The 72,089-nt window shown below is 43.5% G+C and overlaps 1 protein-coding gene and 1 pseudogene across 3 annotated transcripts; one reads left to right on the plus strand and one right to left on the minus strand.

Moving 5' to 3' along the window:
• Positions 1-8,038: 8,038 nt before the first annotated feature.
• Positions 8,039-12,031, minus strand: LOC100353065 (histone acetyltransferase KAT2B pseudogene; annotated as a pseudogene).
• A 21,004-nt stretch (positions 12,032-33,035) lies between these two features.
• VMA21 (vacuolar ATPase assembly factor VMA21) lies at positions 33,036-46,228 on the plus strand. 3 transcript variants are annotated; one of them, XM_008275024.4, is made up of 4 exons: positions 33,036-33,332; positions 33,482-33,724; positions 40,588-40,697; positions 41,265-46,228. In XM_008275024.4, the coding sequence occupies exons 2-4, from the start codon at positions 33,615-33,617 to the stop codon at positions 41,405-41,407; spliced, it is 363 nt and encodes a 120-aa protein (XP_008273246.2). In that variant the 5' UTR covers positions 33,036-33,332; positions 33,482-33,614; the 3' UTR covers positions 41,408-46,228. The 3 variants fall into 3 exon arrangements, with proteins under 3 accessions (XP_008273246.2, XP_002721373.2, XP_017206356.2); XM_002721327.5 differs by having other exon boundaries at positions 33,100-33,332; positions 33,482-33,977; XM_017350867.3 differs by lacking the exon at positions 33,036-33,332 and having other exon boundaries at positions 33,465-33,724.
• Positions 46,229-72,089: the final 25,861 nt, after the last annotated feature.

Consider the following 72,089-nt stretch of genomic DNA (forward strand, 5'->3'; position numbering starts at 1 on the left):
CTCCTTTTGCACAGTTTCAGATCCACTGCGAGTGTCTATTCTTATTTCTGGCACACCTACATGTGCATATATGTAATTTTCATTTTGGTCTCTCACATCTGTGGATTCAGAGCAGGCAGGAATATACTGCAGTGTGTGCAGTTCACTATCTTTAGGCCAGAAATTGCATGCATTTTTTAATCAAGAGATTTGTCGCTCAGCTTTGGGCCCAAGTGTTCCGTGGAAGCATTGGGCATTTTAGTTTTGCTTACTTTTTGGACTTAGTTCCGAGGGTATGGACTCCAGACAAGAATAGCTCCCACTCAGCTCCACATCAGCATCTTTAGCGAAGGGAGAGCCCCACCACTGTGGCTGTCCCAGGACCTCCTACAGTTGCACTAAGTCTTTTGCCTATTGGGCAGGGCACGCACTCGCACTTCCAAGGTTAAGAGGACTCTGAATGAATGGGCAGTTAATGGCTATCGGGTACCCTGAACAGCCTCTGCTCACCATAAGCACATAAGTGTTTGCTAAATACAACATCAAAGTTGGTACAACCACCAGGTTCTACCACCCAATTTATCAAGTTCCATAAAAAATCACTGGTCTATCTGCTTAGTGACTGTCTTCCTGTGACGGCCTGCCCCAAAAATGTCCCCACCTGGAAGCAGCTCACGTCCCCACACCTGCAGTCGCCTTTGTTATAGAGATATGCCCATGCGGCCCAGGCTGTACTTCTGCTCCTGAGTATAGATTGTTGGAAAAGTCACACCCAGTGATTCAGTGGCATGCCATACCTCACTCCGGTGGGTCCTGGATGGGCTGCCTTCCTGTTTTATAATAGCAAGGCCACTTTACTTTCATGTGAAAGATGCCCCCAATACAATTCCTAATAAAAATAAGAAGCCAGGGCTGGCCTTGTCCTGCGACACCAGCATCCCACATGTGTGCCAGTTTGTCTTTCCACTGCTCCACTTCTGATTCAGCTCTCTGTAATGTGCCTGGGAAAGCAGCAAAGATGGTCCAAGTATTTGAGCTCCTGCCACCCATGTAGGAGACCTGGATGGAGTTTCTGGCTCATGGTTTCAAGTTGGCCCAGCCTGGATTCCTTTAGGCATTTGGGGAGTAAACCAGCAGATGGAAGATCTCTCTCTCTCTCTCTCTCTCTCTAACTTGGACTTTCAAATAAACAAATAAATCTCTAATAAAAAAATGAAAAGTAAGAAGCTCTTTGGGAAGAGGTCTAGAAAGAAAGCTTACAGCACTGGCCTCAGATATTCACTGAAGACAAATGTCTTTAAAGGTAGCTGTCCATGGTGAATCTAAGGAGATGGCAGTTCAGCTGCAGAGCATACAGGATACAACAACTAGCCAAAAGACAACTCAATCAGGAGAGAAAATGCACGGAGCGCCACACCTGCATGGACCCATCGCATTGCCTTTTCCTGCTGGCATTCAGTCATTCCTGCATTTCTGCTTGGTGTCAGCAACTGCTGCCTCCACTCCCTCAGTTTTTTACTGGTGAAATGGCAGCAGAGGAAATATTATTACCTTGGTTCTTTGTCTCACATGGAAGAAGAGTTTCCAAGCAGACAAGCAGAGAGATTTAAAAGCAAGATTTATTAGAGACTTCCAGCCAGAGCAGCGTGGAGGGGGACTCCAAGAGTGGGAAAAACCTGGAGGGGCCTGTGGTACTGGGTTTTTAAGCACAATTTTGGGGGAGGAAAATACTTATATTGACATTCAGTTACAAGGCTGGGACAAACCTATCAAAAGACCTGATTTGCAATCCTTTATCCTGTCTGGCTTGTACATGATAAAACAAAGAGCCATCAGAAGGGTGGGATGCCTAATTTACTTTACAGTAAACTGGGAGCTCAGAAGGAATCCCTGTTCCCTTGCTAGTCTCTCGATAAGGCTGGATGCTTTCAAGAATCGGGCAGATGGTTTTGATCTTGCTAAAGACAACTTTTGGGAGAAATAAAACATTTTGTGCCCCCCAAACTCCACTGGGACCACCCTGACCACCCACCAACCCGTCTGACTTGTCACAGTTTCACTCTTACAATAGCCTGGGGATAGAGGAGCATGGCCCTGTGGAAAGATCACTAGCTCTATTTATGGGACCCAGAGACCCAAACAGTACAAGAGATGCAGGGCTGATGCACATCTTCCAGGCCAGGAGAAGAAGGCCCCTGGCTGGATGATTTCAAGGACAGCAAGATTTGGGATATAACTAAAGGCTGAATTCAACAATGCTTTACTTCTAGAAAGCACCCTGTCTCAATTTAAAAAAAGAGTGAGAGACAAAACGACTTGGAGATGGTGCAAACCCATGTGACTAGTTATTACAGAGCTTCAGAATCAGAGAAGCACTTAGAGAAAGAGATTGCACAGATGAAAACCCCTTTAAGTACACAATTAAGGCAGTTTAATGCAAAAATATTCACTGGGCCTTTCAACGACTAATCACCCCTATTTACAAAATGATTTCTCTTCCATTACCTCATTTGCTGCCCACAGCAGCACAATGAGGGACAAAGGGTAGAACCGATTATCCTCACTTGTGAGATGAGCAAATTGCTGTGGTGAGCGAAAACGCAACAGCAAGAGAAGAGGGCAGCACTGCTGGGCCTAGAACCAGGGCCGGGACCTTCACATCCCTCAGGCCTGTGCCTCCTACAGTGCAGATGTGAGATGAGCACGCCTCCAATCAGAAGCAGTGTTTTTAAGGTACTGGGAAGCTGCATGCTGTGGAGGAAGAGGGCACTCTGTCCCAGTGCAAACACACACCACGGATTGTCCCCAGCCCACTGTGCCCGTTGTGAACGGGCACTACATGATGCAAAGGAGTACACGTTACTCATGTTGACTCCTGGGGTAGGTAGGGTCCGTTGGTCTGCTCATTTCACAGGTGGGCATGTAGAAGCACTGAAAGGGGAGGTATCTCACCCAAGGTTGCACAGCCAGCAAGCTGAGATTTGAACCCAGCTGGTCTGATTCCAATAATGTCATCTACAAATCTTTGTTTTATTGCCTGCTGTGTAGAGCTGCTTTTGCATTAGTGAACTTTCAGAGAAGAAGTTAACTGGATTTATTGCAATCATCTTGTTTGAGCTGGGCCATTGTTTCAGCCCACCCACCAATTATTGGAAAATTGTTCCTTCAGTTGGTCAGAAATGAAGTCTTCCAAGGGTTTCCTCTGTGAGGGTATCAAAGGGATTAGAATAAGCAAACCCTGGGGCAGGCGTTGAGGTCCGCCTGTGAGCCAGCATCCCATATGAGTGCCAGTTTCAGTTCTGGCTGCTCCACTTCTGGTCCAGCTTCCTGCTAATTGCCTGTGAGAGCAGCAGAAGATGGCCTAAATAGTTGGTTCCCCGTACCCACATGGGAGACTCAGATGGATTCCAGGTTCCCGGTTTTGGCTTGGCCCAGACCTGGCCGTGGCAGTCATCTGGGGAGTGAACCAGCAGATAAAAGATCTCTCTCTCTCTCTCTCTCTCTCTCTGCATTTCAAATAAAGAAATAAACCTTTCAAAAATAAATATGTGAATCCTAAGGTGGAGACTGAAATGAGCAAAGCAGCTGTCACTAGGGCAGCTGCCCCAATCCAGCCTTTTGTTCCTCCCCTTACATGCCAGACAGTATCCTGTGGGTTTTGTCTCTCTCCATAGAGAAGATTAGGAACAGCACTGGTGCACGAGTGGATTTTTACCCATTTTTCCTGAGTGCATCTCACAAGGAGTACCTAGAGTAAGACAAAGATACTTGTTTTGCTAAGAAATAAAACATCTGGGTTCAGTTTAGCATCTGCCTTCTGGGAGGGTCTTCCCCACTCCATAACCAAGCCTATGGGCAGGAGAGACAGGCCAAGGGCTTTTCCCACTCGGAAGGCTAATGTATGCACATTGCAGACAAATTGCAAAACCATGAGAAAGGGTAAAATAAGACTCAAAGTCACCTCTCGCCCTCCCACCCTTTGTCTGCCTATATACATGATGTACACATGCTCATGCACACACACATATTGTAAACATGCTCCTGGGATTTCTACAAAATTGTCATCAAACTCAAACTAGTTTGGTTTTTTTTTGTGGTTGATTTTTTTAAAATAAACTTTTTATTTCAGAATAGTTTTAAATTTAAGAAACAAAAATTGTGAAGTTATGCGGAGTTTGCACACACCCCACACCCAGCTTCCTGTTATTAACATCTAATATTAGATGAACCATATTTGTTTAAAGATTTTATTTATTTATTTGAGAGGTAGAGTTACAGACAGTGAGAGGGAGAGACAGAGAGAGATCTCTTTCATCTGGATGCCAGTTCACTCCCCAAATGGCCGCAATGGCTGGAACTAGGCCAATCAGAAGCCAGGAGCCTGGAGCTTCCTCCTGGTCTCCCATGTGGGTGCAGGGGCCCAAGGACTTGGGCCATCTTCTACTGCTTTCACAGCCATAGAAGAGAGCTGGATTGGAAGAGGAGCAGCTGGAATTTGAACCAGTGCCCATATGGAATGCTGGTGCCACAGGTGAAGGTTTAGCCTACTGCACAACATGGGGGCCCCTTCCCATATTTTGTTTTAATCCAATCTCTCTCTATTCTTCCCACCTCTCTTGTCTCCTAGTAATCACCATTTTGTGTTGAGATTGAGTCTTTATTTTTAGCTCCCACATATGAGGGAGAACATGTGGTATTTGTGTTTCTGGGTCCAGTTTATTACACTCAACATGATGTCCTCCAGTTGCACCCATTTTCTGTGAATGGTATAATTTCTTTTTTATAGCTGAATAATATTCCAGTATGTGTATGTGAGTGTGTATGTGTGTGTATCACATTTTCTTTAGCCAGTCATCTGATGGTGGACACCTTGGTTGATTCCAGATTTTGGCTATTGTGAACAGTGCTGGTATAAACATGATGGTGCAGGTATCTCTTTGATACAATGTGTTCAAGTCTTTTGGGTATATACCCAGATGTGAGATTGCTGGACATATGGCATGTGTATTTCTAGTGTTTAAAGCAATCTTCATACTGCTTTCTTCAGTGGCTGCACTAATTTACATTCCCACCAACAGTGTATGAGAGCTCCCCTTTCTCCACACCCTCACCAGCGTGTTACTTTCTTAACAATAGCCGTTCTCACAGGGATGAGGTGACATCTATCTCTTCGTGGTTTTGATGTGTATTTCTTGAATTTTTGAAAACGTTTTTAAAGATTTATTTATTTATTTGAAAGACAGAGTTATGGGTGTGGGGGAGAGATGGAGATCTTCCATCTGCTGGTTCACCCCCAAAATGGCTGCAATGGCCGGGGCAGGGCCAGGCCAAAGCTGGCAGCCAGGAGTTTCATCCAGGTTTCCCACTTGGGTGGCAGGGGCCCAAGCATGTGGGCCATCTCTTGCTTTCCCAGGCACATTAGCAAGGAGCTGGATTGGAAATGGAACAGCTAGAATTTAAACTGGTGCTCATACAAGCTGCCAGTGTCACAGGCACCAGATTAACCCTCTGTGCCACAACACTGGTCCCAATGTATTTCTTGAGTTTTTAAAAGATTAATATTTAGATCTTTCCAATATCATTCATTAGTCTTTTGAAACATAGATTAAAACACCTCCATTACATGAATATGCAAAATCAATGGAACTAATCCCATATCATTCTGCATTTAGATAGTTTCCAAATTTTCACCATTATGAATATTACTGTATTGAATGTCCTTGACCATAATAACAGATAGATTTAGTGATCAAATACCAGACATTTTGTTAAAAACTTCACAAGGATTCAGAGCCACCATATAGATGCATTCAACAAAAGCACTAACCAAGGGACAAAGCGGTTGTTTAAATCAAGCTCATTCTTGACTGCAGTAGCCTGGAGTAAGGGGGCAGAACCTTTTCTGTGCACAAGCTCTGGACATCTGCCTCTAGGAGGAGCACTTTATCAGCAGAGCAGGGACACCTTTTTTGAATTTTCCCGAAGCGTCATACAGGTCAGCATCTTTAAGGGGACTTTCTCATTAATGCTCCAAACCTGACTATGATGAAGGCAAATGAGGAAAGTGAGACACGTTAGTTTGACGACTCCTTAGACTAGATGTCTAGAGGTAGAGCTATTTTGCACACACCTGCTGAGAGTCCTACAGAAACAAGCAGGTTTTACCCCAGCAGCAATAGAAGGGACAGATGTTTCTTCTCCCTTGTCACATTGTAAAGAAACAAATTTTAGAAAACGTGTCAGACTTGTGGGTGAAAATATCTTGTTTAATCTCTTTCTTTGCTTTATGGGGGCCAACTTTTCTTCTTGACTATTTCTGTGACTTTGTGTGTGATTATTGTGTTCCAATCTTTTACCCATTTTCCTCTAGGGAAGTCAATGTTGTTCTTCCTGATATGTAATGCTGTTTTATCTTAAGGATATTATCCCTTGGTCTGTAAAGTCTGTTGCAATAATTATATCTCTCAGCTTAGTTTCATTTCTATTTAATATATTTTATATCGTGATTGTGAATGGGAGCTTTTCCTTTCCATTATGTATTCAAACTAATTATTGTCAAATTATATCAGCAAGCTTTGGGTCTTGCAAATTTTGGTTTGTGCCCAGTCATTTTATTTTACTGAGTTCTTGTATTGGTGCCAATATTTTTTTCCAGTGGCCTCTTCCAGCATCAAAGACATGAGTAGGAATAAATCAGAGAGATATGGCTAAGGTGTTAAGGAAGGGCTAAATAAAGTAAGAAACATATTGTGTTCATCATTTGGAAAGAGCAACGCTGTAAAGATGTTCATTCTTTTCCAAACTGATCCGCAGTTTCAATAAACTTCTAATAAAAATACAGGCGTATTTCTCATGACACTTGACAAGCAGATTACAATTTTATATGGAAGAACAAATATCCAAGAAATGCCAAGGTATAAGAGGAACAAGCTGAGGGGCCTAACCTTACCAGGTATCATATCTATCTTTGTAGATCACTGGACTAGTGGGGTGGAGGGTGAGGAATGGACTACTTTTAAAATGGGAATAAAACAACTGATAAAGTATATTGAAAAAATGAAATGGGATCTCTACCTCTCACCATATACAAAAATGAAACCTGTGTGTATTAAAGGCTATTTATTTATCCCCAAGAAATGAACATTTTATTCACACACAAACCTGCACATGAGTGCTCAGAGTAGCTTTACTTATGATAGTCAAAAGCTGGAACCAGCACAAATGTTGATAAAGAGAATGCGGTACATCCGTACAGTGAAATACTACTTGCTGGCAAAAGTTACAAGCTATTTATATATGCAACAATTGGGTGGATTTCAGTGGAATTATGTTAAGGAAAAAAGTCAGTGTTAAAGATTACATATGGTATCATTGTATTATATTACATTCTCAATGTAATAAAACAATAATGACGGAGATGATGTCAGTGACTGTCAGAAGTTAGAGGTGAGGGCAAGGTAGGACAAGAGAGGATGCTGATTGAGGTGGGGTCAAATTTCACAGAGCTGTACACCCAAATGAAAAAGTCTGTATATGGGGCTGGCATTGTGGCATAGTGGGTAAAGCTGCCACCTGCAATGCTAGCATCCTACATGGGTGCCAGTTTGTAACCAGGCTGCTCCACTTCTCATCTAGCTCCTTATTAATGGCCTAGGAAAAACAGCAGAGGTTGGCCCAAGTGCTTGGACTGCTGCTATCCATATGGGAGACCTGGAGGAAACTCCTGGATCCTTGCTTCAGTCTGGCCCAGCTCTGGTTGTTATGGCCATCTGGGGCATGAACTAGCAGATGGAAGATCTCTCTCTCGATCTCTCTCTCTCTCTCTCTCTCTCTAACACTGACTTTCAAATAAAGAAGCAAACTCATTTAAAGAAAAATCTGTATGTAAAACTAGTGAAATCTGAGTAACATCTGAAGGTAATAGTACCACACCAATGTCATTTTCCAGTTTTTTTTAGCTTTTTAAAATATAATTTAAAACTATTTTGTACCAGTACAATATATTAATTTTACAAATGTAAAATTTTATCAGCTGTTAAAGCATTTGCAAAACCACACATTCTACTTCAGCTTTATTGCACAATATCTATAAGAAAATATTAATTTTTAAATTAGAAAACATAAAAATGCTTTCAATATAGAAGAGACGATCTCATTTTAAAGACAATACTCTATAAGAATGTCTACCAAGAAAATAACAAACTTTCACAGGATACCAAGCTGGACAGATGCTTTGGCAGATCTGATACAAAGCACTGTTAAAACCAGTCCAAAATAACTTAATCCAAGCTGTATCATCATTCTTCATAGAAATCTAGACACCACTGAAGGTAGTTTCTTATACTTAAAAAAGATGAGGCATTTTTCCATGTGAGCATTCTGAATATCTCATTTGTATCAAAAACAACACTTTCAACTTAATAGCCATTTGCAGGGTTTTTCCCTTCACACAGACTATCACTGGCAATGGTTTTTAATGACTGTTACTGATCATTTTAATTTATTTATGCTGATAGAAAAATCAAGATAAATACACTTTTTAAATTCCATCCTTTACAAAAACGAGTTTATAAATTTGCATCATAAAAATTAGTGTCAAGACCACCAGGATGGCCTTCATTTCTACGGTTGTATATTAGTTGATTTTCCCAGACTTGGGATGGCAGAAGTCCCACTTTTCTTTGTAGTGTAATTAGGAAATAAATTGAAGACAGGTTAATAAGGTTGGTTGTATAATGGATTTTAGTGGGATGTGACCTTAGACCTATATAGCAATATAGGTATTAAAATACTGACAGAAAACCTTGGTTGGAATTTAATTCACCACTGACAACAAATAATATCGGGAGATGAAAAATGAAAAATCCTCATGTATACTTTATAAATGGTGTTGTGTATACCAAATAAATAAATCCTTATTTTAGAAAAGGATTCACCATATTGATATATGTGTAAACTATAAACTTTTTTCCTATTAAAATATGTGGATTAAATCTTAAGTGTTTTCAAATTTACGCATTTGTGGCCTGAGAAATTACCTTTTGGAACTTATGGCCTGCATAAGCAAAGTCAAATACTATATTAAACATTTATGTGGAGAAAACAATTATTAAAATAGTGGTTATGAACACACAAGTTTGTTGTGGGCAGACAGAATTATCAAAACTCAGATGCTTATAAAATGTCGCATTATTTAAAATTTCTTCCTTAGAAATCAAAGCAGTTGCTTTTGTAGAGCTGCATTTTTCAGAACTGCTCAAAGCACCTCATTTAGATGAGTGTTTTAAAAATATATATGTAAAGTCTACAATGAGACTTCAAATGTATTTCACCTTTTATGGGTTTTTTAAAATCACGTATCCCTTCCTTAAAAGTCCTTCAGAATAAAATAAAAATAAATTCTCACATTCCATTAGAAAAACATGGAAACATTCATGGTCTGAAATTTTCTAGAATCCCCCAAATCTTGAGACAATGTGCAATTTCCTCACATACAGGTTTTGAGGAAACCCCTGACCATTTATCTTGTAATAGTTGTCTAATGGACATGCCATAGAAAATTTACATTAATAGTACTAAATAGATTAAAATCTATTCCATAAAATAAAAATGTTCTATGTCAATTTATATACATATCTGAAAAGCTAAAAGGAGGTTTTTTGTTTGTTTTTCAAAAGTGCTAATTATTACAAGTCTCTTCGACATATTTTGTCCAATTCTTTGTACAACTAAAACACCTTGCATTAGGCACACTGCTTGATGAATCTCTAAGCAGCAGGGAGGGAACATCACTTGTCAATTAATCCAGCTTCCTTAATTTTACTGAAGAAGAATTTCTCCAGGATATTGGCACATTTGTAGTATTCACTCTCAGGGGGGTTGTATTCTTTGCAATTGGTAAAGACTCGTTGTAAGTCTGCCATGAATAATTTCTTAGATACGTAGTACCTATTCTTGAGGCGTTCACTCATGGTTTTCAGATCTTCACCTGCTGAAGGATGCTCTTCAGCGTGCTGTAAAGCTGGTGAGGGTCTTTGGGCTCCTTACTTTTCTCCTTTCCACCTGGTTTCCAGCCTGTCTCTCTAATTCCAGGAATGCTTTCTATAGGAATTTGTCGAACTCCATCTTTAAAACATGAAAGTCCGGGGTAAACTTTCCGAATCTGGGCCTGTTTTCTTTCTATCAGCTTTTTAATTACCTCTTTCTGCTTTTTAATGATCACAGAAAATTCTGTATATGGGATCCGAGGATTTAGCTCACATCCCATTAAAGTGGCTCCTTCATAATCCTTAATGTAGCCAACATATTTGGCTTTAGGTATTTTAATTTCTTTGGAGAAACCCTGTTTCTTAAAGTACCCAATTGCATATTCATCTGCATATGTGAGAAAGTTCAGGATGTCATGTTTTATATGATATTCTTTCAAATGATTCATCAGATGTGTTCCATAGCCCTTGACTTGTTCATTTGAAGTTACAGCACAGAAAACAATCTCTGTGAATCCTTGGGATGGGAACATACGGAAACATATACCACCAATAACACGGCCATCTTTAATTAAAGCGAGGGTTTTGTGTTTCCGGTCAAAGACGAGCCGCGTGATATACTCTTTTGGCATTCGGGGCAGCTGATGGGAGAACACATTCTGCAGGCCGACCAGCCACATCAGGATCCTCTTGTTCGGTTTTTGGTTCAGGGAATTGCCAACCACGTGAAATTCAATCACACCCCTGCGCTCTTCCAGCCTTGCTGCCTCATCCCTTGCTGAATGGGCTGACAGAAAATTGGTCTCTGGTCCGAGCATTGCTGCAGGGTCTGTGATGGTGGACATCACCTCATGGATTAATTCCATTGGAATAGCCCCCATGACTCGGGGTTTCTTGGCCTCCTCCAGAACATGAGAGTCATTCATTTTCCTCTTTTCGCCTGTTTGGATTCCTAGTTGGCTGATTCTGGAAGAGGCTGAGAGAAAATCCTGATCCCAGATGGGAGAGTTTTGACTATAAACTTCTTCTTCTAACATGGATAGAAATTTTGGGAAATGAGTGAGGATCAGAGTTCGTTTCTCGAGAGGCAGTTTGTCTTTTTCCTGTCTTGCTTGTTCCAGGAGTTGTCTCCTCATAACGGTGAAGACTGAGCGAAGCAACGTTCTCCCGAACACCTGGGTGGTTTCATACCGAGGTAGACTGTCACAGAACTGTGGCACATTGCAGTAACACAGCCACCTTGTGTAGTTCTCTTTGTATCCAGAAATATCGTCATTGGGAGAGCGCAGTCTTCGTTGAGATGGTGCCTCCAGATGCCAATAGTTGATGCGGTTTAGGAACATTTTGGCCAACTCGACTATTGTTTGCCTTTCTTTTGATGGCAGGTGACTAAATTTGTACTGCACAAAGTTATTCACGCCCTGCTCAATACTAGGCTTTTCAAATGGGGGTTTCTTCTCCAAGGAGCCTTCAACCACAGGCTTTCCTCTTTGTAAAATAGACTTTCTCAGGAGCTTAAATAGGTAGAAGTAAACTTGCTTGGTATCTGCATCTTCCTCCTTGTGGACACAAGTAAAGAGATACTCCACATCCAACACTATTCCCAGGAGTCTGTTCATTTCTTCCTCTGACACATTCTCCAGGTGGGAAACATGAGCAGCTAGGGCATGGCTACAACTCCGACAGGATTCCGTTAGACTGACGATTATTTGCTGCAGATCGGCTCTGGGGGGAGTAGGAGAGGGGTTGGGGTTTTTCCAGCCATTACATTTACAGGACTCCTCAGCCTTGCAAGCGGAGTACACTCCGAGTTTCTCCAGTTTCTTGGGCCGCGGAGCCGAGCGCAGCTGCGCCTTCTTCACGGCGATCCGGGCCGAGCCACCGCCTCCCGGTCCTTCGGCCGTGCCCGCCGCAGCCACAGCCGTCGCCGGACCGCAGGAGAAGCCCTGCGGGGGCGCGGGCGGCGGCGGCGCGGGCGGCTGCGGGGGCAGCGCCCCGGGCCCGGCCCCCGGCCCGCAGCCGCCGGGCCCGGCCCCGCCAGCCTCGGACATGCCGCCCCCGAGCACGGCAGGAGGCGCCGAGTGTCAGGCGGCCGCCGCCAGGGTCTTCCCTCTCGGGCTCTGGGCCCATTTTCCAGTTTTGATCACTATACTCTAGGTGAATCGCATTCATGGAAGCTGGGTGCAGTATACAGTATGATCTTTTCCCCCCAATTTTTGTGAATCTAAAACTACTTCAAAATAAAAGAAAATTTAAAAGCACAAAAGTGAAAGACAAAGTTAGAGCTTTTATAGAAGATAATACATGGCCATATATTTCTAGCTTTGGATTGAGGAAAGATGTCTTAAACAAACAAGACCACAAAAGCATAAACCACAAGGCAAAAGACTGATATTTTAATGTAGGCTACTATTAAGAACTTCTGTTCATTAGAGTAACTCCATATGTTGTCTCCTGGGATGGCATATGGCATAGTGCTTTTCTAATAAAGTTAATAAACTAAGCAAGATTAAAGAGTATATGACTAAGGCATACATAAATAAGTAAGGAAAAGTTTTTAGAAGCAATTAAATGAAAAACACAGAATGTAGTCAAATGGTTAACGAGGAGACGGATTGGGTTCCAATTTTGACTTTGTCACTGAATGCTTCTGTGACCTTGGTAAGTTACTTGACTTATCTGTTCTTCAGTGGCCTTGTGTGTATAGCATAGGTAACTCACAGAGTTATGGTAAGGCTTAAATGAGTTGAAACACGCAAAGCACGTAAAGCATTGCCTGGCATAATTGACAGCTATAGAAGCATTAGCTGCTATTATTATTTTGAGGAAATGAATGGTAGAGAGATCGAATAGATGATAAAGCCATAGATGAATTTAAATTATCACTAATGCTTTAGTTCTTGTATTTTCAGTGGGTTCCAGCATAAGTATTGTTATTAAAATTTAAAAAAACACACGGTATTTTAGCATGGAGCAGTGAAGAAGGTGAAGAATCAAGAGAGTGAAAAGACAAGCCACACATTGGAGAAGATATAGTTTGTAATACATGCATTGCCATATAATTAAAGTCTAGGATATATAAAGAAAGATGGTGGGGCCAGCGCTGTGGTGCAGTAGGTTCATCCTCCACCTGCAGCACCGGCATGCCATATGAGTGCCAGTTATAATCCCAGCTGCTCTTCTTCCAATCAGGTCTCTGCTGTGGCCTGGGAAAACAGTAGAAGATGGCCCAGGCACTTGAGCCCCTGCACCCACGTGGGAGACCTACAAGAAGCTCCTGGCTCCTGGCTTTGGATTGGTGCAGTTGTGGCTGTTGTGGCCATTTGGGGAGTGAACCAGCAGATGGGAGACCTCTCTCCCTGTCTCTCCCTCTCACTGTTTGTAACACTACCTCTCAAATAAATAAGTGAAATCTTTAAAAAAAATATATGGTAGAAAAACTAACAAGGAAAAAGCAAATAATCCAACAGTGACAATGACAACAAATGGGCAAATGACATTCCAGAGCATTTCATGGAGGGTGAAGCCCAAGTCATCCATAATGCTCGCACTCAATAAAGGCAAATTAAAATCACAGCATAATAGCCACATTGTGTTAGTTTGCTAGGGTTGTCATGGCACAATACTACTGAATGGATGTCTTAAATCACAGAAATATGTCTTTTTTCATAATTTGGGGACTAGAAGTCCAAGATCCTAATATTGACAGGTTTGGTGTCTTTTGAGGCCTCTCTGCTTGGCTTGCAGATATTTAGCTCTCCATGTGATGTGTGTGTGTGTATGTGTGTCCTAATCTCTTTTTTAAAAAACAAAGTTTATATATTTGAAAGACAGAGTGACATGAAGAAGGACACACACACACACAGACAAAGAAAACTTTCCACTTGTCGGTTGACCAACAGCTGGGGCTAGGCAAGGCTGAAGCCAGGAGCCTGGAACTCCATGCAGGTCTCCCACATGAGTGGCAGGAACCTAAGTACCTGGGCTACCATCAGCAGCCTCCCAGACTCTTCTAGGTGCATTAGCAAGAAGCTGGATCAGAAGTGTGGTTGTCTAACCAGTACTTGAACCAGGTACTCCAATATGGGACAAAAGAATCCCAAGTGATAGGACTTAACTGGCTGTGCTATAGTGACTGTCCCCAATCTCCTCTTTTCATAAGGGCACCTGTCACAATGGATCAGGACCCACCCATACTTTCCTTGTTGTTTTACCCTAACTACCTCTTCAAATACTTTATCTCTAAGTGACAGTCACATTTTGAGGTACTGGGTGTTAGGACTCCCTCATATGAATTTGGAAGGAATGCAATTCAGTCCTTCACATGCATCCATCAGAATAAATGTTTATCTCCAAGAGAAACTTGTGCACCTGGAGACATGTAAATGTGCAAGAATATTCATGAGTGCACGTTGGCTGTAGCAAATGTGCATTGCTAGTTAGAAAGCATTAGTAAGTTACAGTAAATGCATTCAATGGTATTCTACCTAGCTAAGACAATAAGTGAAATACAGTTCTATGCAACAATATAGATGAATCTCAGCAGTACCACTTTTGGCGAAACAAAAAAACAAGTCAATAATACATGTGGTAAAATATAAAATATGAAAGCAAACAAAACTAAGCAATATGAAGTTTAAAAACACATATGAGGGGGCCAGTGCTGCGGCATAGCAGGATAGCCCTCTGCTTGAGCACCAGCATCCCATATGGGCACCGGTTCTAGTCCCAGCTGCTCCTCTTCCAATCCAGCTCTCTGCTATGGCCTGGCAAAGCAGTGGAAGATGGCCCTGCACCCACGTGGGAGACCCGGAGTAAGCTCCTGGCTCCTGGCTTCAGATCAGCTCAGCTCCAGCTGTTGTGGCCATCTGGGGAGTAAGCCAGTGGATAGAAGACCTTTCTCTATGTCTCTCCATCTGTCTGTAGCTCTGCCTCTCAAATAAATAAATAAAAATGTTTTAAAAAGCACATATGTGCATGAAATTTAAGGAAATTCAAGGGAATAACAAAAATAACTCAACAGACATTCAGGATAATTCAGTTTGTTGGCTATTGTGAATAGTACTGCGGCAAACATGGAAGTGTAGATTTCATTTCCCCTGAGTATATATCCAGTAGTGAATTACTGGATCATATGGTAGTCATATTTTTAGTTTTTTGAGGACCCTCCACACTGTTTCCATAATGGCTGTACAAAGCTACATTCCCAGCAACAGTGTTTATGGGATGCCCTTTTTCTGTATCCTCACTAGCATTTATGAGTTTTTGTCGATTATAGCCATTCTAACTGAAAGGAGTTAGTATCTCATTGTGGTTTTTGTTTGCATTTCCCTGATAACTAGGGATACTGAGCGTGTTTTCACTACTACGAGGTATCCATCAACAGGTGAGTGACTAAAGCAAATGTGGTACACATTTGAATACACAATGGAATAGTAGTCATTCACAAAAAAGAATGAAACCCTGTTTTTCTCCAACACCATGGATGAGCCTGCAGAACATTATGTTAGGTGAAGTGAGCCAGGCACAGAAAGACAAATACTGTATGTTCTCACCTAAGGAAGTTAATTAAGTGGATTTCATTAAGTAGAGCATAGAATAATGGTTAACAGAGCTTGGGGAGGGAAATATGAGGCTATCAGGTACAAAAATATAGTTAGATAGGAAGAATGAGTTCTATTGTTCTAAAGCACAGTAGGATGACTGTAATTAACAATAACTTATGGCCAGCACCGCAGCTCACTAGGCTAATCCTCCACCTTGCGGCACCGGCACACCGGGTTCTAGTCCCGGTCAGGGTGCCGGATTCTGTCCCCCTTGCCCCTCTTCCAGGCCAGCTCTCTGCTGTGGCCAGGGAGTGCAGTGGAGGATGGCCCAAGTGCTTGGGCCCTGCACCCCATGGGAGACCAGGAGAAGTACCTGGCTCCTGCCATCGGATCAGCATGGTGTGCCGGCCGCAGCACGCCGGCCGCGGTGGCCATTGGAGGGTGAACCAATGGCAAAGGAAGACCTTTCTCTCTGTCTCTCTCTCTCACTGTCCACTCTGCCTGTCAAAAAAAAAAAAAAAACCACTAATTTACTGTATATTTCAAAATAGCTTCAAAAGAGCTAGCAGAGATTGTGAATGTTCCAAACACAAAGAAATAATAAATTTTTGAGGTGATGGATATGCTAATGATCCTGATTTGATCATTATACATTGTATACATGCATTTAAATATCTCACTCTATCCAATAAATATTTGGAAATATTTTGGGTTGATTTTAAAAAAGAATTGAAAAAAATCCCATAGAATAGTGATTATTCCTGAGAGAGAGAGAGAGAGAGAGAGAGAGAGAGGAATATATACTTTTAAAAGATTATTTATTTGAAAGGCAGAATTACAGAGAGGTAGAGGCAGAGGCAGAAAGAGAGAGAGTCTTCCATCCGCTGGTTCTCTCCCCAAATGACCACAAAAGCCAGAGCTGCTCAGATCTGAAGCCAGGAGCCAGGAGCCAGGGGCTTCTTCTAGGTTTCCCACAAGGGTGGCAGGGGCCTAAGCATTCGGGCCATCTTCTACTGCCTTCCTAGGCCATTAGTTGAGAGCTGGATTGGAAGTGGAAGGGCTGGGACCCGAACCAGTGTCCATATGGGATGCCAGCACTGCAGGCCGTGATTTTACCCATTGCATCACAGCGCCAGCCCATATTTTTTAAAAAATAAACTAAGTGGTAGTTTTGTGTGTGTTGGCTGAGTTGTTATTATTCGTATGTTACACATATTTTATAAACATTTTCTATTTGCTCGCTATTTTATAAATCTAAGGAAACTTAGACATCTGAAGAACAGGGACAAAAGAGTAGAAGTGAACCCATAATCATAATTCTTTATAAACAATGGAAGGGTTCTTCACATCTCTTAGCAACATTCCTCTCTAGGCAGTCCTAAAATGCCTTCCAAAAATCCTTACCTCCTCAAATTTCTGTTCTTGTGCTATCCTCTCTCCTTGAGCTAGACTTAGTGATTCATTTCTAATAAATATAACACAACTCTACGAAAGTTTCCAGAAGACAGAAGATGAAAGAATACTTCTTAAATTATTTTGTGATGCCAGCATTACCTTAGCACCTAAACAAGACAAAGGCAATATAAAGAACAAAACCAAAAACCTAAAAATCAATATCTCTCACAAACATAGTGCCAAAATCTTTAACAAAATATTAGCTAATTTATCAAGGAATATAAAAAAGAATAATATATCGTGAACAAGCGATATTTAGGGAATGCAATCAACATTAGAAAATAAATCGATGTAATCCATTCTATTTACAGTCCAAAGAAGGAAAATCGCATGATCACACATTCATTCATAGTAAAACTTTCAGCAAACTAGAAAAGGGAACTTCCTTGTTTTGAAAAAGGCCGTCTACCAAAAAATATGCTGCAAGCATCATAGTTGATGATAAAACACTGGATGCTTCCCCTGCACTCATTACTGCCGTGTAACATCACACTGAGGCTCTTAATCAATGCAACAAAGTAAGGAAAAGAAATAGTGTTTTGAATTGGAACAGAAAAACAAAATTCTCTATACTTAGTGACAATCAATATCAGTGTTTATGTAAAAAAAAAGTCTCAAGGAATCTATTTTAAAAAACTCATACAACAGGGTGTCAGGCCAATGTACAATATGGAAAAAGTCAATTGCATTTCTATACACTAGCAAAAACAATTGCAAGTTGAGATATTTTAAAAGGTATCAATAATAAAAACAATTTTGGAGGACTCAGGCTATCAAATTTCAAGATTTACTATAATGCTAGCGTAAACAAGACAAGGTAGTATTGCCAAAAGGACTGACACATAAATCAATTGAACATAACAAAGTCCAGAAATAAACAAACATAGTCAACTGACTTTTGACACACTGCAAAGGCAATTAAACAAAGAAGGTATAGTCTTCTTAACAGATGGCACAAAGTAATGTACTTGGATCCATATCCTACACCATTTACAAAAAGCTAACTCAAAATGGTCCATATGGTTAAATGTATGACCCCAAATTATAAAATTTACCATAAAAGAAACTTTCTGATCTTGGCTTATGCAAAAAAAAAATTGTTTAGACAGGACACACAAAGTACAAAACAAAATGGAAAAAATGGTAAAACCTATAAATTGGATTTCATCAAAATAAAAAGTTTAAAATTGTGCTCTTCAAGAGATAGTGTTAAGAAAATGAAAATAGCACCACAGAGAGGAAGAAAATATTTGCAAATCAGTTGTCTTACAAAGGATTGATGGCCAGTGCAGAACTCTCTAAGCTCACGTGGGAGGCTGAATAACGTCCCCCAAAATTATCCAGGTCCTAGATCCTGGGATCTATGGATGTTGCTTTACATGCCAGAAATTTTGCAAATGTGATTTAATCAAATATTTTGAGATGGAGAGATTATCCTAGATTATCCAAGCAGTTCCTAAATGTGATCACAAAATCCCCAATTATAGGGAGGCAGAAGGAGTTTTGATTACAGAAAAGAAAAAGACAATGTGACCGCGGAAGCAGAGATTGGGACAACGTGGTCACAAGCCCGGGAGTACCAGCAACCACCACCAGAAGCTGGAATAGCCAAGGTTTGGGTTCTCCCATGGAACCTCTAGAAGGAACCAGTCCTACTCACAGCTTAACTGACACCTTCATTGACATCCCATAAGACTCATTTCTGACTTCAGCTTTCAGAACTGTAAAAGAAAATGTTTCTGTTGTTTTAAGCCACTAAATCTGTGGTAATTTTTTATAGCAGCCTTAGGGACGTAATATAGCTCAGTAGTAAGCAGTGCAGTTAGAAAACAAGCAAAGATTTTAACTGACATTTCACCAATGAGATGACAAGAGTGGCAAAGATGTTCAATATCGTGGGTCATTAGGGCAAAGCAAATCAAAACCTCAATAAGAGGCCGGCGCTGTGGCATAGTGGGTAAAGCCGCCACCTGCAGTGCCAGCATCCCATATACACACTGGTTCGAGTCCCAGCTGCTCCACTTCTTGTCCAACTCTCTGCTCTCTGTTATGGTCTGGGCACCCACAGGGGAGACCCAGAAGAAGTGGGTCATCCTCCACTGCTTTTCCCAAGCCATTAGCAGAGAGCTGGATTGGAAGTGGAGCAGCAGAGACAGAAACCGGTGCCCATATGAGATGCCAGCACTGCAGGCGGAGGCTTTACCCACTATGTCACAATGCTGGCCCCTTGAATTTTTATCCTTTACTGGTGGGAATGTAAAATGGTACAATCATGAGGGACATCAGTGTGACAATGTATTGAAAAGTTAAACACACATTTACCATACAATCTTGCAATTCCACCTCTAGGTATTTACCCCAGAGAAATAAAGACACGTCCATCAAAATAAATAAATAAATAAATAAATAAACAAACAAACATCTGTATGTGAGTATTTATAATAGCTTTATTCATGATCACACACATAAAACAAGAAATAATATAAGTGTCCAGCCTATATGTAATAATGTGGATGAATCTCAAAAACCATCTTAAGTGAACAAGATAGACATTAAAGTCTACTTTCTAACTGGGTTCCATTCACATGAAAATTCTACAAAAACTAAAAGTATTGGGACAGAAAGCAGATCATTGGCTACCAGGGATCTAATGTAGGGGCTGGGCAATTGGCCACAACGGGGCAAGTGTTTGAAGGCACTATTTGGGATAATAGAAAAATTCACTCTCTTAATTATGGTGGTAACTGTATAAGTTATCAGAAGTTATAGAACTGGATACCTAAACAGTATGATTTTTATTATAAGCAAACTATACTCCAATAAGCAAAAAGAAATTCTAAATCTGTACAGACACTAAGTTGAAAAATGACAATGAAGATCAATATTGATTGATATTAGAAGCTCTCCTTGAATATGGTTAAGTGGAAAAATGCGAAACAGCAGTTAAGGAAAAAACCATATGTTATGTGTGCTTGCTCTGAATTGAATCTATTTGTGTCGCTCCAAAATTCATGTGTTGAAACCTTAACCCCCAGTGTGAGGGTATCAGGCCGTGAGGGTGGAGGCATCATCAATGGGATGAGTGCCCTAATAAGAGGAGGTGGGAGGGAGATGATTTTCTTTCTTTAGCACGTGAGGATACAGCAGAAGACAGCTGTCTGTGACTGGAGGAGGACTCTCACCTCTCACCAAGAATCAGCGTGGTGCGCCGGCCGCAGTGCACTGGCCGCGGCGGCCATTGGAGGGTGAACCAACGGCAAAGGAAGACCTTTCTCTCTGTCTCCCTCTCTCACTGTTCACTCTGCCTGTCAAAAAAAAAAAAAAAAAAAAGAACTCAGTCAAACTGGCACCTTGATTTAAGACTTCCAGCGATAAAGGTTCATGTAGGCATTGACAGCAGTCAGGATGGGCTAAAGCAGTGTCTATACACACACATACGAGTATACACATACATGCACACATGTTTACACATCTGGAAGAAAATACATAAAAAATATTAACAATCGTTATCCATGGTTGTCAGGATCTCAGTCCTTATAGAGTTTATCTTCTAGTAGAATACTCAGACAACATGGTATTTTTATTAAATTGCTGTGACTTCAAAGTAAAGAAAGATAAAGGGGCCAAGATTAATGGGGGACCATTTTAGTTGCGGTAGACGGAGAACTCTCCAAAGTGGAGCTACTTCAGCCAAAACTGTGTGAAGCTATGGGCTAAGCAATGTCCCAGGCAAAGAGAACAGCAAGGGAATGGCAAGTACAAAGGCCTTGCGACAGAGATGGGTCAGCCGAGTTTTGTCACTTTACTCATGTACAAGTTGAGTTCTTGAGGAACTCAATCCAGAAATCACACAGCTACCATTGCAGTCAGTACAAATAGAACGGGAACAGAAGTGGGGGGTCGAGTCTAAAAGCAAAGGGGTGGGGTGTTTGGATTAGAAAGTGACTTTTTTTTATTTGAAAGACAGAGTTACAGAGAGAGGTAGAGCCAGAGAGAGAGAGAGAGAGAGAGGTCTTCCATCCGCTGGTTCACTCCCCCAATGACCACAACAGCCAGAGCTGAGCCGACCTGAAGCCAAGAACCAGGAGCTTCTTCTGGGTCTCCCACGTGGGTGCAGGAGCCCAGGGGCTTGGGCCATCTTCTACTGCTTTCCCAGGCCATAGCAGAGAGTTGGATCGAAGTGAAGCAGCTGGGACTTGAACCGGTGCCCATATGGGATGCTGGTACTGCAGGCTGGGGTTTTAACCCATTGCACCACAGTGCTGGCCCTAGAAAGTGACTTTTAAATATAGCTTTTGTATGCCTGGCGCCCTGAGGGCACAGACTGGGATATGCTTTGCTCTTAGAGCTCTTGGATCATCTCACAATATGTCCTGGAGTCATCTCCCAAGAAACTCAGCAAAAGACTCACTGAATGTCTCATGGCAAAAGCATCTGTACTTGATACTTCATTACAAATTCAGGGCGCTCCCAGTCTGTGCCACCAAAGCTTCCCAGGGAAGAGGAAGCCCAGATCAGGAAAAAAGTGATGTGGTCTCGTGGAACGGAAAGGTGGGAGGAGAGCTTTATCCTGCAAGCCCTCATTAGCTAACACTGCCAAAGGGCTTTGGCTCCCCAACATGCCTCTGTGCCAGCCGCAATGGTCGTGTGTGCTCCGCAGAGGTCCTGCAGCTGCCAGACTTGGCCACAAGTGTTTACCCTGCTGTACTGGCAAAGGCTCTGGCTCATTACCAACTTCTACACCTTCTCTAACTCAACAGCAAACAGCTTTTCGCTCTCAAGGCACCTGACCCCTAAGAGTCTCTCTCTCTCTCACTCTCTCTCTCTCTCTCTCTCTCTGTCTCTGGATCTCCCTCTCTCTCTGAAGGATGATTATGAGCAAAAGCCATCTTGGAGGGCTTAGTTAAAGCTGAGGAGGCGTTGAGCTGCCAGTCCTAGGCTGCGTGTTCAAGCTGATGCAGTCAATGCACGGTCTCTGCTCCATTCGGCCGACTCTGACCATCATATCTAAAATGGAAACACCTTCTTCCGACTCCCAACACCCCTTTCTGGCTCCGTGTTCCCCACATCATTTCTCATCTCCTAACAAGCTGCTGCTGTTAATTGTCCAAATAATCCATGACAATTTGAGCTCAACGAGGACAAAAACTTTCTGTCAGTCTTGCTCACTGATGTCAACAAAATAACTATTCCTAGTGCCTAAAATCATCATCAAAGTTAATATAGAGCTTAATACATGCCAGGCGTTTGGAAATTTATGCTCATTAAATAAAAAAAATAAAAAATACATGCCAGGCACTGTTTTATGTGCTTTGCATCAACTAAATTACTTAATCCTCATGATAATTTATGAAGTAGCTACTATCATGATATTCATTTTGCAGACAGAGAAGCCGAAGCCCAGAGAATTAAATAACATGTCCAAAGTCAAATAGCTAGCAAAGGATAGAATTGGAATTTGAACCAAGGTTTACCCTTAACCGGTAGGGTATACTACCAAAAACTAAAAGAAAACAGTGTCTAGCACACAGTAGGCACTCAATAAGTGAATGCAATACCAAATCGATAAAAGGAATTGTGAAGCAACCCCCCACCCCATGTGGGGAATCCAGTCCGTTAGTCCCACACCCACACCCCCACCCCAACACGTCTCTCCCTAGCAGGCCCTGGGTTTCTCCAACATCTCATCCTCCCCTTTCCTTTCTTTACTGCCTTTCTTCTTCCTCCCTTCCCTGATCCCTCCCATTCTTTCCCCTTCTTGATGCTGGCTGCCCTCTCCACACATTCTTGCCTGGGCCATGAATGGTCTCAGACCACCTACGATAACAGGGAATAGAGCCACAAAAATGCATGAGACAAATTATCAAAATGCAATAAACTAATGCTCTGACACAAGGCACACTGATGAGTGCCAAAGAGTGACAACTAGAGTCATGGGCACAAGGAATTAGGTCTTGGACATTAAAAATGCTTCATGGAAGAGATGATATTTTAATTGGATTATTAAGTTTGGACAAGATTTCAAAAGATATCAACTAAAAATGCATTCCAAGTGAAAAGAAAATGGGAGAATACTGGAGTCTGTAGGAATTGAGAATTTGGGGCAGAGTGTGTCCCTGGAAGGGACATTCCCCATGGAGGCTACGGAGCAGGCTTTCAGCCCCATGCCAGTGAGCCAGAGAAGGGGGACCAGGGGCTGCCCTGAGTTGTAGAAGTGTGGGACCATGCAGTGTTCCCCAGTGAAAGTGTCTTTCCTTGAGCTTCCAGCGGCACACGTGCTCAGGGCTCACTATGTCATCTTGCCCACGTAGGCCTCCCTCCTCGTTTGCTCTCCTCTTTCTTTCTCCCTTTCTGCCCACAAGAGCTCATTTTCATCTGCAGTCTTTATCACTTTCTTGTTTGTAGCTACCCTTAGGTCTAATTTGGGCCCAGCATGGTACCTGCTTTCCAATGACCTGTCCCCCAGTCCCCACCATGGTCAAGCAGGCACCAGCAGCAGCTAGCCTCTGGTGGGCTCCTACTATGTGCCAGGCCTCAGACAAGGGAAGGCACCTCTGGCCTTGCCCCGTAGCTCCCTGCAGTCGGTGCCCCAGCTTCACCATCTGGGAAATGAAAGGGCTGGATTCCGTAATGTTAGAAGTCCCTTCCAGCTGCAGCATTCTAGGGGAGTATTTGAAAACCCTCCTTTTGAAGCTCCTAGCTCTGTAGGAAAATGATTACCATAAAAATGTTTCCAGGTTGGTGCACTGGCTTCTGTCAGGACCTCAGTGTTTGACAACGGCTGTGCAGACTTAAGTGATATTTACACACAAAAATGTTTGACTGTGGGACTCCGTCATTAGCCTGGTGTCAGGGGCCAAGGATAACACCCCATTACAGGCCTTCCCTGTTACACGAAGAAAGAAAGATTCATTCACTCGTTCGGCGAAGTCCAACTGTGTACACAAACCTGTACTAGGTGCTATAAAAATATGCCTGATCTCACCCACAGGCTTGGAGAACACAAACTCATCTGATTTTTGGAGGACGAGCCCAGCCATCTAGCATAATCCACCGTCGTAGCCTACCCTAGGCTGAGAACCCCTCGTCTCCACCCCCTACCCACCAAGGGGGCAGAGGCCGTTGTATGGCAGGTCTAAAAGTCTACGGATGGAAGGTGACCTTTAGATCACTGCCGCCGTCCCATTCAAATCTATTGCTGCCATTTGCCAGAGGGACAAGTGCAGAGGCTTGCTCAGGGTCACACAGCAGCCCAGACACTTGTGTCCAGATCTTTTAACCCCTGTTTCAGGTCTTTTTCTCCTATGGCCTTGCTGCCTCTTTCTCCGGAACTTTGCACTTTATCCAGTGACCACCGTACCTATTAGGTTGTCAGGCCCTCATAAAAAACAATTGCCAGATGAGGAAAGTGAACCTTCAGAAGGGGACATTAACCTATCTGGGATTTCACAGCTACAAAATGATGGAGGAACCCAGATTCAAATCCAGGTCTTCAGCACTTGTAGTTCTTTCCGCTGTAACCCCACTGTTCACCACTGGCTCCTGTGTGTTTGCCTTGTGGACACATAGGTGAGATACCACAGGTCAATGCCATGGGTAAGTGATCGCCAGCAAGTGTTGTGGAAAGTAAACAGAGTTCAGCTGAACTCCATTGCTGACAGGTTACTCATGGAGGCATGACAAACTGCTGGGTTGTCTTGGGAGGTGCTGAACTCCTTGGGGGAAATAGAGACTGGCTGTCCACTTGGTAGTCTGCAATTCTAGGGAAGGTTTCTTTGATCCCACACATTCCCGGAGACGACATTTGCTCCAGCTTGTCTTTTAGGGCTCAGGGCCTTTCTGAAGGGAGACCAGGGAATGCAGGCTATCTGAAGCTGGCCCACAAACATGAGGCAAGTTAGATGCCTGTGCTATATGCTCAAATGGAGTGTGAGGCACCGAAGTGAAGGTGACATTCCTTAGGTAAAACGGGTGGCAGGTGAGCAGCAATATGGAGTGACAAGGCTGCCTCTTAGCACTGAACTTTCCAGTAGCCAGATTTCAGCCATATCTAGAATCAGACTGATCACACCATTTCTCCAAATTGGGATTTCCAAAAGATCAGCTACTTTTTTTTAAAGATTTATTTATTTATTTGAAAGTCAGAGTCACACAGAGAGAGAAGAGGCATGGGTGGAGGTCTTTCATCCGCTGGTTCACTCCCCAATTGGCCGCAATGGATGGAGCTGTGCTGATCTGAGGCCAGGAGCCAGGAGGTTCTCCCGGGTCTCCCACGTGGGTGCAGGGGCCCAAGGATTTGGGCCATCTTCCACTGCTTTCCCAGGTCACAGCCGAGAGCTGGATTGAAAGTGGAGCAGCCAGGACTTGAACCGGCACCCATATGGGATGTTGGCACTGCAGGTGGCAGCTCTACCTGCTACGCCACAGCGCCAGCCACAGATCAGCTACTTTGTGCTGCAAGTGTTGGCATTTGTGGTTGACAAATGCCCGTGACCCAGCCAGCTTGGATAGGCTGCTCCAGGAAGCCGGGTCCCTTCTTACCCCCTTCTCTAGCTTCCTCGGGCTGGAAGTGTCCACCTGTCTACCACAAGGGGGTGCCAGAAATAGTTCTTTGGGCAGAAACCTGGATTCCCTAGGGCTTCACACCATGGGTTCCTCAGAATCTGGAGTATATGTGGCAAGGTGGGGATGCATGAAGTTTGGCCCATCTCCATTTTAAGTGTGTTAGACCAGATATATACCCTTGGGATTCTTGGGGGGAACTTTAGTAAGAACAGATCTTGTAAATCTTCATTCTTCTGGCTTCAATATTCTCACAGTAGAGTTCAAGGAGCAGAGGAACAGAAGGGAATGAGGGGTGGGACCCAGAGAAGTAGCCCTAGAAAGATTCTCAATGCAGCCCCACATCACAACTTTGGCTGAGGGCAAATGTTCAAGCCTGTGCTAAGGGCAGTAAAGATGAAAAAGCCACCAGCTATGTTAAACATTACATTAAACATTGGGGTTGGCACTGTGGCATAGTAAGTTGTTTCCAACTGAAGCGCCAGCATCCCACATGGGCGCTGGTTCTAGTCCTGGCTGCCCCACTTCTGATCCAGCTCTCTGCTTTGGCCTGAAAAAGCAGTAGAAGATGGCCCAAGTGCTTGGGCCCCTGCACTTGTGTGGATCCAGGGGGAAGCTCCTGGCTCCTGGCTTCGGATCTGCCCAGTTCCAGCAGTTGTGGCCATTTGGGGAGTGAACCAGCGGATGGAAGACATCTCTCTCTCTCTCTCTCTCTCTCTCTGGCTGTCTCTCCCTCTCTCTGTCTGTAACTCTGCCTTCAAATAAATAAATAAAATTTTTCTTAAAGAGACGAAACATTGACTCAAAGGCTCTAAGTGCCATGGGAGAAGCTACAAAGGGGATGGCCCTTGAGAAGTGGCAGAAACGGGGATGACAACTTCAGCTGAGATGCAGGTTGAGACCATTCAGGACCAGCACGTTCTTCTGTCTGTCCTACAAAGTCATCCAAGATGTGTGTGTGGTGAAGGGCAGTTTGGAGCATGCAGGGAGGAGGAAAAGAGGGTGTGAAAAGAGCACCCTGGGGAGCTGGGAATGGTGTGGCCACATTGGTAGGGTAGGGTCTGATCTGGGAGCAAAAGGAAGCAGCACGCACGCGAGGCCCCTCTCCACTTGTCGGCTTTCAGCACACCAACTATGTTGCAAAGGCAAACACAACCAAAAAGACGTAATTCTTCCTGCCGACAAATATGGAAAGGTATGCCTCCTTTCCTTCTCCTTTCATTTTTTTTTTCTCTGTTCTCCTCAAATTGTACAATGGTACTTGAAAAAGTTCATGGAAAAGGGAAGTAAAAGAGGTTTATTTCGGTACAGAAACTGTGAAATACCTGCATAATTTTTCAACATATACATTTTCCAGGAACTTTTGGAGGACTCCTCATGTGCATGGATTTTAAAGTTTTTTTTTTTTTCAACAAAAGCAACATATCTTGTAATACCATTTGCCATTACATTTTTGCAGTGACCTTATCTACACACTCTTTCTTCTTTTTTTTTTTAAAGATTTATTTGCTTATTTGAAAGACAGAGTTAGAGAGAGGAAGAGAGAGAGAGAGAGAGAGAGAGAGAGAGAGAGAGAGAGGTCTTCTATCCAATGGTCCACTCTCCAAATGGCTGCAACAGCTGGGCCTGGCCAAAGCCAGGAGTCAGGAGCTTCACCTGGGTTTCCCACATGCATGAAGCACCCCAAGTACTTGAGCCATTTTTTGCTTCTTTCCCAGGATATTAACAGGGAGTTAGATCAGAAGTGGCAGCCAGGACTCGAACCAGCACCCACATGGGATGCTGGCACTGTACGCAGTGGCTTAATCCACTATGCAGGCTCCTATAAATCCTTTCTATTAGTAAATAAGCCTTTTGCTACTCTCATGGGACAGGAATATTTTCTGATGGACCGAGAGCCATCTTATTGAAGTGCAATCATCAAGCAAGCTAATGTCTGTTCTCACAGTGTCCTGGGAGGAGATGGAGCTAACTGCTCCTGCCACCTGACTCCAAGTAGCAAAACCTCTCAAATGTGGTGGTGTGCAGTCACTTAGCTATCTGAGATGTCTTTCGGAATCTGCAACCCTCTTAGCCAGTAGCCTGTATGCCCATGACATTCTGGTTTGAATCTATTCAATAAAATATTCTATGTTCTACCACTATGGAGTATGGGATTTTGTTTTTAATTGCATTTCCCCCAGCAATGTACAAAAAGTCACACACACACGTACAGAGAACCCTACGGTTGTCCAGGCTTCGAGGTGTTTTTTTTCATCTTTTATTATGTCTTTTACTGGGTCCTTTATGAGTATTATGTGTGCCCAAGTCACCAGCCTCTCCTTGCCTTGCTTTTCATGGGTTTCATTTTTTCGATGCAACTGCATTTCTCTCTCCTGTGTTTCTAATTTTCAACCCAATAATGGAAAAAGTAAAAACGGAGAACAGATAAAACAACAATCTGAGAAGTGTGGTGGTTTTTTTTTTATCACATTCCTGCTAACAATGTACACAAACTCATGGACATATGGACACACACACACACACACACACACTCCATTGGGTTTCTCTCACTCATTCATCAATTGTGTAGTTATTTGATTCGTTGTACAGTGGGACTGCAGCTTAGACTGGCTGCACCAACTTAAGGGATGGTTGGCTGGAGACCAAGATTTCATCCCGTAGCCTGCCCCAGACTCTGACCCTCCCAGATGGGCTACAGGTGGGTGAGGCTGCCTATGGGGCTGGCATCATCCCCTGCTGGAGAAAGCCACACAGAACCAATCAGAGTAGCCTGAATTGGAGGCGGGAATCCATCTGCTTTCCTAGCTCCACCCAATTGGTGCTCGGGGAGACCCTAAGGACCTGGGACTGTGACATCCTTACATTTCACACCCCTGCCTTGGGCGGTATTTCCCTGACTTCCAGGCTCTGCCTCTGGGCAAGCCCGGCGCTCACCTTCCCATTTGGCCACTGGTCGCTTGCACATCCTCCAAGCCTGGCCCTCGTTTGGCATGAAATGCATATATCTTAGATGGTCACACAGTCCTAAAGGTGTCCTTGCGCTGTCTCTTCCAGTGAGGTAACTTGGGAAGAAAGCACTCAGGCCAGAATCCTCCTCCGGGTTCACAGCTGCAGTCCTGGCCTGCGCAAGGGTTCCTCTGCTTGAAGCCCCTAGTGTACCAGAGGGCATGGGCTCCTAGGCTGAGCTGGTATCACACTGGGCTGGCAGTAGGACCGGTCTCACAACATCCCAGGGCTTACTTTCTCTTGTCATGGGCTCTACTGGTGTGCTACAGGCAGGTCAGCTGGGTGAGGACGGTCCTGACCCATGCACCTAAGCCATGTCCGCTTACTGGCTCTTCCATCCCAGCTCAGGTCTGTAGATAGAGCTGCAAGAAGCTACCTGAGGTAAACCTGAGAGCAGTGGATTGAGAGTCAGGAAACACCAGGAGCCGTGAGGCCATCCCCAAACTCCAACATCTTCCTTAGGCTCAGTTTTACCTCCTGTGAAATAGGCATGTTATATAAATGGTACAGATTGTGACTATGCTCTGTAAAATGAAGCTTCACACTCATACTTTACAGTGGTGGGGCCACTGCAGGGGCCCTGTGGTGTAGCAGGTAAAGCCGTCGCCTGCAGTGCCATCATCCCATATGGGTGCTGATTTGAGTCCTGGTTGTTCCACTTTAGATCTAGCTCTCAGCTATGTCCTGGGAAAGCAGTATGGCCCCTGCACCTGTGCGGGAGACCCGGAAGAAGCTCCTGGCTCCTGGCTTTGGATCAGCACAGCTCTGGCTGTTGTGGTCATTTGGGGAGTGAACCAGTGGATGGAAGACCTCTCTCTCTCTTTCTCTGTAACTCTGCCTTTTGAATAAATAAATAAATCTTTTTAAAAAAATTGGAATTCTCTGTGGCTGGGAGGTGGTGTGTGTGATGACAGTGGAGTCTTTTTTTTTTACTGTTTCTGCTTTTTTTTAATAATTTATTTTGTTTAAGAAATACAACTTCATGCATTTCATACATACAGATTTGGGAACATGATGTTTCTTTCCGCTGTACCTACCTCCTACCCATATTCCCGCCCATACTTCCTCCTCCCTCTTCTCTTCCCATTCTTGTTTTGTACTGAGATCAATTTTCAGTTAATTTTTATACTCATAGATTAGCCCTACACCAAGTAGAGTTCACCGATTAATATGAAGAAAAAAATAAGAATAAAAACAAGGAAACAAAGAAAACATTGTTCCCCTACAGTCAAGGCTATGACTGTTCAAAATCATGGGATCTCAAAGTGTCAGTTTCACTCCTATAGATCACATTTTGAGTACTCTATAAGTTAGCATGGATCAGAGAGGCCATATGGTATTTGTCCTTTGGTGACTGGCCAATTTCACTAAGTATAAAGGTTGCCAGTCACATCCATTTTGTTGCAAATGACAAAATTTCATTTTTTTACTGCTTTGTAGTATTTCATAGTGTATATATACTATAATCTCTGTCCAGTCATAGTTGACGGACATCTGGGTTGATTCCATGTCTTAGCTATTGTGAATTGAGCTGTGATGAACATAGGAGTACAGATAACTCTTTCATATGCTTATTTCATTTCCCTTGGGTAAATTCCCAGGAGTGGGATGGCTGGGTCATATGGTAGGTCTATATTCAGATTTCTGAGGTATCTCCATACTGTCTTCCACAGTGGCTGCACCAGTTTACATTCCTACAGTGGAGGTTTTTACTATAATAACCCCTAGCTCAAACTCCTTAGCTTCGTTGTTTTCTTCTAGAAGCTGAACTGGTTGTACTAGTTTGTTTTGCCAGGGAGCATATTTTCTCAACTTGTATTTTTTTTAAAGATTTATTTATTTATTTAAAACACAGAGTTACAGAGAGAGGGAGAAACAGAAAGAGTGAGATCTTCCACCCACTGGTTCACTCCCCAAACAGCTTCTAATGAGCAGGGCTGGGCCAGGCCGAAGCCAGGAGCCAGGAGCTTCTTTAAGGTCTCCCACATGGGTGCAGGGGTCCAGGTCCTTGGTCCATTTTCTGCTGTTTTCCCAGGACATTAGGAGGGAGCTGGATCAGAAGTGGAGCAGCCAAGCCTCAAACTAGAGCCCATACAGAATCCTGGCATTGCAGGCATCGGCTATATGGGCTATGCCACAATGCCACCAGCCCCACACTCTCCATTATAAAGCCACTTCCTCTCTCCCTCTCAGCAGGAGTTTCATTGATTCTATAGTGGAGCCTATTTTCTTAGATCTTACTTTATAAAACAGCATGCTATGAAGGAATAAGCTTCGCAAAGTAGCAGTTGGTGTCTCAGTACAAAGCTATTCCGTCTAGCCTCATGGCCAAGCAGCCACCAGAAAGAGAACTTTGGAGGACTACGGTTTCGTGGGTCAGTAAAGCAAATCAGAGGGTGCTGTGAAACCTGACTTTAGGCGTGTACTTTCCATGTTAGCAGCCTGAAGGTACAGCAGTTGACAACAAAATGATGGTGAAGACAATAGAGTGAGAGCCAGGGACTATCCACTGTCTAGTCTTATCACTGACCCAGGGAATCTGCAGCAAGTCGCTTCCCATCTTAGTTCTCAGTTTTCTCAACTAAACTCAAACTGCCATACTGGGGCTCTTTCAGTCTGAGAGTCATTTTCTGATTATTGGGGGAATAACCACGGCATCACTCTGGTTTCCTCTGTATTGACCATAACCCCTGACATGCTATTTCCTTCCCATGACAATGGCTCTGTTTGGGCTCCACTTGCTTCTAATTCTATAGCAGCTGCTGCAGGTAGGAAGATTCAAGGCTTTCTTGAGAGGCAGAGTGCTGGCTAGATTCTTTCTTTACAACTTCTGAGTTTACTCTAAAAGTTTCATCTCTACTTCTGTGAAGTCAAAGTAAACATCAGTACAGTGTGTAAGTCTGCCAGCAAAAGAGGTATGAGTTTTAGTTTATAAAAAAAAAAATTAGACTAGATAATTTTTGTCCCATGTCCAATCTCACTTATCTCATTTCTTTGCATTATTACACAATTGTCACACAGGCTGCTAATTTGAGAGTGTAATGTAAAAGTGCTGGGCTGAGAGTCAGGAGTCGAGCAAGGCCTTACTAGGTAGATAGATGCATTCCCCTGTCTGAGCCACAGTCTCCTCATTGGCATGCTATTAGTTGAATTGTGTGCCTCTATGAAATTCATATGCTGAAGCTCTAACCCCCAGTATCTTGGGGTGTGATGTTATTTGGAAATAGCATTGCTGCAGATGTAATTAAGACAAAGTCATATGGGTGACTGGGGTTATAAAAAGGGGAATTTAGACACAGATTCAGATGCCGGGAGAATGCAACATGCGGAGACAGGCAGAGATCAGAGTGATTGTTCTGCAAGTGAAAGAACGCACCAGACTGTGAGCAAATCACCAGAAGCTGGGGGAGAGGCACAGAACAGCCCCTTCTCTCACAGCCCTCAAAAGGAACCAACCTTGCCCATACCTTGGTCTCAGACATTCAGCTCCCAAAGTGGGAGAGGATTACTTTCCGTTGTGGTTTGTTATACTTTGCTATGGCAGCGCCACAAGACAATGCAACAACTTCATGAGTGGTTTCCAAACTTTATTACCAAGAGCATTTTTTGCTCTTCGTCCTCTTGTGGAGCTAATTCTTTAGTTCAACATTTATTGAATGTCTACCATGTACCAGACTGTATTGTAGGCATTGGGGTTACATGATCCCTCCCTTTGTGTTCATTCTGTTTTCAACGATTTAGTCTACCAGCTTCACTATGGTTTATTTCAGTAATTAGTATTGAAAATCCAACAAAGGTGATGTTTTATGTACCTTTGGATGGTGTGCAACAAATACAATAACTTCATTAGGTCTTTTAAAATACTGGCAAGTGTTTTCCAAGCCTGCATTATTACATTTATGGGTTCCCTAGGGGCTTAAGGATGGCATTATTGGATGATTAGCTACAGCAAGGTTAGCAAACTTTTCCTGTAAAGGAACAAAAGAGTAAACATTTTGAGCTTTGGGAACTGTAACATCTTGTCATAAATAGTTAACACTGCCATGGTAGACAATAGAAGTTGAATAAGCATGGCTGAGTTCTAATAAAATTTTATTTATGGATTTTGAAATTTGACTCTCATTATTTTTTCATGTCAGTGAGATGTTTTTCTCCTTTTGATTTTTTTTCAGCCCCTTAAAAATGGGGAGGGGAAAAAAACTCTCAGCTTAAAACCAGCTGTCAGCCTGTATTTGGTCTGCTAGTCACAGATTGTGGACTCCGGCGCGAAATTCCCTCTGATTCCGGCCCGAATTCTTACAGCAGGGACTTGTTATCCACCTCAGGGTCTGCACGAGACCCGGGGAGTGATTGGAAAATTCGAACTAAAGCAGGCTTCTTGCCGCCCGGTCCACAGCCCTTTGCGGCGCTCTCAGCTGCTGGTTTAGTCCCGATTTCACATGTGGTCTTTGTTGCCATGTGATGCAGAAAATAGATGTGTGGTCAGCAGCCCTTTCCCGGCGACGCCCTTGTAAGGGCTGTCCTCTCCGCAGCAGCCAGTGGAAGCCTAAATTTGTCAGCCCGACCCGCGCCTTACACACCCTTTTTGAGGATCCCTTTCTCCGCTTGCGCAGGCTCAGGAGGCCCATCTCTCCTTACTATTTGAGTCCCTGTTGTCTCATTGGCGGCTTTCTGAGCAGCTGCAAAATATGTTTTTAACTTTAAGTGGAAGTTGGGGTCACCGGCCAGGCGGCTGGAGCGGTCACTCTCAGCAAGGGCTCTTCCAGCTCTGCCGTCTCTAGTTTTACCGACTCCGGTGAGTGTTAGAACTACCTCCTCCCCGCTTCCCACGGCTGGACTTCCAGCGCGGGCGGTAATTACTGAGGCGTTTGCTCACCGGCTGGTGGAATAATGTACATTGCTTTTGTGTGTGTTGTCCATCTCGGGAACTGCTCCGTTGCCTAGCACCACAGCCTGCTCGTCTCTCCTCGCCGCTCATCTGCTCGGGTCGCCTTGGGGCGACAGGGACCGAGACGGGGACAAGAGGTGCTCGAGCGAACTCAGGGGCCAGCGGCGACGCCGCCCGCCAGGGAGGACCATGCTGCGCGGCAAGTCCCGGCTCAATGTGGAGTGGCTGGGCTACTCGCCCGGCCTGCTCCTGGAGCACAGGCCGCCCCTGGCAGGGCGCACGCCGCGGAGCCCCCATCGGTAAGTCACGTGACGCTCCACCCGGTCCCCGCGCAGGAGTCTGCAGCCTTGCGTCACCGCGCCGCGCCGCGCTTGCGCGCTGCTGTCCGGAGCGCAGAAGCGCTTCCGGCCCGGCCAACCTAGATCTGTCCCCAGCCCAGCGGCCGCCGACTTCAGCGCCCAGCTGCCAGCAGAGTGCCCGCTGCCGGCACCGCGACGCCATGGAGCGCCTTGATAAAGCGGCGCTGAACGCGCTGCAGCCGCCCGAGTTCAGGTAGCCCTGAGGGAGGCCCGCTCTTGGAGGTGGCCGGCCTCCGCGTGGAGTGGGGCCTAAGGGAAGCCCGAGCAGAATGGGGTGGGTGTGGGCCCCGGAACCTCTGGGTCCTGCTGCGGGATAGCGGAGCGGGGGAGCAGGGGGCAGATTGGAGTACACCGTGTCTGCCACCCCCCGACCCCAGCTTTCGCCTGGAAACGGATCCCAGGTCGTGTGGGGTAACGGCCTTTGCTCGTGCTTCTAACACTTCCTCTCTTTCTTTCATCCACATTGAGATCCTCAGAGTCCAGTTTGTCTCCCCACTGCAGGGTTAGCTTCCTGAGGACCGGGATTCGGCTTCCTTCATCTCCAGGGCCCCTCCAGGGCTTGCATGGCCGGGGCTTAATAAATGTTTGCCGTATGAATGGACGAATGCAGGCGAGTAGGGGCTAGCCTTCATGTGAGATTACTTCCCCTGAGTAGTCAATCAGTAGGATGGGGATCGGTGGCTGAGCAGAAGGAATTGGATAGAAAGCAGGTGTGTCTGGCCCACCTCAGCAGGCTAGGGAGTGAACAAGGAATTAGCTACCACTCTTTGAGATCTGTGTGCAAGGCTCAGTACAGACGCTCTACATGCATTATCCGAGTTCTTAAGACTTCGTCCCTCTAGCTGCTTAGTTTCCCAATTTCAAAGAGGAGGAAGTTGACTCAGAACAAGTGACTTACCCAAAGATCACAGATTTAGGTCGTGCAATTAATATTGAACTGGCATTTGATTAAGCCCATGATAGCAACAGGAATTTTTATTAAATCCACTTAGAATGCAGTGTAGCCCTCCAGACCACTGTTGTGGTGCCGCTTGCAATGCCAGTACTGCTGGCTGCTCCCCTTCAGATCCAACTCCTTGCTAATGTGCCTGGGAAGGCCACAGAAGATGGCACCAGTACTTGGGCCCCTGCTACCCACCTTGGAGACCCACATGAAATTCCTGACTTCTGGCTTCAGCCTGGCCCAGCCTGGGCTGTCGCAACTATTTAGGTAGTAAACCAGTGGATGGAAGATTCTCTCTCCCTCTCTTCCTCTCTCTCTGTGTAACTCTGCCTTTCAAATAAATACATTAAATACATCTTTACAAAATACAGTGTGGCTCTACTAGAGGGTTAGTAGTGCTTCTGTTGGAAACTGCAGTGGAACCTTGCCCTGTAAGTCCTGCTTGCCACCAGATGAGCTGCAGAAGCTTTATGAGGCGGGGAAACTCTAGGTGGTGCAATGATTGCGGGCACACTGAGATTCATCCTGATTTGTTTCCTTTGTGTGAAGATGACTTGAATTCCCGTCTTCCCCACTTTTCATTTGTAACAGGTTGTGGTAACACTCAATCAGGTATACCAAAGAAGTCAAATGAATGAAATGAGTTGCTTTGTTTTGGAATAAAGTACTGATTCTACCCAGGCCGGTTTGTGCCAGAAGAACCAACAGCAGCAGTGGCCGGGGCTGCAAGCCAAGGACAAAATGCTCTATACACACTTAGAGGAAGTTTGCTAGTTTTCAAATTTGTACACTTTGACCTTATACAGTTGTGAGCCACATAGAGACATTTTGATCAATGATAAGCTGCATATATGAAGGTGGTCTCATAAGATTATATTGCCTAGTGATGTTTAGTCATCTTAGTTTGTGTGATGTTCACACTTAATTATTTTTTAAAGATTCATTTTATTTGTTTGAAAGGCAGAGTTAGATGAAGAGAGAGAGATCTTCTATTCGCTGGTTCACTCCTAAAAATGGCTGCGGTGGCCAGGGCTGGGCCAGGCTGAAGTCAGGAGCCTGGGCTGGGACTTCATCCAGGCCTCCCACGCAGGTGGCAGGGGGCCAAGCACTTGGGCCATCTTCCACTGCTTTCCCAGGTGTGTTAACAGGTAGCTGGTTTGGAAGTGGAGCAGCTGGGACGCCAACCCATGCTCATATAGGATGCCAGCTTCATAGACAGATTAACCCAGCATGCTACAATGCTGTCCCACACATAACAATTTCATTTCTCAGAACATATCCCTGTTGTTAAGCAACACATGACTGTACTTAGCTTCATATTAGTGACTGCATAACCAAGAGAAGTAGTCAAGTTGTTGTGTATGTGAAAGTGAGCAGTTAGAAGGAACTGAAGATAGGCTACAACTCACTAAGGTATGCTGTGTGGAGAAGTGGGGGTAGGGAGACGAGAAATGAAGGTTATGTGTTGGTGGTAGTGTTGTAAAGTGGTTTTGTTTGAAATGTTTTGAAGGTGTCAGATCATCTTTTCAATAATAAACTTTTGTAAAAACCAGACAAGATAGTAGATACTCAAGAGAGATAATCTAACAAAATAATAGGTTGCTCTCCCTTTCTCTGGATTATTTATCAAGTTAGATAACCTATAAGTTGCATACCTAAAACATACTGCTGACCTCATGTTTAGGTTTTTACCTCCTTGAGGCCCAATATTAGAATATTTATTTGCGATCGTTCTTCTTTTTTGATGTAGCCATTTATTGCTATAACCTTTTCTCTTAGAACTGCTTTTTCTGCATACCATAGGTTTTGGTGTGTTGTGCTTACATTAACGTGTTTCAAGATACTTTTACATTTTCTCTTTTGCTTTCTTGTGTGACTTATTAATTGTTAAGGAGCAAGTTGTTTAATTTTAAAATATTTGTGGGTTTTCTAAACTTCTACCTAATGTTGATTTCTAGTTTAAGACCATTGTGGTCTGAAAAATACTAGATGTGATTTCAATCTGCTTGAATTTGTTGAGACTTGTTTTGTAGCCTACTACATGTTCTATCTTGGAGAATGTTCCATGGGTACTAGAGAAGAATGTGTATAATGCTGCTGTTGGATGGAAAGTTCTATGTCTGCAGGTCCATTTGTTCTAAAGTATACTTCAGGCCCAGTATTTCCTTCTTAATTTTCTGCCTGGTTGACCTATCCATTATTGAAAGTGAAACATTGAAGTTCCCTACTGTTATTATACTTCTATATACTTCTTCCTTCATATCTGTTAATGTTTGCTTTATGTATTTAGGTGCTCTGGTATTGGGTGCAAATATATGAGGGGTCTTCAAAAAGTTCATGGAAAACGTGTACTATGAAAATGCATAGTATGAAAAACTATGCATGTATTTCACAGACTTTGCACCAAAATCTTTTAGTTACAAAAACTTTCTGAAGTAGCATTTGTATTTATAGTTATGTTCTCTTGATGATTGAATCCTTTGTCATTAAATAATCACGTTTATTATAACAGTCTTTGACTTGAAGTCTGATTGATCCGATCTAAGTATAGCTACCCCTCCTTTTCTGTGGCTTCTGTTTGCATGGAGTATCTAACATTCCTTCATTTTTCAGCCTATGTGTGTCCTTCGATAAAATGGGTCTCTTATAGGTAGCATATAGGGGGATCTTTTTTTAATCCATTCAACTACTCTTTGTCTTTTGACTGAGAATTTAATCATTTACAGCAAAGATTATTATTGGCAGGTAAGGACTTACTCCTATCATTTTGTTCAGGGTTTTATAATTATCCTGTAGGTCCTTTATTCATTTCTTTGGTGATTTTCTGTAGTGCTGAACATTGGATTGATGCTTGATACACTCTCTCTTGTTTGTATACCTGCTGTTGTTTTTTGCTTTGTGGTTACCATGGACTTACATAAAGCACCTTATGGTTATGATAGATAATGTCCCTATGCTGATGTCTGCATATTTGGCTGAACAGTTGCCTTGGAGTGTTATTTTTTAAAAAATATTTATTTGAGAGGCAAAGTTATAGACAGAGAGACAGAGAGAAAGGTCTTCCATCCGCTGGTTCACTCCCCAAATGGCCACAATGGCTGGAGTTGGGTCGATCCTAAGCCAGGAGCCAGGAGCTTCTTCCGGATCTCCCATGTGGGTGCAGGGGCCCAAGGACTTGGACCATCTTTCACTGCTTTCCCAGGCCATAGCAGAGAGCTGGATGGGAAATGGAGCAGCCGGGACTTGAACCAGTGCCCATATGGGATACTGGCATCACAGGTGGAGGCGACTTTACCCGCCACACCAGAGCGCCAGGCCCAACCTCGGAGTTTTATACAGTGGCTTCTGTAGCAGAAGCTTTTTACCTGCAGATGGCTTATGAGGTATTGATTGTGCAGGCTGGATTGTGTCTGGCTCTGACTGGGCACAGTGGTGTAGTCGCCATGTAACTGCTTCAGCTGTGATGAATGTCAGCCATGACTGTGGGTTTTCGGTGGCCTAGGTGCAGGAGTTTGTGGCAGCAGTGGTGGCAGGGTAGCTCCCTAGCATCCTTGATAGATGTCAAGTCCTTTGGGAACCCTCTGTCCTCATTTTCCTCACATTGATACTTAGCTGAAGGGATCCTCGTGGTGATGGGGCTGATGTTCCAGAGCCCAGCTGCTTAGAGGCTGTAGAGCTGGGGTTCTGGCCTCTGTGCCTATTGAACTGTTGTGGCACTTGTGATGTGGCTACAGGGCCGCTAAATATTCCAGTTAATAAGTTACGTTCCATAAGTTTTGAAGCATTGGTTTTGGATTTTGTCATAAAGGATGAGTTACAGAACTTCTTTTTTCTTTTTTTTTTAAGATTTATTTATTTGTTTGAAAGGCATAGTTACAGAAAGGCAGAGGTAAAGGTAGAGAGAGGTCTTCCATCTGCTGGTTCACTTTCCAAATGGCTGCAACAGCCGAAGCTGGGCCAGTCCAAAGCTAGGAGCCAGGAGCTTCTTCCAGGTCTCCCAGGAGGATGCAAGTGCCCGGGGACTTGGGTCATCTTCCACTGCTTTCCTAGGCCATAGCGGAGATCTGGATCAGAGGCAGAGCAGCTGAGACTCGAACCAGCACCCAGATGGGATGCTGGCATTGCAGGCGGTGGCTTCACCTGCTGCGCCACAGCACCAGCCCAAGCATTTCTGATCTTACTAGGTTTATGATATTTATACATGTGTTATTCTGTTGAGATATTTGAGAGTTCAATGCTGTCTGAATAAACAAACAGGTAGTCTTTATATACTGTTCAATGTCTTGATAATCAAGCCTGGAATGATATGCAAAACACAGTCAGTTCCCATAAATCTATGAAATAAATGAATGATTGACAATTCAGACTGATGTTTTCACCTTAGCAGTTGGCAGTGAGTCCTCGAATGCAGCTTACCTAACGAACTGTACATCTCTGATGTCGGGCATACTCTGTGTGGCCACATTTTTCCTTTGTCCTCACTAGCTGTGTTCCTGGAGCATGCCACCTAATAGCTCCAGGCCTTCCTCCATGTCGGTAATGTGGAGTGACAGTTATCGACCTCAAAGAGGTACGCAGTAAAGGACTTGGAACCATGTCTAACATCTGCTAAGTTTATATTGGTCCTAGCTCTTATTATTAGTTTCTTCTATACTATATTCTATTTTCCTGTGTATTTTTGTATATTGCTTTATATCTTTTGTATATTACTTTAACAATGAAAAAATAAAGTGATTTTCAAAAAAAAACCCACAGCTTTTGTGTAAACACAGCTGTTTTGCCAAGCTGAGGAGTCTAACTCTGAGGCACTCACTCCATGGGACCTGAGGCACGAAGGGCAGGAATATAGCAATGACTGTGACCCTAGAGTCCAAGGTGCAGCACTGACATATCTCTGGGGAGGGAGGGGCATCCCAGAGGCTTGGAGCCTGAGGAGCAGGGCATAGCTGCAGTGCAGATGCTGGAGCCAACAGAGCGCAGTGGCAACTCAGGCACAAGGAGAGGGAACCCCCGACCTTGGAGTGGTACAACATAGCATGGCCCAGGCTCTCTGAGGCTGGGGACAGTGGCAATAGGGACCCCAGAATGGGTGGACACAACTGTGCCTTGGGCTCCAGGGATGAGGCGTCTTAGCAACTGGGACTCCAGAGAGCTGGGCCAGATACCGGGAGGCAGGGCCCTATAGCTGTGTGGCACCGCCTGGCCAATGGTTTGTTTCCTGGAGGGAAAGGGCACCACATCAGCTCGGGTATGCTTGTGAGGCATTGGGGTGTATAGGGCTGCTCCGCTAGGCTAGAGCATGCTGGAGCACGTGGGCTCCAGTGCTGAGCCCTCCATCTGCTCCCCAGGGACAAAGCTCTAGTTGGGGGAGATGAGTCCCCTGGTTGGATCAGGAGATGAAGGCATAGCTGGGTACATGCTGCTGTTGGGTGAGAGCAGACAGCTCTGCTCACGCTGAGGGCACCATGTGGGCTCACCTCTTGATACACTGGCAAGGCACTTTGCCCTCATGGGCTTGACCTCAGTAGGATGTCCCTGGCGCTGGGGCTGTGCTGACTGCTCTTCGGAGGTCCTGGTACAGTGGCGGGGTACTGTGCATCTGTGTGCAGAATTGACCTCTATTATTGAGACAGCTCTGCCTGCTCTGAATCAGTTACACCACATCCGAATGATCACGTAATTCCCATGTTTCAGCTACAGACAGCTGTCTCCCTGCCTCTGTCGCTCCTCCTCTGACCTATGTTCCTAAGGAAGGGGTGGGTTTTCCAGTGTCTCACCTGTGGATACTTATAATATTAGGGACATAAGACTATGCGGATATGGCTCTGTCAGTTTTAATTTTCTGTTTACTTTATTCCAGAAGTGAAAATTCGCTAGCATCTACCCTGAAGACACTCCTGTTCTTCACAGCTTTAATGATCACTGTTCCTATTGGGTTATACTTCACAACAAAATCTTATATATTTGAAGGTAATTTTAGACCCTTAAAACAAGACATTCTCCCCCTTACTAACTTAAGTCCTGTGCATTTTTGTCCTCTTTATATCTGTTAACTAGCTATTCTTATTTTTTTTCTTCTGTTTTGCTCTTCAAAAATCATGTTGCTTATGAGTCTTCATGCGGCAAAGGTTTTCGTCACCTGTAGTTTTTATTGGTTTGACATCTTATTTATGATTTCTGTGAAACAGCTTTCAAATCTTTTAGGATCCCTTTGAGTACACCGGTTGGCTGAGATGGGATAAGGAATTTGGGGGAATGGACTTTTGGTGTCAAACATTAGAAAGAGGAGAAAGTGAGGTCCCGTTTTTCGTGTTGAAGTCCTTAAACAGACTTGTAATCATGGTTTCATTTAAAACAATGTTCTTAGTGTATAGAAGATGCTCAAATCTTTTAATGAGTACTTGATTAATTACCATCCAAAATGTTACTTTCTAGTTGCCTGATTGTCAGATACGTATGTAGCTCATAAAATTAGTGTGCTTTGTGTTTTGTACATGGTAACTTTGAAATAAAATGGCCACTTTTTTCTCTTGCTAGGTGCCCTTGGGATGTCCACTAGGGATAGCTACTTTTACGCAGCTATTGTTGCAGTGGTTGCAGTCCATGTGGTGCTGGCCCTCTTTGTGTATGTGGCCTGGAACGAAGGCTCAAGACAGTGGCGTGAAGGCAAACAGGATTAAGTCAACATCACTTTTTGATAGCATTAAATTCGTTTTTTATATGGTAAATGCTATGGGGGCATTGGTGAATTTCAATAAAATTGACAGAACACATGAAAATCAATCTTAAGGAGTCACATTTGACTATTATAAATTTTGATCCTTCTAATACAATGGCTTGTGTAATTTAATGTATGGTTCTCTTATTTTCAAATGAAAGTTTGGAAAAGTTAAATTAATTCCAAATGAGTATGTTAAATTAGTTACACATTGTTCCAGGAAAGAATTTGATTATTTTACAAAGAAAACTTTTCATAACATTTTGCCTTATAGTTTTTGAGTTTTACTGCTGGATGTATTAAGATGTATACAGCAAAGCAAACCTTACCTTCACCTTAGACTGGAACGCTTTGCCTAGCAATTATGGAAATACCTGGTCTTTGGCTTTGGAATTTTTATTTCTGTATGGAAAATCGCTCAAACTGTGGACAATGGAATTAATCTGGATACCCTGAGGAATTTTGGATGAAGCATCAACCCTAGTCAGTAGGACACTGTCGTTGTATTATCGTATTGGGAAGGGGGCGGGAATTAGACTAAATCGCAGCCGTTCTTGTAAAAGAACTTGGGCTGCCTGAAGGGCCCAGAGAGCAGAGGGAAGAGCTTGCTGTGTTTTAGGCGGAGGCACGGAGCCTGCCTTCCAGAGGCAGGAAGCTGTGTGCTTGACAGCCAGTTTTTCCGTAGTCAGTTTGGCTCCTACATTCAACATTCAAGGTAGGCTTCAATTGCAAGGCTTGTGGAAATTCTATTGAAGAGTGCTTTTTTTTTATTTTTAAAAATTATATTGTATGATATGATAGGAATTTACATTTAAAAGTGTTCATTTTTGCATATATTGGGAATATACACAAATCTGAAGACAGATTATTTTTGTTACTCAAAAAGTATTCTTGTGATTTCCAATCTACAGGTCGTTTTAATCAGAACTAAGTTATATCTGTGTGTCTGTATATTTGAAAGTATAACATATATATATATAAATATATATAAAGTCTATGTCTAGCTACTATAAATATATAGTAGTTAGATAATCCTTGAGGTCCTTTCTGATGGAAGAAAAACCAAAAACCCTATGATTTTATTTTAGTATCCTTAGTTTGTGTTCTTTCTCGCCATTTGGTATTATTTGTGTACAATCTAAAAATAGTCCCCCAAATGTGTATTTTTTATTATAAACCATAATAGACGTTCTCTATAGAAAACTGGAAAAATTAATATTCAAACAGGTAAACAGGTTTTTTTTTGAAACTGTTTGTTAATGTTAATTGGATACATGGTAAAAGTTTGTTTTCACTTAAAATTCTGTCAACTTTAGCTGATAGCGACTTGCATTTTTTTCAGATAAGTGACTATTGGCCATTTTCTTAAAAAGCACAGTCTACCTATACTCTGAAAATTTACATTTCCTGTTACTGAAACATGAACAGAATGGCCCTTGCTTAAATGTTTGCTATTACCAGTTTGTTCACACTCAATATTTTTTATGTTGCAGAGCTGGAGAAAGATGATTTAGTATAAAAGTTAAGTGTGCGTTTTCATTTATTTAATTGCTAAGAAAAACACTAGACTAGTAGGAAAATTGTAGGGTTGTTTTGAATTCTTGCTCCTGGTTAAATATTGTCTACAATTTAAACGTCTGTAAGCTGTTATTCTAAATGTAAAGCTTGTTTTATTTTGTGTGTGCAGAGGGTACAATTTTAGGAAGATGACATTTGACTCTGGGGCAGTGTGTGGTAGATTCCTAGGTGCCGCCGTCCTGAGATGGTCTGCTGTGTTTAGAATTAGCCACTTAATTTCTTTTTTCTATAATGGGAAAAGTTTTTCTTGTACTTTTGAGATTTTTTTAAATTGACAAATGGAATATATTCTTTTTTAGTTGAAGAGTTACAGAGAGAGAGACAGAGACAAAGAGAGGGAGAGATCTTCCATCCATTGGGTCACTCTCCAAATGCCTGTAACAGCCAGGGCTGGGCCAGGAACTCCATGTGGGTCTCTCACATGGGCGGCAGGGGCCCCAACACTTCAGCCATCATCCACTGCCTTCCCAGGTGCATTAGCAGGGGGACCGGATAGAAAGCAGAGCAGCTGGAACTAGAACCTGCACTCAGATAGAGGATGCTAGTGTTGCAAGTGGTACCTTACCCCTCTGCACCACAATGCCAGACCCATACTTTTAGAATCTTATGATGTTTGTAAAATATTACTACCTGATATTGGATTGTTTTGATGGATTTTATATACTTGCTGAATAGATAATGATATGAACATTTTTCAGCAAGTATATAGACTAGGCATACATGCAAAAGCGGTTGTAATTTTTTCTTGGAAAAAGTACCAAGTGTTTGAAAGTTACAATCAGATGCCATGATTGATATTTAGACTTGTTTTCAAAACTTTTTTTTACCTAAGTTTTTATCTGTTAACTCACTAGTTTGCTGCTGTTACTTATGTTAAATAACGTCTAGTATTTGGAAATAGATTTATTTTTCAAGCCATGACACTGGTTTCTTCTTGCATAATGTATATACTTGAAGATGTATGGAAAGGGAAGTTACATTTGAGCCCTTATAAATGTTATAAGATAGGAATCTGTTCACTGTTGTTTGAAATCTGACTGTAAAGAATAACCTCAGTTAGGAAGTGTAATTGGAAGTGACAGTCCGAGCTACTGATTTAACCTGTTGACTGTATCACATCACCTTCCTCACTCCCAGTTTGCCCCCCATGATGTAATTCTTTCCTTAGTGTGCCGGGAAATGGAAAGTCTGCTGTAGAATGCATCTGATGTCGGAAGCTCTTCAAATGGATACCATTTTACCCATCAGTCGAATTTGATTTGTTAGTGAAGAAATTTAAAATTGCCATAAATAAAAATCTGCCTGTATTTCATGCATATGTAACTAATAGATAATAATAACTAGAATGTTTTCTTTTTTTAAATATTTATTTATTTACTTGAAAGTCAGCGTTACACAGAGAGAGGAGAGGCAGAGAAAAAGAGAGAGAGGTCTTCCATCTGCTGGTTCACTCCCTGATTGGCCACAATTGCCAGAGCTGCACTGGTCTGAAGCCAGGGGCCAGAAGCTTTTTTCGGGTCTCCCACACGGGTGCAGGGGCCCAAGGACTTGGGCCATCTTCTACTGCTTTCCCAGGCCACAGCAGAGAGCGGGATCAGAAGTGGAGCAGCCAGGACTCGAACTGGTGCCCATATAGGATGCTGGCACTGCAGGCGGCAGCTTTACTCGCTATGGCACTGTGCCAGCCCCACTAAAATGTTTATCATAAAAATATCATTGACTTTGCTAAAAGAAGCAACTGATTGATTTGTTTGGTATTTATTTTCCATTGTCATATTAATTTTATGTATACAGTTAGTATACCCAAAGAGACCAGTAAAAACAGTTAAGTAAGGTATACCCAAAGAAAGATTAAGGCTGCAAGGACAAGAAATGCAGGATTTAAATCCTGCGCCTATGTGTCTAGTGTGTATTTCTTGTCTCCAGACAGGCTTATGTTGTGTAATTTATGCCCAAGTGAAGCAGTAGGCTGTTGTTAGGCCCATTTGATATGATTCAACTGTGGTACAGAATTTGTCACTCGTTTAGGTCAGTGGCAGATTTCCTTGCTGTCAAGTACTTTGTGTTGCCCACTGGATTAGAATGTCCATTAATTCAGACTTTGCTCCCTCCAGGTTTAAGATAAACAACTCTTTTAAAGATTGACTTATTTATTTGAAAGAGTTACACACACACACACACACAAAGAGAGAGAGAGAGAATCTTCGATTGGCTGGTTCACTATCCAGGTGACTGCAATGGCCAGGGCTGGGTCAGGCCAAAGCCAGGAGCCAGGAGCCAGGAGCTTCATCAAGGTCTCCCTCGTGGGTGCAGGGTCTCAAGGACTTGGGCCATCCTCTGCTGCTTTTCCCAAGGCATTAGCAGGGAGCTGGATTGGAAATGGAGCAGCCTGGACATGAACTGGTGCCCATATGGGATGCTGGTGTCAAAAGCAGAAGCTTTACCCTCTACTCCATCATGCTAGCTCCTAAGATAATTTTTATAAGAGCTGGTTCAAAGTGCACATTAGTAACTTGAGATCTGTCCTGCCTTTTGCAAGAGGAAAGGGCCACCTTAAAAATAAGTTTTCAGAGACCTTGGGAACCTAACTGTAAATACTACACATAATCGATGAATGTCTTCACCTTTTATGTATTTCTTAAAACAGCCTGGAATTCTTCAACATCACTCCAGGCCACACTTTGCTTGCCTGTGTTGTTGCTATGTGTACTTGAAAGTAATAGCTGCATTCCTTTTAAGATGTTCTGTAAGTCATATTTGTCATTTATCAAGACTAGTCTTCCTTTCTCTCATGTTCAGTGAGCTGAACAGTAAGAATAGCAATAGCTAACAACATCTGCACAGCACCTTACCATTTGCAAAGAACGTTCACACATTCTCGTTTGAGTTTTGCATAGTGAACCTGTTACGAGATGTCTCTCGACGTCAATGCTAAAAGTGGTAGAATCTTTAAATGACTGTTGTCATTGAATATGCTATTGTGTTGAGTAGTGCCCTGACTAGTGGGAGAATGTAGATGCGCTACATTTCAGGCTGTGTGTAATTATCCAGATGAGGGACTTGAGTTCTTTAGCCACTTGGATCAGATTTACTTTTGTAAGTGATGCTTTTCTAACTGTTATCTGGATGAATTTTTGTATCCATTATATTCTAGCCTGTAATTTATATAAATCTACCATCTGTTGTCATTAAAAAAGTGTCCCTAGTGTGTCTTTGATGTGTCTTGATTCAATTAATAGGCCATTTTATTAACATCTCTCTTTTTTATTTGTTCGCTTGCCTCTCTGTAACATGTAGAATATGTGTCGAGCTCATTTAAAAAATGTGTTTATTTGCCTCTCTGTACCATGTAGAATGTGTGCAAAGCTGTGGAGAAATTGTAGGCCAGAGGCTCAGACTTATTGAGAGAGAGAAAGAGAGTGTGTGTGTGTGTGTGTGTGTGTGGGTAGGTGGGTGGGTGGTGGTGGTGGTGGGGAGAAGCATGTGCTGAGACAGGAATGGCTGGTTCCATCAAGAGTGAACTTGTCACTCTGGCCTCAGAATCAGCCTTTAAGGCATTCAGATGTGGCTGAAAAGCCCATGAGAGCAATGCAGGCATGGAAAGCCAAGACACTGTGGCAAAAATATCCTACATGAAGGATCTATGTGAATGAGATCCCAGTGGAAAGAAAGGGCCATCAAAGAAGGATGTACTTTTCTCTGAAGGGAGGAGAGAACTTCCACTTTGCTCATGGCCCTGTCTAAATACTGACAGAGTTTGTAGACTCAAAAGGCTTCCATAGCCTTCGCAGCTCATGTCAAGAGCCTTGGGTGATCATTGATGTCATACATAAGAGTGTGAATTGTTAAATCAGCAACAGGAGCCACTGTGCACTTACTCCCCAGGTAGGCCCTCTGTCCTTAATGAGTTGTACTATGAGAATTAATGGCAAAACTTGCCTTCAAACAGTACTTCATACTTTGTGTGTCTGTGTGGGTGCAAAGTGTTGAAACCTTTACTCCGTATAGAGTTGATTTTCTGTATATAAAGATCATTAAAAATGAATCTTAGTGAAGAATGGGATGGGAAAGGGAGTAGGAGTTGGGACGGGAATGGGTGGAAGAACCGCTATAATCCAAAAGAGCTATATCTATGAAATTTATATTTATTAAATAAAAGCTTTCTAAAAAAAGAATGAGCTTGTGACATTGGTGTGGCAGTGAGGACTAGAAAGTTCCTTATTCCATAAGGTTTTTTTCTTTTAAATTCTTTTGAGGGAAAATGGGTTTTAAACATCACTGAAGGAGTGAGGTTGAGAAAATAATTGTGGCTAATTAACTGAATGTGGAGAGAGAAAATTCTTCCTGATGTCCAGCGTGCCTCCCCCTGCTGTCCAATGCCACGTATCCTCTGCCCCCCACTCCCTTCTGTGCATCTGGGAACTCCAGCTAACTCTCACTAATATCACCACCCATATAACATTTGAGATATGTTGGTATTAAAAAATACAAATTATGCGATGTCCAAGGAACTTGTTATACAGGTGCTGACATTGCAGAAACCCAGAATAGTGGTTCTAAAATTTGGTTGGAATAATCTTGTAGAATTCCGTAAAAATACACATTGCTAGAACTTAACTGAGACCCGAATCAGAACCTCTGGAAGTGGGACTAGGAAATCTCTTTGGAAGAGGCAGTGATCCCACGTGCAGCCAGGTTAAACAGTGTGCTGGAGGCTGAGTTGTGCTTCTACATGTGTGAGTTTAATGCTGGACTTGAAGACATCCGTTTAAAGCCTGAAATAGGCACGTGCTTTGTTAGGCAAAAGTAGAATCCTGAGTGATGCTGCATTGACAGTGTAGTTTATAATGCGGAGATCTCTTCTGGAGCCGGGGTGATTGATACTGACTGTGCTTCACTGTTATATGAATTACCTCGAATGAAGATTTTAGTACAGGGAACAACCAACTTAGAAACAACTGAACTGTGCATCAAAGTGATCTGTGCAGCTCCTGTGATTCTTCCCCTCATTTTGAAGCCTTGCTGTTGTGATCTGTGGCGTTAGGGAAAACCTGCTAGGAATTGGCATGAATCTGTGACTTCACAAGTAAAGGAGGTAATGGAGAAAACCAGAAATGGTTTCCTAGGCATATGCACTCTATTAACAGCAGCTTACCTGCCCCGAATCTCTTTCCTCTCACTGCTTGCAACTTCGGACTTCATTTTTCATATGCCCTGCTGTTTCCCCCACTAGAGATAGACTTAATCTAACCCTCTTAGAAAACACAGGAGGAAGGTGAACCGCAGTGTTCACACCCTGGCAACTCAATTGCTACTGCCCTGCAGAGGAGCATCCGGCTGCCCTGAGGGAATGGCCATGGTAAATTATGCACCCTGTATCTGTACACCTCTCACCGCTTTCCTGCTCCTACCTGGGGCCAAACTGCTTTGCATCTCAACTGGAACCTCTAGCTGGCCTTGGTTGCCCTTGCTCCTGTCGTCATCTTGCCACATGGCAGCTGGAAGGTTCCTTCAAAAATAGTAGACCACCCATGGCGTGCCTCTGCTCACAATCCACTGCTGGCCCTCTGTCGCACTAAGGAGATTGAGACGTCCTTAGTGAGATGTGCTGCCTCCCAGCCAGGCCACTGATCTCTGTTTTCTTTCTGCTCTGCTCTGCTCTGCCAGCCTGCTGCTGGACTCCTTTCAGTTCCCCAAGCCTCCCACAGCCACTCCCAGTAGCTGTTAGCTGTCCCCCTTGCCTACTGCCCTGCCGCCCAGGTCTTCCTGTGGCTGGTTCTTTCTCACTTCAAGTCTCAACTCTCACGTCCTCTCCGAGTAGTCCTCCTCCTCTATCAGCACCAACTGCTGGAAGAAATTACCTTGTTTATTACCTAATTCCTTCCACGGAAGGGTAAGTGCTGGAGTGCGCCTAGCACTTGTCTTGGGATGTTCTTGAACAACTGCAAATAACTGGAAATGCAGTTTAACCTGGCTGGCATGACAGAGAGCCGGAGGTCGGGCTGAGCTGTAGACTCGTTTGCAGTTCCCGCTCTGGTGAGTCTCCCTGCACCCTCCATGTGTTGGCAACATCTGCAGGCTTTCCTCCCTCGTGATGACAAAATGCAGCCATCTGGGAGCTCTGGTCAGCATACTGCACACACTTGTCCAACTTCTGAACAAACCCCTTGGGCTGTGGACGTGAGTATGGCATTCATATACATAGAAGCATGGTGCACACATCAGTGCGAGCACAGGACAGGGCCCTCCTCTGAAGGACCTTACCGCTGCAAGTGGGAGGACACCACACAGTTCCCCTGTACCAAACGTTGTCAGCGCTGCCTTAGGAAGAAGGTTCAAGTGGGGGCCGTCAAGTGATTTCTCCCTTCTGCGTCTCCGGCTCTCTATTCCCAGGACTCTGTGCTCTGAAGCCCTAATATGCAGCCGCTTTCCCCAGCCACCACCGCATCTGCTTTGCAAAGCAGCCAGGCAGCAAGAGGCGCCCTCTGTGATACAATGTCCCAGGGCTCTCGTGGCCAGTGAGCTCTCATAGACCACAGCAGTAGTTGTGCAGCTAGCATCCCACTCAGGACATGCCCCACAGACGCGGGACCTGCAGGTCTCTTCCTTGCTGTCTCCGCTATGTGATTCTGCAATTAGCAGCCAGGTACCAAGTATAGTGCTGGCCTGTTAACATGCACATAAACAGAATGAAATAGAAGACAAACAGAATTTGATCTTCTTAGCTATGTGTAAACTATAGAAATGTGTATTTTGAAGAGAAATGCATGCAATAGAGCCAGATTTTTGTGGCTTTAAAATATTCACAACAGAAAATGAAAATGTTTGGGGGCTGTGAAAAATGAAGTCTGTTCATATTTCTACATTCCATTTCTTTCCTAAAAATCCAATGTGAGTGAGAGCATTTCAGGCATGGAAAGCTAAGACACTGGCAAAAAATGACCTAAATGAAAGATCTCTGTGAATGAGATCCCAGTGGAAAGAAAGGGCCATCAAAGAAGGAAGCTTTCTCTGAAGGAAGGAGAGAACTTCCACTTTGATTACGGCCTTGTCTAAATAATGTTGGAGTTTGTGAATTCAAGAGGCTTCCATAGCCTTGGCAGCTCATGTCAAGAGCCTTGGGTGATTACTGACATAATTAACAGTGTCAGTTGTTAAATCAACAACGGGAGTCACTGTGCACCTGCTCCCCATGTAGGACCTCTGTCCTTAATGAGTTGTGCTATGAGAATTAACAGTAAAACTATACTCAAACAGTACTTTATACTTTGTGTGGGTACAAACTGTTGAAATCTTTATTTAGTATAGAGTTAATATTCTGTATATAAAGATAATTAAAAATGAATCTTAGTGAAGAATGGGATGGGAGAGGGAGTAGGAGGTGGGATAGTCTGGGAGTGGGAGGGTGGGTATGGGGGAAGAACTGCTATAATCCAAAAATTGTACTTTCAAAATTTATATTTATTAAATAAAAGTTTTCTATTAAAAAGAAAAAAGAAAAAATCCAATGTGAAACAAGTCAGCAACACCAGGCTTTTTTTTTTCTAGTACAGTTGTCTCTGTGTATGCATAGGGGATTGGTTCCAGTTAAACTAGTTCTTTCAAATGGCTTGGCCAAAGGGTGTGATGGGGACTGCCGTCTGTCTTAGACAGAATTCTAAAATGCCTCCAAAGTCTGCTCCCCTCTCCTTGAATATTGGCAGAACCTAGAGACAGGATGGGACAGTAGCTCTCTTGATCTTATGGCTATGAATTCCTGGGGGCTGCCACAACAAAGCAACAAAGGACCACAGACTGGGTGGTTTAAGCAAGAAAAATGTATCATCTCCTGTTTTGGGGGGCTGAAGTCTGAGATCTGCATGAGGGTGGGCTTGGTTCCTTGTGAGGCCTCTCTCTGGGGTTTGTAGATGGTGGCCCTCCCCAACATCCTCACACAGTCTTCCCCGTTACATGTTACATTCTGAGGCCCTAGACACTAGGACTTAAGCATATGACTGAGGGGGACACAATTCAGCCCATAACAGTCATGCTCATGGAAAATGGAGTTAAAAGACATGGAGCAGGCATTTGGCCTAGTTGCTTCCTGGTTAAAATACCTAGTGGAATGCCCACATCCCAGTTTGGAGTGTCTGGGTTCAAGCTTCAACCTGGCCCAGCCCTGACCATTGTGGAAATTTGGGGAGTGAACCACTGGATGAGAGCATTCTCTCTTTTCCTCTCGCAGTCTCTGTCTCTTTCTCCACCTCTCAAAGTTTTTTAAAAAGGTAAGTCTGTGGCATAGCTGGTAAAGCCACCGCCTACAGTGCTGGCATCCCATATGGGTGCCAGTTCGAGTCCAGGCTGCTCCTCTTCTGATCCAGCTCTCTGCTATGGCCTGGGAAAGCAGTGGAAGATGGCCTAAATCCCTGGGCCCCTGCACCCACGTGGCAGACCCTGAAGAAGCTCCTGACTCCTGGCTTTGGATCAGCACAGCTGCAGCCATTGTGGCCATCTGGAGAGTGAATCAGTGGATGGAAGACTTTCTCTCTCTCTCTCTCTCTCTCTCTCTCTCTCTCTGCCACTGGCTCCCTGTAACCCTACCTTTCAGATAAGTAAATATTTTTTTTAAAAAGATGAGTTTATTTTGATGCAAAAATTTGAAATCATGCATTTTTTCTTTTTTTTTTTTTTTTAACTTTTATTTAATGAATATACGTTTCCAAAGTACGAATAATGGATTACTATGGCTTCCCCCCCATACCGTCCCTCCCACCCACAACCCTCCCCTTTCCCACTCCCTCTCCCCTTCCATTCACATCAAGATTCATTTTCGATTATCTTAATATACAGAAGATCAGCTTAGTATACATTAAGTAAGGATTTCAACAGTTTGCTCCCACACAGAAACATAAAGTGAAAAATAATAGATGATTTTTTTTAATGATGATGAAATCAGATCAGACCTATTGTCATGTTTAATCCCAGTGAGACAGTGAGAGTCAAGTTGGGAGTTGATAGTTTCTATTCTTTTTTTTTTTTTTTACAGAGGATCAGTTTAGTATGCATTAAGTAAAGATTTCAACAGTTTGCACCCCCATAGAAACACAAAGTGAAATATATTATTTGAGTACTCGTTATAGCATTAAATCTCAATGCACAGCACATTAAGGACAGAGATCCTACATGAGGAGTAAGTGCACAGTGACTCCTGTTGTTGACTTTACCAATTGACACTCCTGTCTATGGCATCAGTAATCTCCCTATGCTCCAGTCATGAGTTTCCAAGGCTATGGAAGCCCCTTGAGTTCTCCGACTCTTATCTTGTTTAGACAAGGTCATAGTCAAAGTGGAGGTTCTCTCCTCCCTTCAGAGAAAGGTACCTCCTTCTTTGAAGACCTGTTCTTTTCACTGAGATCTCACTCACAGAGATCTTTTGCCAGAGTGTCTTGGCTTTCCATGCCTGAAATACTCTCATGGGCTTTTCAGCCAGATCTGAATGCCTTTAGGGCTGATTCTGAGGCCAGAGTGCTATTTAGGGCATCTGCCATTCTATGAGTCTGCTGAGTATCTCACTTCCCATGTTGGATCACTCTCCCCTTTATTTATTCTATCGGTTAGTGTTAGCAGGTACTAGACTTGCTTATGTGCTCCCTTTGACTCTTAGCCGGAGGCATCACAATACCAGATTTCAGGACATACTACAGGGCAGTTGTAATCAAAACAGCATGGTACTGGTACAGAAACAGAAGGATAGACCAATGGAACAGAATTGAAATACCAGAAATCAACCCAAACATCTACAGCCAACTTATATTTGATCAAGGATCTAAAACTAATTCCTTGAGCAAGGACAGTCTATTCAATAAATGGTGCTGGGAAAATTGGATTTCCACGTGCAGAATCATGAAGCAAGACCCCTACCTTACACCTTACACAAAAATCCACTCAACATGGATTAAAGACCTAAATCTACGACCTGACACCATCAAGTTACTAGAGAACATTGGAGAAACCCTTCAAGATATTGGCACAGGCAAAGAGTTTCTGGAAAAGACCCGGGAGGCACAGGCAGTCAAAGCCAAAATTAACTATTGGGATTGCATCAAATTGAGAAGTTTCTGTACTGCAAAAGAAACAGTCAGGAGAGTGAAGAGACAACCGACAGAATGGGAAAAAATATTTGCAAAATATGCAACAGATAAAGGGTTAATAACCAGAATCTACAAAGAGATCAAGAAACTCCACAAAAACAAAACCAACAACCCAATTAAGAGATGGGCCAAGGACCTCAATAGACATTTTTCAAAAGAGGAAATCCAAATGGCCAACAGGCACATGAAAAAATGTTCAAGGTCATTAGCAATCAGAGAAATGCAAATCAAAACCACAATGAGGTTCCACCTCACCCCGGTTAGAATGGCTCACATTCAGAAATCTACCAACAACAGATGCTGGCGAGGATGTGGGGAAAAAGGGACACTAACCCACTGTTGGTGGGAATGCAAACTGGTCAAGCCACTATGGAAATCAGTCTGGAGATTCCTCAGAAACCTGAAGATAACCCTACCATTCGACCCAGCCATCCCACTCCTTGGAATTTACCCAAAGGAATTTAAATTGGCAAACAAAAAAGCGGTCTGCAGCCTAATGTTTATTGCAGCTCAATTCACAATAGCTAAGACCTGGAACCAACCTAAATGCCCATCAACGGTAGACTGGATAAAGAAATTATGGGATATGTACTCTTTAGAATACTATACTGCAGTAAGAAACAACGAAATCCAGTCATTTGCAACAAAATGGAGGAATCTGGAACACATCATGCTGAGTGAAATAAGCCAGTCCCAAAGGGACAAATACCATATGTTCTCCCTGATCGGTGACAACTGACTGAACACCAAAAAGGAAACTTGTTGAAGTGAAAGGGACACTATGGGAAACGGTGACTTGATCAGCATAGCCCTGACTGTTAATGAACAACTTAATACATTATCCCTCTTAGTAGTTTTTTTGTCTGTTCTACTTAATATGACTGATTTAATTCTGTAATTAATACACAGTTATTCTTAAGTGTTGAAATTTAACTGAAATGTGATCCCTGTTAAACATAAGAGTAGGAATAAGAGAGGGAAGAGATATATAATTTGGGACATGCTCAAGCTGTCTTGCCCCAAATGGTAGAGTAAGAAACATACCAGGGGACTCCAATTTAATCCCATCAAGGTGGCATGTACCAATGCCATCTCACTAGTCCAAGTGATCAATTTCAGTTCGCAATTGATCATAATGAAAGGACTAAGAGTCAAAGGGAGCACATAAGCATTTTTTCATAATTTACATTTTCCATGAATGTTTTTGAAGTCCTGATGTGTTTTTTTTTCTGTTACTACAATGGGCTTTAAAAATGTAATCTGTAGCTCTTCCATAATAACAAGTAATAATTCAATGTTCCTGTTATCTGTACCATTTTTTGATAGTTACTACTAATAATGTGTTTCCTCTTTATAATATCCTTTGTGTAACTTTAGGATTATCTTTAATTCAAGTGTAGACCACTGGACTCACTGTTTCAGTAGGACCTTTCTAACCAGAAACAACAGATGTGGGGCCGGTGCTGTGGCGTAGCTGGTAACGCCTCCACCTGCAGTGCCGGCATCCCATATGGGCACCAGTTTGAGTCCAGGCTGCTCCACTTCTGATCCAGCTCTCTGCTGTGCCCTGGGAAAGCAGTGGAAGATGGCCCAAGTGCTTGGGCCCCTGCACTCACATGGGAGACCCAGAAGAAGCTCCTGGCTCCTGGCTTAGGATCGGCACAGCTCTGGCCATTGTGCCATCTGGGGAGTGAACCAGTGGATGGAAGACCTCTCTCTCTATATCTCTCTCTCTGCCTCTCTGTGGCTCTACCTTTCAGATAAATAAAGAAATCTTTAAAAAAAAAAAAAACAGATGCTTTGATTATCACATTGAACTTAAAGAGTAAGATTCCTGCACTCTGGTCACATTAAAGTACAAACAATTGTTTAAAGAAAATAAATATTGGTATGTTGAATATTTAATTGTTTTCAACATGAACATGTCATGTGGTTTTTGGTGCTTAATGAGATATCTCTCTACTAAACTTCTTTGCAGGTAAAGTGATTATCTTTCATGTTCTAAACAATGTTTACTAAAATTTCTAGAACTCTATCAGACTGTCACTTGTAAGTTAGCACAATAGACTATGTTTACTGCCAAAATTCCAAAATATTTCAGTTGTAAAAGGTCTGAAAATAAAGCTAAAGCATTTTTTAAAATAATGTGTTTTAGAGGAATTTTAAGTTTATTGCAAAATTCAGCCGAAATGGCAGAGTTCCCATATATCTTCCTCATTCCCACCCTCAGCTTCCCCCACCATCATCATGAGCCTACACTGACGCATCATTGCTACCCAGAGCCCATAGTTTACATTAGATTCACTCTTGGCATTGTATATCCATTACAGTATCACACAGAGCAATTTTATTGTTCTAAAAATCTCCTGTGCTCAAACCACTTATCTCCCTACACCCCCAAGTTCTTGGAAACCACAGATCTTTGTACAATCTCTGGAGAAAGCCAAACTTTTCCTGACTCACATATAATTGGACTCAAATAGTATATAGCCTTTTCAGATAGACTGCTGTTACTTAGCAATGTGCATTTAGGCTTCCATGTCTTTTCATGGCTCAATAGCTCATTTCTTTTAATTGTGTCCTTATTCCGTTGTCTCAATGTACTCCCGTTTATCTCTTCACCTACTAAAGGACATCTACTAAAGCCAGTTGCTCCTGGCTTGTGATGATACTGAATAAAGCTAGTATACACATTCACGTGCAGGTTCTTGTGCGAACAAAAGTTTTCAGCTCATTTAGATATGTACCAAGAAACAAAGAGGCTCTGCCATTTTGCATCCCCACCCAATTCCTGCTGCTCCATATTCTCGCCAGCATTTGGTATTGTCAGGATTCTGGACTTTTGCCATCCTAGTAGATGTGTAGTGGTAGCTCCTTGTTGTTTTAATTTACAATTCCTTGATGACATATGGTGTGGATCATCATTTCATATGCTTGTTATTTTTGCCTGTATATCTTTTTTGTTGAGATGTTACAGCATAATTTAACAAGTATTTTAGTAAAGATCAAAAACCTGACAAACTTCAAATTTTTTGTACAGATTTATTTCTTTGAAAATCAGTGTTATAGAGAGAGAAGGAAGGAAGGAGAGAGAGAGAGAGATCTTCCATTTGTTGGTTCATTCCCCAGATGGCTCTGCAATGCCCAGGGCTGGGTCAGGATGAAGCCAGGAGCTTCCTCCAGGTCTCCATGTGGGTGCAGGGACCCACTTGGGCCAGCTTCCTCTACTTTCCCAGGCACATTAGCGGGAGCCAAATCAGAAGTGGAGCAGCCAGGACTTGAACTGGCACCCATATGGGATGCCAGTATCCCAGGCAGTGCCTTTACCCACCACGCCGCAATGCCTGCTCCTTTCAAGTGTTTTTTAAAAGTCTTATTGTTTGTTTTGGCTGCTGCTTCCCATTTCCAGTAGTAAGGAATATTTTGTGAAATCAAAAGCCCTAAAACCAAACTTATGAATTAAGAAGATGGAGGACCTGGGGTTTTGGTCTCATTTTCTTTTTAAGTGTGTGATTTTTTTTTAAGATTCATTTATTTTATTTGAAAGAGTTTTACACACACACACACACACACACACGGGGGCGGGGGGAGAGGTCTTCCATCTGCTGGTTCACTCCCCTACTGGCTGCAATGGCCAGAGCTGCACTGATCTGAAACCAGGAGTCAAGAGCTTCTTCCAGGTCTCCCACGTGGGTGCAGGGCCCAAGGACCTGGGCCATCCTCCACTGCTTTCCCAGGCCATAGCAGAGAGCTGGACTGGAAGTGGAGCAACCAAGACTTGAACCGGCACCCATATGGTATGCTGGCACTGCAGGCGGCGGCTTTACCTGTTGTGCCACAGTGCTGGCCCCAAGTGTGTGATCTTTTAAGCAAGTCACTTTCCTTTCTGAACTTAAGTGTTTCTATAAATTAAAGAGAATGGCTAAGATGATTTCTAAAGTTTATGAGTTTCTAAAGTTCTGGGTTTCTTTTGTTTTTGTATTTTATGTCAGTCACTAGAATGACCACTGTCAACATGTGGACATCGAAGTCCTTTGATTGCCTCCTGGTAAATATAGTGTATTTTGAAATTTTTTCATATGTCTTGTCCTGTGCTTAAATGCAGAGCTTTGGATGAAGCTGAAACCTAGCAACCAGCTCTCCTGAAATATCTCACTGGATGTGTTGTTTGTGGAGAGTATCAGGGGAGAGTATGGACAGCAAAAATGGTAACCACGCTTCAGCGTTAATTTCATTTGGTGACTCACCCACTCTGTCATCCAAAGATGGCATTGATTTAAATTGTGACCTTTTTCTTCTATCTCATATCATTAAAATAATGCCAGTAAAAGGGCAGTGACTCACCACAAGAGCAGATTCTGCTCGAGAAAATTAGCAGAGCATTGTCATGGCAAGCTTGGGCAAAGGGTCTTTTATTAGCTTCACCTGGTGAGCAAGCAGCATCCTTTGCCGAGCTCATTAAGTGCCTCTTCTATAATATGTACTGTGGATTGAATCTAGCTTGCCTGTGTTGTTTTGTTGATTCTCTCTCATTTTGGCAGTACTTCAGGCGTTGAGTGCACAAAGTAATTTTTCACCAAATCAATTGCTAATTATCATTGCCACTATAATTTGATGGGACTTAGGGGACTTGTTTTGCATTCTGGAAGCACTTTCCTCTGTAGTTTATAGATACAAAATCCCCCATGGACATATATTAATTGTATGTCCCCACTTGTAGAAGTGGGTACTCAGAGTGACATGAGTGGTGAAGTTACTGTTTTCCGATTACCAAATGAGTACAACTCAGGGAATAAAATTCTAGGAGTTTGGGTTTTTAATGCCCAGTAATTATACACAACTTTCCTATTTCAACATATCTGGGTCTTACTCAATTGTATGTCATGGTAATATTTAATAAGAATAGTAACTGTCACTTGTGTTTAGTTTAATCTACACTTACGTAGCTTACCAAATTCTAGAATGCACTGGGTGCAAATGGTTATATTCCCTTTGTAAAGTATCAGCGTAACATGTGTATTTGAAAACTCAGTGAGTACCCCACACAGTCAGGAGGCATAATCTGAGATCATCTGCTCTCACTCTTCCTTGTACACGGGAGGTGCAGAGGGGAGAAGTAGCTTCTTGATGGTCACACATCAAGTTTTGAAAAAGCCAGGATCACAGCTCTGTTTCCAAAGCCCCTTGACAGCAGAATTCCTGGGGATAATGCTGAGTATTCATGCAAATGTTAATGCTATTCTGTATCTTCTAGTTAAGAAGTGCACGGTGTATTTGCAAACATTTCTGTCACAAATGATGCCAGTGTATGAGCCTATGGATTTAGAGGGTAAATTAAGAGATGTTTTAAAATTCCCCGGCATGACCCCTCGTGGTCCCCAGGAGAGAAGATGGTTTTAGATTCGCATTGTGCTTGTGAGTCAGCGAGGTTTATCTTCACGAGCAACACAGGCAACTTAATAATGTCACAGCTTCATGGAACACCACTTATAGACTGCTGCTGCAGCCTAAAGTACTGTACTAAGAGAGTGTCTCCCCCACGATTGGCGGACTGATGTGTAATCACTGGGACAGATTCTTCTAGTGAATAAGAGCCAGTTATCATGTTTCTGAGATAAAATTAACCCTTGGCTCCCCAGACCAGGCTGCCAGTTAGCGTATGCTTACTATTTTTTTAAATGAGATTTTTAAAAGATTTTTATTTATTTGACAGGTGTGAGTTACAGACAGTGAGAGAGAGAGACAGAGAGAAAGAAAGGTCTTCCATCTGCTGGTTCACCCCCCAAGTGGCCGCAACGTCCAGAGCTGTGCCTATCCAAAGGCAGGAGCCAGGTGCTTCCTCCTGGTCTCCCATGCGGGTGCAGGGACCCAAGGACTTGGGCCATCCTTCACTGCCCTCCCAGGCCACAGCAGAGAGCTGGACTGGAAGAGGAGCAACCAGGACTAGAACCGGTGCCCATATGGGATGCCGGCACCACAGGTGGAGGATTAACCTAGTGCGCCACGGCACCAACCCCAACGTCTGGTTACTGTTTTTGTAAGTTTATTTCCTAGCAGATATGAATTTTCTTCTCTCTAGAAGTTTGCAAACTCTTATTTATATATTTTTAAAAGATTTATTTGCTAATTTGAAAGGCACAGTGAGAGAGAGCAAGAGAGCGCTCCCATCCGCTGGTTCACTCCCCAAATGGCCACAATGGCTGGGGCTGAGCCAGGCTGAAGCCCCGAGCCTGGAACTCTGAGTTTCCCACATGGGTAGCAAGGGCCCACTCTGGCCATCTTCAGCTGCTTTCTGAGGCACATTAGCAGGGTGGGTGCTGGATCAGAAGTAGAGCAGCTGGGACAAGAATTAGTGGCCTTATGGGATGCTGGCATGACAGATGGTGGCTTTACCTGATACACCAGAATGCTGCCCCCCCCCAAATTTACACTTTTACAAGAAGTCTGCCTGAGGTAAAGGCAAATAATTGAGTTGACTATAATTCAGAATAGTCTTAATTTTAAGAAAACTTATGGTGAAAACAATAATTGGTTGAATCATCAAATTAAGGTGATGCTTCAGAGGCTATAAACATCAGTACTTACTGACTTCAAATATCCCCGGGGATTGGATTCCATCAGTTTAATCCCAGCCTGGGTATTCTTGAGTTTATTTTTCCATGGGCTGATGTTGTAGAGATCAGGTTTTTTATTCATTCATCAAACATGAATTGATCAAATATTTAGAGACTACATTCCATGCACCAAATTCTGGGGCCCAGAGAGGCACGAAAGACATGAAGAGGGAAAATGGCAAGGAAAGGTGTTAGAAGTGTGCAGGCAGGAATCAGCTTCCATAGGATCAGGGAAGTTCACTAAAGGCTTCTTATGTGAGATGACATCTAGCTGTGTGGAGAAAGCAAGGTTTAAAAGCACACAAAATATGGACAAGCTTTTGATACGATGGTTAAGACACTTAGATTTGGGTCTCGGCTCTGCTTCCAATTTCAGCTTCCTGCTAATGTGCACCCTGGGAGGCAGTAAGTGATAACTTGAGTACTTGGGGCCCTGCCACCCATGTAGGAGACCCAGATTGAGTCCCAGGCTTCTGGCTTCAGTCTGATCTGACCAGGGGTGTTGCAGGCATCAGGAGAGTGAACCAGCAGATGGGAGATGTCCGTTGGGTTGTCTATCCCTCCCTGTCTCTGCTTTTCAAAATAAATGAATAACACACAAAGCATCATAGTGTACTGTTTATGGATATATGAGTGCATGAAGGTACTCAGAGTTTGTAGAAGGGACCATAGGTGTCTCAGGGTTATGAGTGCCTTTGTAAGAACTGTCCAAAGCAAGTCTGATAGAATGTTTACATCTGCTAAATCTGGGTGGTGGTGTTTTGCTTTTTATACTTTTTAATATGTCTGAAATATTTTAAAAGAAAGTATAAAAACAAAAGAAAAAGGCTGTTGTATGAGTGAGTTTATTCTTGGCTGCATAAAAAAACGGGAGTCCAAGGGTAGGATTTTTAAATTATCTCATCAGGAGTTAATGAGCTATGGCTTGTTGTGAGCCAGATCTGGCCTGCTGCCTGCTTTGATATGATCCAGGAGCTAGAAAGTTTTTTACATTTTTTAAACAGTTGGGGAAAAAACCCCAAAAGAATATTCTGTGGTATGTAAACATTGTATGAAATTCCAACTTCTGTGTCCACAAATAAAGTTTATTTTTTTCATGTATTTTCATTTTGTTTAAAAGGCAAAGAGACAGAGCTATCCCATTCACTGGTTCACTTCTGAAGGCAGAAGCCCAGATCATAGTCCTGGTATTCCACATGAGTGTCAGTCAGGGGCGCAAGTACTTGGGCCACTAACTGCTGCTTCCCAGGGTGCACATTACCAGGAAGCTGGAATTGGGAACAGAGTCAGGATTCGAGTCCACGCATTCTGATACAGGATGCCAGTGTCCCAACTAGCAACTCAACCAAATAAAGTTTTATTGGCACACAACCATGCCCATTCATGTAAGTATTGTTTGTGGGTGCTTTTGTACTACAAGAGTAGGGATGAACTGAGACAGGAGTGGATTATAAAGTATCTATAATCTGACCCTTTTTTTGAAAAGATTTTTTATTTATTTATTTGACAGGTAGAATTACAGACAGACAGACAGACAGAGGTCTCCCATCCGATGGTTCACCCCCCAAGTGGCTGCAACGGCTGGAGCTATGCCAATCTGAAGCCAGGAGCCAGGTACCTCTTCCTGGTCTCCCATGCGGGTGCAGGAGCCCAAGCACTTGGGCCATCCTCCACTGCCTTCCTGGGCCACAGCAGAGAGCTGGACTGGAAGAGGGGCAACCAGGACTAGAACCCGGTGCCCATATGGGATGCTGGTGCCGCAGGTGGAGGATTAACCAAGTGAGCCACGGCGCCGGCCCAATCTGACCCTTTAAGAAGGAATGTATTGATCCCTGATGTTACCAGAAGAGTCTAGAGGTTCCAGGGTCCCAGTAGCATGATACTGTTGGGGCTCCATGTGAGTTCTCTCTATGCAAGACTGCTGTATCTATGATATAACGCTGGCTGCCATAACTCGAAGCATCATGTGCCACATGACAATGTCCAAAAATTGAAGGCAAGGCTTCAATCAGCTGTCTCTCACTTAACAAGGAGGACACTCTTTCACCGGAACTTTCTTTTTTTTTTTAAACTTTTATTTAATGAATATAAATTTCCAAAGTACAGCTTATGGACTCAATGGCTTCCCCCCCATAACGTCCCTCCCACCCGCAACCCTCCCCTTTCCCACTCCCTCTCCCCTTCCATTCACATCAAGATTCATTTTCTATTCTCTTTATATACAGAAGATCAGTTTAACATACATTAAGTAAAGATTTCAACAGTTTGCTCCCACACAGAAACATAAAGTGAAAAATACTGTTTGAGTACTAGTTATAGCATTAAATCTCAATGTACAGCACACTAAGGACAAAGATCCTACATGAGGAGTAAGTGCACAGTGACTCCTGTTGTTGACTTAACAAATTGACACTCTTGTTTATGGCATCAGTAATCACCCTAGGCTCTTGTCATGAGCTGCCAAGGCTATGGAAGCCCCCTGAGTTCACCAACTCTGATCATATTTAGACAAGGCCATGGTCAAAGTGGAAGTTCTCTCCTCCCTTCAGAGAAAGGTACCTTCTTCTTTGATTACCCGTTCTTTCCACTGGGATCTCACTCGCAGAGATCTTTCATTTAGGGCCCCCCCCCCCCCCCCCAGAGTGTCTTGGCTTTCCATGCCTGAAATACTCTCATGGGCTTTTCACAGGAACTTTCTAGCAGATTCCTCCTTAAATCACATGGTTCAGAAGAGGGTCACAGGGCCATCCTGGGGCTGGTGCAAGGACTGTTCTGATTTTCTGACTCTGGGTGAGGCTTCCCTTGGAGGGAAGAAGGAATAGAGGACCAAAAAGATAGGTAACAGGATCTGCCCTTGGTAGAAAATTAACAACTGAAAGATTAGATTGGAAGGGGCAATTGGGGATGTGAGGAACCCACTTCAGAAACCAGTGGCAATGCTGTCAACTGGGAGAGAACTGATGAGGACTGCAACCAAGGGTGTTGTCGGCAGTGGAAGCTGTTGCATTCTGGATTGGATTCTATATTTGGAAGCACCAGCCAATGGACTGAGTATTGGAGGAGAGAATCGCACCAAGCAGGGCCCCAAGGCTTCTGGCTCGGACCGCTGGTGTCATGTAACAAGAGCAAACACAAGTTTGCTGCAGCAGTGAGGAACAAGTGCTCACTGTGCTGGAATGTTTTCAATTAACAGAGAAGCAAGGGAATAAATGAGAGGCAATGCTTTCAGTTAAAGGAGGTGTAACTCGCCATGTTATTGTTCTACTCTGGAGCAGTAGAGTTACTCCTGACTAAGTGAAACAATGTCATGCACAGGTCCAGTATTTTGCAGTTTACAAAGTGCTTTCATTCACTGTTCCATTTGACTTGCAACTGTGGGTAAGAGACATGACGAGTTCATCTGCATTTTATGCTTGTGGAAACTGGGGTACGGAGTGGAATTTCAAAGGTCAGACAGGAACACGTGTCTTCTAGGTCAGAATGGGGCTACCCACCCAAGGGAGCATTGTCTCTCAAGGATGACAGGTGTGATTTTGTTATCTTTGCCATCAGCCCAGTTCAGACTGCACTTTTCCTCTTTAATATCACATACATGCCAACTTTGCCTTGGTTTACATTTAAAACTTTTTATCTTTTTTACTATTTGCATACCCCATAACCACACAGTAATTTGTGTTGTTCACTTATTTTTAGACAATTGCACGCAACTGTTTTGATTCATCTTTAAAAAGCTTATTTCCATAGCACATAACAACATTAATGAAATTGCTTTTGGAAGTGCGACTGCTTTGTTTCCCACTGCAAGGATGACTCATGAAGTCCGGCGGAGTCTCATTTATATTCCTCCCCAGCAGATGATTGAAATGTGATTTATACAGAAAAGATAAGAAAGAAATAAAAAGAGGATAAATGAAGAATACCTCTTGTTACCTCTTAGATAAGTTAGCCAGAGTGTAGGGTTAGATTAGAGAATACTGATGTGTTTCTTTTTTTTTTTTTTAAGATTTATTTATTTGGAAGACAGAGTTAGAGAGAGAGAGAGACAGAGACAAAGACAGAGAGAGAATCTTCCATTTGCTGGTTTACTCCTCAAATGGCCACAATGGCCAGAGCTGGTCCGGTCGAAAGCTGGGCCATTCTCTGTTGCCTTCCCAGGCCACTAGCAGGGAGCTGGATCAGAAGTGGAGCAGCCAGTACTTGAACTGGCACCCATATGAGATGCTGGTGTTGCGGGTGGCAGCTTTACACACTATGCCCCAATGCCAGCCCCCCTGATGTGTTTCTTTTGGCACCAAATGCTCTTGTTTTTTTCTTTAAAGATTTATTTATTTATCTGATAGTCAGAGTTACACAGAGAGAGGAGAGGCAGAGAGAGAGAGAGAGAGAGGGGGAGAGAAAGAGGTCTTCCATCCCTTGGCTCTCTCCCCAATTGGCCACAATGGCCGGAGTTGTGCTGATCTGAAGCCAGGAGCCAGGAGCTTGCTCCCATGCAGGTGCAGGGGCCCAAGGACTTGGGCCATCTTCTACTGCTTTCCCAGGCCATAGTAGAGAGCTGGATCAGAAGTGGAGCAGCCGGGTCTCGAACCAGTGCCCATATGGGATGCCGGCACCTCAAGCCAGGGCATTAACCCGCTGCGCCACAGTGCCAGCCCCCACATGTTCTTGTTGACAGGAGTGTATATAACTGGCCGCTCTGAGACCCCAGGTATGTAGATGGTGCAGGAAATACAGGTTTTGGCCCAACATGAATAAATTGTTTCTGATGTGCCAAGTTGCCAAACAGAGGTACCAGCAGGCTTGGATGGCCTTGAGCTCCTTGATTCATGTCTGTCATCATCTGACAGAGCAGGCAGCTTGGTGGTGCTAGTGGGGGGGGGGGTGGCATGTCCCTAAAGGACTTTTTATTTTACACTGCACGGGGCCTGGCATTTTGAAGGAGTAGGGAACATGCTGAACACTGGGAACCAAGGGAGGGGAAGTTGGGAAGCAAGGTGCGGAGCATGAGTAGAAAGAATGTCCTGGATTAAATTGTCCTTTTGACAATCAGATATTATAGTTGAAAACTTTTCAGTGGTTGGGAACATAGTACCCAGCACATAACAGATATGAAATGAGTGTTTGTTGAATACATGCCTGCCAGGTTTGGGGAAAGGAAGAGTGAATGAATGGACGTGTACATGACTCAGTAGGGTGGGAGAGCAATGAACTTGAGTAGATTGGGGACCTTCGAGCCTGTGATCGCAATGTGGCTTTTCTTCAATCCTGTGTTCTTAGGGTTGGGCATGGGGTCAGCAAGTATTTCACTGGGTGCTTCTGGTGGTGGTGGGTGGTGTTTTGCTTTCTCAGAAATCCATCAAAGCAGGTGTATCCAAATGTATTGGCATTCATCTCCTAACTGCCATCCCTCCCCCACGCCACCCATACCCACATCGGGCTTTAGTGCCAACAAGTGAAGGGCAGCCAGTTCGTTGTCTTGCATTCTGGTTGTAACATACGATTTGACTGGTGGAGAGAGGACCCAGAGAGAGGATAGACTGGTGATTTATAAGGATGGGCCCAGATTCCTCAGCTTGTTTCAGAACACACAGGAGGCATCCACAACTTTCTTCCTTAGAGGTGTATTTGCCCTTTTGGACTTTCAGAAATACAAGGGTGGATCACATGCAGGGACTGAGTGAGGTAGGGGATTTGGGTGCACATTGATTTGTTTCCATTTTCAAGGGGCACGTCTGATGGAAAAGCACTAACTTTTGGGGAAATCAGAGTATTACAGCTTTTGAGGGGTACTTGTGGCTAATTCCCATAATCACCCTTTGCCTTATTGTACTCATGGGAAAGTGGGGACAGCATCCACCTTTCCCACATGAATTTCTACAAAGCTCAGCTTGATGACACTGGGCAGTGGCTTTGTCCAATGCAGGGGTGTGTTCAAGGTGCCCTTATTTAAATTAGTATTCCTAGGGGACAGCACTGTGGCATAATGGGTACACCTGCCACCTGCAGTGCCAGCATCCCATTTGGGTGCTGGTTTGAGTCCCAGCTGCTTCACTTCCAAATCAGCTCTCTGCAATGGCCCGGGAAAGCAGGAGAGAGTGGTCCAAGTGCTTGGGCCGCTGCACTCACAGTGGGAGACCCAAAAGAAGCTCCTGGCTCCTGGCTTTGTGTTGGCCCAACTCCGGCCTTTTGATGCCATTTGGAGAGCGAACCAGCAGATGAAAGACTCTCGCTCTCTTTCTCTCTCCTTCTCTGCCTCTTCCTCTCTGTAACTCTGCATTTCAAATAAATAAATAAATCCTTTTAAAAAATTAGTATTCCTACATGGTGATTATTGTGCTCTTTTAAATAAATTGATTCTGAGAAAGTACCCGAACAAAACGAAAATCCCCTCCCATTGCTAGCAAGTTCCACTTTGTGAAATCACAGATTTCATCGGAGGCTACCTCCTGTGAGCCTCTAGGAGAAACCCCTTCAAGTCGGCACCCGTTTCATTGCCCTTGCAGCCCAGTGAGCGAGCTTCACGTGGCCGGCACTGAGAGCGAGAGCAGCAACCTCGCCCCTGTCAGCGCCGCTGCCCACCACTTAAGCACACCGAAAGAAAACCTGTGTCCTCAGAAAACAGTTCTTCCCAAGAGAGTTTGAGCTTTCTTCCCGTCTATGTCTCTAGCTGACAGCCCCGTGCATTCCTTCCACATGTTTTTTTTCTTCCCTGCGTGGTAACTGAGTTCCAACAGGGCCGACAGCTGGTCTTCACAGTGAACACAAGAAGTGAACTTGACTGCCACCCCAGGCTGGGCTGGAGTCCCTACCTGCTCCTGAATGCTAGGGACTAGCCCCATACCGCCCTGGAAGATGTTCTCATGTTTCCCGCTTCCTCATTCTTTCTTACCAAGCACCTACAGACAGTAAATAAAAGAAATGTGCATAATGTAATTCCCCTCATTAATCCTTAATCTTTTATTCATCTCCTTTATAGACTAGGGGCTAAAAAAGAAAATGCTACTGTTCTTCTGCCTCCATAATAAACAACAGTAATTACCCAGTGCAATGCCTCCCCCTTCTTGACAGGGAATGACTATTTGCTTCAGGACTGAACAAAATGAGAAATTATGACATCACCGAATCCAGTTTGAAAATGAATATGTAGCACTTGTCACTAAAACGTGGATTTTTCCAATGGGGAAAATGTGACAAACATCAAGTGAATCAGAAATATGAAAGTGTCATGCTGTCATTTACCTGAGCAGTTTGTTTTGGTTCTGTACAAAGGGAGCCTTAGAAACAATTGGCAATTGGGAAAAACAAATCAGAAAAAAATCAAAATCAAAAACAAACACAAAAGAATTGCCTCCCACGTTCTTACTAGATGGCTTTATTTGCAATGAGTATGGAACTAAAAAGTTGCAGGAGAGATGATATAATCTTAGAGCCTGAGGATTCTAGACATTTCTTAACTTAAAAAAAAAAAGTAAAACAGAACTTCTTTTCCTAACCAAACTTAACATGGAAGGTTGTTTTGGGAAAGTGTGTGTGTGTGTTTGTGTGTGTTTGCATGCACATTCACAAACATTGGCAACTGAGGGTTACTCTCTCACACCCACCAAACCCACCTGCAACCCCTGAGCACATTTACGGAAAGCTCATGGCTATGTGGAGCTTGCGAAAAGACCAGTCCATTCCAAATTCCCTGGTGAGGGAGGCTTTGGAGTGACAGAGCGGGCCCAGGACAGGCCTGAGGTTACTCATCCAAACCAGAGCTGCAGCTGAACTGGGCCCTCCAGGCCAGGCCCATGCACCCCGAGCAGGCCTTCTGAGCTAAGCTGTGGATGTCTCCTGACACTCGCTTTTTGTTTTGGCCTCTGCCTGAGGAATGTTTGGCCACTGAACAGTCTTGCTGTCATCAGCCAACTTCACCTCTCAAATCTTAAAACCTTCCCTAGGTCGATGTAACTGAAGATCCAGTCAGCATCGACTCTAAGGCATGGCTAATTTGTGGTCCTTTTGTTCTTGATTAATTTGGTGATATTTATTTCAGAAAAGCAGCTTAGGCGTTTGAAACATGCCTCCTTATTAATAATAAATTTTTCATTTTTGTAATAAAAACATAAGTCAAGACCTGATTAAAATGTCTCCAATTTTGTCACTAAGGAAAAAGCATTTATAACTCAACTTTGCCATATGTTCTTGTCCCAAATGCTTGTCACCTTGGTCAAATTGCTCACAGCTGTTTGGAATCTAGAAATGGTTTCAGAGCTGGGCAGTCATATTTCAGAGTCTGTATGTGCGGCATCATCTGGACTTGGCCACTGGATCACATGCTATTTTTAGCACATTCCTGAGATATTATTAGTTGAATCTGGTTGATCTCTGCCTAGACGCAAGTGCCTGCCCTGACATAATTTAATTGATAAAATCTGGGACAGAATGAGGGGCTATCAAAATAAAACTCGGGTTAAATTCATGGGTCAGTCTACTGTCTTGAAACCAAAGCAGAGAATTAATACCATACCAGTTTGGTTTTCTTTCTAAAAAATCACTAAGCAAGTATTGTGCAATATTCGCTCCTTGATTTTGGACCCTCTCCCAAGGAAGGTGTCAGGGTCTGGGCCAGGAGCACAGCTGACCCTGACATTCACTTTCTTTCTTGGCCCCTACATCATCTGACCCACCCTACATAGTCCACATGCCCTGCTCCTCCCGGGACAGCCTTGCAGAGGGAACCCAATCCATACATATCAGCTGACCTGGCTCTGGACACACAGTGCCGTTCCCTTTGATTCAACAAATCACACTGTTTAGTTTTACCAGGATATATACCTGGCAGCAGGGACCTGGAGATGATGACATGGCACCGTGTGAATCTAGTGAGGGATGGAAGGACAGAGGCAGAGATGAGAAGCCGATATCCCTTGTAAGGCATCAAAGGTGGGATGGACATGGTGTATTAGGAAAAGCAGCTAAACCAGACCAGGGGGCGAGAGTGACCAAATCGAGGGTAGGGGAAGCTTGTGGGAGGCAGCGATACCTGGACAGCTACTCCTCATCCAGCCTTGAGGATAGAGGACTAATAAGACTCATTACTCAGGCATTGTCACTCTCCCTGAACACACTGCCTTTCTGATTAGATTCACCCATGACTTTAAAAACCATATGTGCACTGATCCCAAATTTACCTGTCCAGCCTAAACCTCTGACCTGAACCCAGACTGCATGCCCAACAATCAGCTTCGCATAGGCACTGGGATGTGCAGTAGACTTCTCAAATCCAATCCTTGATGGTCTTCCCTGTACCTGTCCTAACTGCAGACTTCCGCATCTCAGTAAGTAGCAGTTGTTCAGGCCAAAACCTTTACATTGTACTTGATATCTCTCTCCAGTCCATCAATAAATTCTTTTCTTTTTTCCTTTTTCTTTTTATTTATTTGAAAGGCAGTTATAGAGAGGCAGAGAGAGAGAGAGAGAGAGAGAAAATCTTCCATCCGCGGGTTCACTCCCCAAATGTCCACAATGTCCAGAACTGGGCCAATCTGAACCCAGTATCCAGGAGTCCGGAGTTTCTTCTGGGTCTCCCACATGAGTGCAGGGGCCCAAGGACTTGGGTCGTAGCAGAGAGTTGGATTGGAAGTGGAGCACCGGGGACTCGAACTGGTGCCCATATGTGATGCCTGCACTGCAGGCAGCAGCTTTACCCTCTACGCCACAGGGCTGGCCCCAATAAATTCTTTTTTTTTTTTAAGATTTATTTATTTATTTGAAAGGCAGAATTACAAAGAGGCAGAGAGAGAGAGAGAGAGAAAGATAGGTTCCATATGTGGGTTCACTCCCCAGATGGCCACAATGACCAGAGCTGGGCCAATCCGAAGCCAGGAACCAGGAGTTTCTTCTGGGTCTTTCACATGAGTGAAGGAGCACAAGCACTTGGGCCATCCTCTACTGCCTTCCCAGGCTGTAGCAGAGAGCTGGATTGGAAGTGGAGCAGCTGGGACCTGAACTGGTACCCATATGGGAAACCAGCACTGCAAATGGTGGCTTTACCCACTGTGCTACAGCACCAGCCCCCATCAATAATTCTGTTCATATTTCCTTCTAAATATGTCCAGTTCTCACCACCACTACTGTAGCCCAGTCCTGTTCATCAGCGTCATCTCTCACTTTAATTGTTAAAGTGCCCTCCTAGCCTCTATTACTGCTTCTGCCCTTGTGCCATTCCCATCTGTTCTCTGCTCGGTTGCTGGAGTGATGTTTTAAAAGTAAAACTTAGGTCAATATACCTTGCTGCTAAAAACTTTCACTTACAGTAAAACAGAAAGGCCTATATAATCTACCTCTCATTCACATCAGCCTATCTCCTGTTACTTCTCTGATTTTCCCCCTGCCCTCTGTCCCTCACACGTGAATGAACAAAGTTGGCAAAAGGGTTGGAATTTACTTCAAAGAAAAGGGCCAAAGGGCAATCAACTGCCTAAAGTGATGAGTAGGAGTTCTTTTACAGAGAGCGGTTTTATTATACTGAAGTTTGGTGAATTATGATTTCTGCATGCTTGTTTGGTATTGTTTTGAGTTTCCTAAGGTAGAGCACAAAAATGTAATAATCAAAATTAGGCTACGAACACAAAAATCTGAAGGTCACGAGTCTTGATTACACTATTTTGAACCTAATTTTACAGTCTGGTAGTATTTGAGATTCACTAATCGACGGTGCCCTCATTTTACAGATTGAGAAGTGGGCTTAGAGAAGTGACCGTATGCAGTGTCACCCAGGGGATCCTGGCTCATGGTCGCTCCCTGCCTCCTCTGGAGCAGTGTTGGCAAGGCTGGTATGATGAAGACTTCCAGCACTAGCTTGTTTGGGAGTCAGCGGTACTCTGAAATATTTGAGTTAAGATGTTCTGAATATCAATGAGCTTGGAAATGGGTTCAGTGTTTTTCCTGTTTCACGCCGAATTGATGTGTTTCTTTTGAGGGTAAGTGCTCTCATAATCTACCGTATGATTCAGGAGAGATTTAGATTTAAAGCTTGTCAATCAGTATCTGCCAAGGTGGTAATTGGAAATCAATATGTTATTTCCAGTGCCAGCAGAACATAGAGCCCTACTTGTCTGCTCTACTGTCACGGAAAGTTTAAAAGCTCTTAATGGATCAACAGATTTTGACTGAAACAGAAATCATTAAAAACTTTATGCAAAAATGGATCAGAAAATAAAGTCATTATAGTATCTCAGAAGTGATTATAAATCCCTAAGACTAAACGGGCTAAAATTGCTTGTACATCTCTAATTGTGGTGTGCTAACTTTCAAGTTTTCAAATAAAACTTTCAGTTGTTAGTTTTTGAAACTCTTTGCTTGCGTTTTGGGAGACATCAAAACCAATGAGAAAACTACAGACTTGACTGAACTAGATCACATCTAGTCATTGCATGTTAGTGAGAAGCTTGCACTCTGTCCCGTCTTAATAGTTGTCATGCCATAAAGCAATAGTACCACGTCAGAACTCTGTTAAACTATGGACGGGCTCAGGCGGCATCCAGGATGTCCTTACTGTGTGCCCTAGTGCTGTGTTAGCTAATGTGAGCGAGTTGCTGAAGTGGAGGTGATCCTTAGTTTGCCCTCAAGTATGAGATGAAGAAGTGTGAGTTTTGCAGCATGATAGTTGTGAGTTCAGATCCTGCTTCTGCATTGTCATAGCTCTAAACTCAGTAAGGTATACTTTAAAAAAAAAAGATAAATTCATTTATTTGAAAGTCAGAGTTTCAGAGAGGGTCGGGGAGGGACATCTATCTGCTGGTTTACTCCGCAAATGGCTACAACAACCAGGGCGGGGGCCAGGCTGAAGGCAGGAGCCAGGAGCTTCCTTTTGGTCTCCCACATGGTGGCAGGGGACCAGGGACTTAGGCCATCTTCCACTGCCCTCCAAGGCACATTAGCAGGGAGCTGGATCAGAAAAGGAGTAGCTGGGACTTGAACCGGCGCCCGTATGAGATGCTGGTGCTGCAGGAGGCAGCTTAACCCGCTGCACCACAGCGCTGACCCCTCAGTAAGGTATTCTAACTTCTCTGAGCCTCGGTTCTTTCATCTGTCTATTAGGGTTAATAATGGTGGCCACTGCGGTAAGGATGGTGGGAGATTATTCTTAAAAAGACTCCACATTTATTATGTCCTTAGTGACTGTTGGCTACTTTGTCCTGTACAGCTCTTGTATAAGGCATAGTAATTGACATTCAGAATGAGGCAAAGTGAGTATCTTGAACGCTTGAAGAGAGAGAAATCAATATATGCTGAGTGCTGGGTTGGACTTGACAGAGGAAACTGCATGGAGGAGGTAGGG

Source organism: Oryctolagus cuniculus, chromosome X (assembly GCF_964237555.1).
Source record: "Oryctolagus cuniculus chromosome X, mOryCun1.1, whole genome shotgun sequence".
Taxonomy (NCBI): Eukaryota; Metazoa; Chordata; class Mammalia; order Lagomorpha; family Leporidae; genus Oryctolagus; species Oryctolagus cuniculus.

Coding starts and splice junctions, on each gene's coding strand:
- VMA21 (XM_002721327.5), top strand. CDS start 33,640: ATGTGGAGTGGCTGGGCTACTCGCCCGGCCTGCTCCTGGAGCACAGGC. Junction 33,978..40,587: donor CTGCAGCCGCCCGAGTTCAG/GTAGCCCTGAGG, acceptor ACTTTATTCCAG/AAGTGAAAATTCGCTAGCAT. Junction 40,698..41,264: donor AAAATCTTATATATTTGAAG/GTAATTTTAGAC, acceptor TTCTCTTGCTAG/GTGCCCTTGGGATGTCCACT.